At 34.1% G+C, this 72,089-nt stretch overlaps 2 protein-coding genes across 6 annotated transcripts; one reads left to right on the plus strand and one right to left on the minus strand.

Moving 5' to 3' along the window:
- The first annotated feature begins 3,625 nt into the window (after nt 1-3,625).
- Nucleotides 3,626-26,732, plus strand: LOC149957491 (serine/threonine-protein kinase DCLK1). Of its 5 annotated transcripts, none has more exons than XM_090165570.1 (16): nt 3,626-3,983; nt 5,984-6,084; nt 8,147-8,581; nt 9,778-10,158; nt 10,219-10,315; nt 10,389-10,550; nt 10,613-10,680; nt 11,339-11,535; nt 11,615-11,672; nt 11,738-11,857; nt 12,772-13,052; nt 15,136-15,213; nt 15,283-15,379; nt 17,476-17,556; nt 19,997-20,110; nt 23,849-26,732. In XM_090165570.1, the coding sequence occupies exons 3-16, from the start codon at nt 8,177-8,179 to the stop codon at nt 23,978-23,980; spliced, it is 2,271 nt and encodes a 756-aa protein (XP_090021696.1). In that variant the 5' UTR covers nt 3,626-3,983; nt 5,984-6,084; nt 8,147-8,176; the 3' UTR covers nt 23,981-26,732. The 5 variants fall into 5 exon arrangements, with proteins under 5 accessions (XP_090021696.1, XP_090021695.1, XP_090021699.1 ...); XM_090165573.1 differs by lacking the exon at nt 5,984-6,084 and adding an exon at nt 19,764-19,830 and having other exon boundaries at nt 3,627-3,983; nt 23,849-23,981; XM_090165572.1 differs by lacking the exons at nt 5,984-6,084; nt 23,849-26,732 and adding exons at nt 19,764-19,830; nt 20,194-20,490 and having other exon boundaries at nt 3,627-3,983.
- Nucleotides 26,733-29,379: 2,647 nt separating this feature from the next.
- On the minus strand, nt 29,380-59,277 carry LOC149957492 (palmitoyltransferase ZDHHC6). Its single transcript, XM_090165574.1, has 10 exons — nt 59,091-59,277; nt 55,475-55,714; nt 55,313-55,404; nt 51,039-51,195; nt 39,198-39,329; nt 39,074-39,127; nt 36,068-36,244; nt 34,999-35,186; nt 32,914-32,951; nt 29,380-29,846 (listed from the first exon to the last, which is right to left on the minus strand). Exons 2-10 carry the CDS (start codon nt 55,703-55,705, stop codon nt 29,719-29,721), a joined length of 1,197 nt encoding a protein of 398 aa, XP_090021700.1. The 5' UTR covers nt 55,706-55,714; nt 59,091-59,277; the 3' UTR covers nt 29,380-29,718.
- Nucleotides 59,278-72,089: the final 12,812 nt, after the last annotated feature.

Raw genomic sequence — 72,089 nt, forward strand, 5'->3', positions numbered from 1 at the left:
CTTTAGAACAAAACTTAAATCGAAAAGCCTCGGGTAGTAGGTTAACTTCCGTAGGCACATTTCCATTCACTTCTGGATAAAATTTTCATGCAAATTATCTATTGGTGATATGGTTGTCTTTTTAATACTATCTTGTGGTTGTGAACGGTGGAACGAGTTTTCAACTTCTTTAGAATAGTTTTCCATATTATCTTCTATGGTTATATCTCTACAAGTGACATGTAATTATTATGAAAATTTAGTGAAAGTCTTTGCTGGTGAACCAATTCATTCGTAAAAACTTTATACTCTTCCTAGAAAGAAGGCATAATCAAATAATCTCTAGAAATTTAAGTTACTAAAAAGGCTTAAGTTTAGGAACCAATTTCATTTAATATATCGTAACTAACCAATTTCATATTTATTATCATCTAGCTGCCTTTGTCCCCACTAATTCACGTTTTGATTGGAGTATTATTATCCTAGATGGTAAATTTAGCGTTGGAATCCAGTCAGTATCCTTATTCCTTAGGCTCCGAATATGTCTGCTACAAACCCGCAAACTCGGCGTTGGGCTCCAATTTTTTCTGTGTTATATTCTTGCCCAAAGTCGAGTTCTCTTCTTTGGAAAGCGATTAAATATAATTCCTTGAGCTCCATAAATACTTTTACAACCAAAGATACTGCACCAAACCATATTTCATTTAATAATTTGTGTTTCGAAGTTACCCCTGAATTTTTCCCATACAAAATAGCTGGCGCGATTTCCAATATGGCGTCTAAAAGAAACAAGAATGTGTTTGGCGTATGCTCACGTCCCTTCCCCTTTTCCGCCCCATTATCTGGCCAAAAAGGAGTATACACCGTGACTCCGTCGCAACTATCATAAGCGATTTTTATATGCACGATAACGAAATACGTACCAGGCCTGTATTTCTCAAACCAGATGCTTAACAGAATAGCTGACTACCTTGAATTTTAAGTATTCACAGTGTATTAACGGTTATTGGTAGATTTTGCTTAGGCATTGTTTTAAGTTAGTTATCAACTTATATTATGGCGAGAAGTAGATCCTAATTGACTCCTGAAATCCTTTTTGATGGTAGAATTTATTACCCTGAAATATTCGGGAGTTCTTTTTATTTTTTGCGCGACTTGTCATATTTTTTTTCTTTATTTTAATCAAATTTGCGAAAGTTTCACTTAGTGTTTGGCTCGATCTCGTGGCATGCAGGGCTTGCCACGACCCTCCTACGCATTGTAACCTGGCCACCTGAATTAAGGGCTTCAAAAGTCGCATGATGACTTAGGCCTAAGGTGGTGCCTTGGGTATTAGCCTAGCCGATTATTATTTTATTTATTTATAAATTTATGGCAAGCTAAACGATAACAATTTTCTAAAAAACCACGAATCTTGGTAAGTTACTGTTATACTAGGCATTTAGACCTCAAGCCATGCTTCGCTCTTCCACAAGAATCCAAACTCTTAACCGTAAGGGAAAACCCGCTTTCACCCTTCCTCTTTCTAAAGAAAAAACCTTTCTCGCACCGAGGTGTCTCTACAACCCAGTCAGAACCGGTTCTTTATCCACCGATAGTTCCCCCAATCCTCGCTAGGTAGCGCGACTAAAATATTTTATCTTGGGTCCGTTTCGAGAACGGAGATACCACGGTTTGGGAGGGGGTAAAATTTTTAAAGGGGAAGACGCGTGGGTCGTTGCCAACGCGAGTTTCGGAAAGTGCCCGGCAGTGAACTCCTAGTCATGTCTCCTTTACTATACCTTTCTGACACACTTTTGGGTCTTATGCTACTTTTGATTATAACAAATTATTGAATCGGAACGTAAAATTGAATATAACGTATTTATTTTGAAGTTTGAGACTAAAAACGAGTGTTCACTGATATTTATCGCGTTGTAAAATAACATAGTCGTTATTCTTCCAACACCGAGAAAACAACTTCCAGCAGCTGCTTAAAGGGATCCCTCACTCACAGCAGGGGAAGGCATAGGGGTCACAAAAAAACTGGTTTTGAAGCACACGGCAAGTCTGGATTTTATGTTAACCATATTCCACCCGCTGTAACCAAGAATGTATTGAAGTTAACATTAATCTAAATGACACAACCATTGTGACAACTGGCTACATTTATTACAAAAATATCACACTAAATATGGTTACATGGCTATCTCTACACTTATACCACACTCATACGCCATGCCTCACGAGACCACAACTTCGTCCTCCTACCTGTACCTGTCCTCAGGCTTTATGCAATCCTCGGCCAAATAATGATAAATCCAGGACATGACTCTATGCGAAAAACCCGTCCAATAGCGCTAACACCCGACCACTATTGCCCCCTATTGGGAAAAATGCGCGATCGCGGACCTACGTCATTTTGGGGGCAAATTTTTTAGGGGCAGTTTTTAAAAATAATACACGTGGTCGTCGTAGTAAATATCCTGGAATATTTATTCACAGTTATCATATCTAGTGTGGTTATTATTGTAAGTACTTTTTTCTTACGTACTAGGTTCATAATTAGTATAATATATATAATTATATAATATTAAACATATACTTTTCTAAAATCGTTAACATTAATCTAAAAATGAGTGGCCAATATGGCAGGATTTTCGACTTAGTCAACACAAGATGGCGTTCGGGAAACCGGAAATTTCTGCTTGATTTTGCTCCCAATTTTTTTTATTTGCACCTTTTCCCCGCCTACTAAAATGGCCGCCCGTTACTTTTGGTGGACGACCGATTTAGTACGTATGAAGGTACCAGAGGCATGTCCTGGATTTATCATTATTTGGCCCATGATGCAATTGGCCCTTCAATAAACATCTTCAAGTAAATTGGCAAGATGTAATATTTCCCGGAGCCAGAACCTGCAAGTCACTGTTTATATAGTGCTTGTAAAAGTAATGGAACCCTATACAGTACGCAACAAGTGTTTCCATCTACCCAGGTAGCGTTTTTTGACATATTAAGGCTTAACAAAAACATGACATTCTGTTTACAGGTGAAAAAGTTTCCATTATTCCAACAAGCACAAAATAAACAGTAATATTTTGTTCCTGGCTCTCGAACATATTACTTCGGGGCGATAACTTTGAAGATGTTTTATTGAAGCACCTGTTTTCTAGACGAACCTTGGTGTGCCACAAAGTAGATTTCGGTCTAAATTTCTATCCCTAAGGTTTTTGTGATTTTCTTTATTGGCGAAATATTTTAATTTTACCACTCTCCATTCCAACTTAAAATGTTAGTATAGTCTAGATACTAACATGGCGTTTCATCACGTTTTCCACTTTGTAAATTCTTAAACATTTTGAAGATAATGACTGTTAGTCGGGTAAGATTATTGAAAACGAGCGGCAGTGGTTCCACTTTTTATGGCTTTCTTTCCTTTTTAGCAATTATTAAATTTTTTATTTAAAAATGAAAAACGGAATTTTTTACTTTTCTGATAAAGTTAATTAATTTTAATCAGTCAAAGGTCGATTTGATTTTAGCTCTTTTCTTGGTCCCTTTTTCGAGCTTAATTTTATAAAATCTATTTCCTGTATCTCTGCCGCGTTTAATATTCTTTGTAATATTATTAGTCCATTGGGTTTGTATTATTCATTTGTCTATGGGGCATGACGTCTGTTTCGCTTAAAAAAACATGGAAGTCGCTCGTGAGTCATCCTTGTTTGGGCCTTTTCCGTATTATTTTTCCCAAATAATCCTATTTAGCAATGATTACGCATACGTAACCGCCTTCATGAAATGATTGAGTTTAGGCCCAGTTAAATAAGCGTGTACAGAGTATCGAAAACCAAGTTAAGGATGTCTACATTTAGTAATAGTAATAGCTAACTATTTTTATTCTGCAAACCATTTTCTGCCTTCAATAAATTTACCTTGTCACGAACTCAGATTTCTTTCCTCGAAATGGTGTTAGGATTGAGAAGCCTTACTTTTACACGAAGGAAAACCTAAATATTTATATGGTAAGCAAAATTGAAACTATTAAATTGATTGATTTTGAAATTAGCTGGAGGTTTTTCAGTAATAGTAGAGGTCCTGCTAGCAGCTGTAACATGGTAGCACAATTAATTTAATTAAAAGCAACTAATAGTGCTTTGAAGCTATTATGAAGTTGGATATAAAATGCCATTTTCACATGAGTAAAAAGTATCGTAGACAGCCCTATGATTTCAATTTTTTACTGGACGCTACAATCAAATGTGCATTTAATCTGGGTGTTGCTGAATTCTGTAACTGACATAGTGTTGATTATTATTTTACTGTTGCTATATTCATTTTTCCTTGTATCTGCCTCACATTGTTTTGTTCCTGTTCAAACGGTATATAATTTATCCTCAGTATATTTACATTATTTTATCCGCTGTCTCAACGTGATGGGTCTTCGACCTCTTGTTATGCCGTAAAAGAACTAAAGAACTATTTTATCCGACTTTTGCCCAGATTTTCCAAATTTCCAAGTGGTTTCCAAATTTATAAAATCATTTTTCTCTAGAGTGTTTGGGATTTTTAAGAATGTCGGACACCGAGTTTATTCTTAAACATTGTAAATCCTGGTGTATTTTTGTTTTAGCTTAGGTGCTATAATTAATTAGGAAAGCAAATGTGCTTATCTCACTCACAAATCGAAGCTCTTGATCCTCGTTATGTAGCTTAAAACTAGCCCTGACCTACAAAATGTGTATTCTATTTTAGCAGTAATTTGTTACGTCTGATGGTAACTTCACTCTAATCATCGGTAAATCTTTACCTGTAGATTTTGAAAACTTTAAGACCTTAATTTCACCAGTATTGGGAAAGCAATAAAATAACTTCCTATTTCATTTATTTTTAAGTTGTTTATCGCTGTAAATTAATATACTGTTGGAGTTTGAATGTCGTCTTATAGCTTTGTATCATTAGTCGGTCGGTTTTCCTTAATTTTTTTTGCATTTTTAGAAATGTTTTCATACTTTTACTGTTGCTTTGAAATTTTTAATATAGATGGCAATTAAAACTACGAAGTTCAAAGCGTTGGCTTGTACATGATTACAAACTCAAAACATTTATTTAAATATAGAAATGCTTTTCATGAAAGTATTCTAAATTACATCTATTGATTAAAATCAACAACCATTGTAATTTTAAGGATGGAACCATTATCTAAATCTGATTTATTCTAATATTGATTTAAATAATAGTTAATTTTTATAAATGTATAAAATAGTTTGATTCACAAATGTCACCCCTAAGCGCTTTTATGAAAATCATGCTTGTAATATATCTTAGTTTTTCAGTAAATTTTAAACAAGACCGGGTTGACTGATTTAAATCAAATTTATTTAAAAATTGTTTTTAATTAAGTGATTTTTTTAAAAAAATTGTTGATTTAAATCACAATATATTTCAATGGGGGATAAAAATTTGCCAATAATAGGTTCTTGAAAAATTGAAATACATAATTAAATTTAAGATATAATTTAATTCAAGATTAGCTAACTGATGAAAGTTAAATATCTACTAATTATAAAATGAAAGAGCTAAAAATTAAGTTTTAAAATAAAATCCACTATTGCACAGTTTGAAATATTTAATTTGCGCAATAGTGGATTTTATTTTAAAACTTAGTTTTATGTACAAGGCTTAGCCAGTTTTCCAGAGCTATAAATTGTATAGAAATCAATAAAATGAAAAAAATCCGATTTAAAAAAATTATATTGATTTTTAAAAAAAAAGTGCCAACCCTGGAATAAGAATGTATTTATTTCTACTTAGGGAGACTATATATAGCATTGCTTCAAATTTTTCGCATGCATGGATAGTAAGCTTCTCCCCAATAAAAATAAAATCAGCTCCTGTATCTCATTGGTTCTGTAAAACTTACTTCTGACGAGATTGAAGCGCAACCCCACCCCGTGTGATTCCCATGGATCGTCTCAAAATAGTCTGTCTGTCTAATTATCTATAAATACATTCTTGATTTTAGAATTTCTGTAATAGAAAAGAACACTTCTGTATGAATTTATAAAAGCGAAGAACTAGTGATGACCACAAACTGGAATCTGATTGACATTAGCTATTGATATTGTGAATATACTTTTTATATCATTCAAATCAAATCAAAGTTGATTGCACATAGTAGAGATTATATTTACATAGTGTCGCGTGAATCCATCCTGCTTATTTTTATGTCCAATTTTAGAGTAATAACTTACTTAATACTGTGTCAATTCAATGATCAACTTTGTAGTTTTTTATGAACATATTAATTTTGTTAAGAATTTTATTAGAAATCAATAGCAGTTTCTTAAGTTCATTTTCTTTCTTATTTTCTCAACTTACATTGGCCATTTTCATGGTTTTGTATTTGACTTAGGCGCAATCAGTTTTAATTATCAGACACTAGATCTAAGTTATTTGTTAGAAAAATTTAGGCTGCCTAGAAGATAAATGGGTGGCAATGAAACATCTTGTTTTCCATCATTTGTGCTAGTCAAATTGTGTTGATCTTTAATTCATTCAAAATTATGGCTGTTTTTTCTTGAAAATAATGCCACTACCCAAATTCAACCCTGATTATGCAATTGCAATATCAATTTTAAGCAAACCAATTTCTAAACTAAATTTTATGAATTAAAATTTTAGCTTAAGTCATCCCTTTAGCACAAACAGTAGATTTAGGGTAGGGCTTTGGTTAAAAAGGTAGCAACTAAATATTAATACTTAACTTAAATACAAATAATGGATCTCCTTTGCAAAAAATATCGCTAACATTTAATTTTGTTGCTAATATTTAGAGTATCAATCTTGTTTTAATATCACCTAGCTGTAGCACATTGGAGTCTGGCTGACTTTTGGTTTTACAGTAAAAAAATGTTCTAAGGGGTTAGAGTCAGCCGACCTTTAAAGGTCGACTCTCAAATTGACGTCAGGCCACAGTCGGCTCAATTTCAAAACGTGACTATCTATACCAATTATAAATCTTCTGGATAACTGACTCTCAAACATCATCATAATATTATTATGATATGTGAACTAGAAATAAAACCGCCATTATGATAATAATGTGTATTAGTTCGGTTCAACCTAATCATATCCGAATATGGATGTAGCACGATTAGGGAAACTATTACAAATGAAGGTTCGAATGAGGCAAGTTTTTATCTATGAGAAATTATGACACAAGTTTTAAGCAATAAATAATTGATCATTTATTGTTCTTTAACAAACATTACGGAAATAAACAGTAACTAAGAGCAACTTACAAAATGCGACAACTCTCCTTGGTTAGTAATATTTAACGTATTTGAGGCTCAAACAAATTAAGGGAAAATATCGCGGCTAATTGTTGCTGGCCCTGAACAAGAATAGAAAATAAATAGAAGAAACCATCAACTTGACAGAACAAAAGACCAGCCATGTGGGCACTTCGTGCGGTCCGCTTTTATATTAGTCACCACGCGCTGCGGGGCGTCCTAGAGGGCGACAACTAAACAAAATAAATTTTAAGGCTGATAACGGACCCAGTTGCCATCTGGTGACTGAATCCGTTATAAATGATGAAATATCATATTATACATAATTAAAATGTATTATGTAGAAAGACAAGGTAATACATGAATTACAAATAAAACAAAATAGTGAATTTTCAACAGATGGCGGTTTTATTTCTAGTTCATGTATCATATACATATAAGCATATGTAACATAATTTCTCATAAGTATGCCACTGTACCTTTATACCATTCAAAAATCTTCACTAACGGTTTGTTTCACCAGGAACCAGTAAAAAGGTAGACTACGTTAGATTTTAACCTTTTTATTCATCCTAGTAATTTTGGGAGTCACACTATTGGCTAGTAACATATTTATTTAAGCCAATGGAAAACCTCGAAATTGAAAGTTTTTTTGCGTCGGAATTTTAGTCAGCCCAATGTAGCTTTATTGAAATTTATAAACTCGCTCGGTTTGTGCGGATGAAGTTAAATTATGAGTAATTTAGAAAAATAAAAGGTTGGGGAAAATGACCAATAAGTGATCGCTTTCCGAAGTTGGCCCAACTCCAACGTCCTACATGGGCAATGATACCAGCAGCTGTATTTTAAAATGTTATATCTGTAAATTTTTATTCGTTATTCTATTGTTTCAGGTCTAATACATAATAATATAAAGCTTCACAATGATGGAAACTCTGTGTAGTGAACATTTTCCCACTGCTAGTACACAGTTGAATGGACCAACTGGTGATAGTGGTGGTAAAAAGCAACAACGAGGTGAATCATCAGCTAGTAGTCGAAGTACTGGAAGCGCAGGGAGCAATGGTGACAGGCCTATTATCAATGGTAGGGTTAGTCCTAGCCATAGTGCTCAAGGCTGTCTTATGAGAACTAGCCTACAAAAACTTAGTCAAGAGAAGAAAGCAAAGAAGCTACGTTTTTATCGAAATGGAGACAAGTTTTTTAAAGGCTTGTTATATGCTCTGTCCATGGAACGTATTAGAACATTTGAAGCATTGTTGGAGGATTTAACTAGAATTTTAGTTGACCAAGTTAACTTGCCTAAAGGAGTACGTCACATTTTTCAGGTTTGTGCTAGTTTAATATATTACTCTAATTTTGTTAGTATAAATAAGTCTGTCTTGCATACCTTTCACCATGGATTCAATGTCATAACCCATGTTAGACAATTTATTATATATTACCATTAAACATCACAATTGTAATTACCATGTGTATCCTTTAATCGTAATATTTTATCTTTCTGTCTTTATCTTGTAAGTCACACAGTGATATTAAGTACCCATGACATGTAACAATGCAGTGCAAGAATACTTTTGTTTATTTGGAAACTTGTTTGGAAAGTCTTCAAATGTCTAACTTAGCCCGTCATTGGACTGAAATATAGATGGAATCTACCGTAAATAAGAAGTAGCTTGCTCGTGGGTGTGGCTTGTATTCGTTGCAATTTCAAACAATATAGGTCAGCCATAACATTCAGTTGTTGCACAGTGAGGATTTCACTTTATCATATGGCGTTTTCCCTGTGATCTGTGACATAAATATTAATGTCATGGTGGCCATTTCAAGGCAGGGCTTACACATACGATTCTATCAGCCAGCTACGAATTATGAAAACAGAATTTAATTTTGTAGTTGAATCAAGCTGCAATTAGCTCTCATTGCAGGATTTGAAACAGGATATGCACGCTTGTGTTTTAGTAATATTCATGGTTTAAAAGTTGAAGCTTCCTCTTTTAATTTATTTTTAGTCTAAACATGTACTCGATTAGTAGATTCAACTAAATGAAAGCTATTTTAATTGTTACTATTCATACGTTGGATTATACGTAAAGGTGCATTTTTTGAAATACCCCATCATTTTATTAGCTAATTATCCTACTTTACTACTGATTAAGAGTGTTAGAGGGAGGGCCAAAGAGCCCCTAACCTTTTCCCTTAAAAGTGAAATTGGTTTGCAATATTCGAAAATCAATATTTTTTCCACTGAAAAATATCGATCGAACAGTATTAATTATCCACTTTTAACTTGGTAATGGATCTTGGTTGTTATCATATTAATAAAAGCTCTTTACACATTCATGAGATTTGCACTTGTTATGCAAATGACTTATAGTGCATTCTTTCAATATACTAAAACAAACTCTCCTTCAAAAGAAATGCCTTTTGACATTGTTCTGTATGAATTGCCAAACATTTAATTTCAAATTAATGTTGCAACACTTTCCTGTTATTTTTATATTGATCTTTTTCAAATTTCCAGATTGATGGTCGTGATAAAGTGACAAGTTTGGAACAGCTTGATGAGGGAAGATCTTATGTTTGTTCATCAATTGATAATTTCATGAAGCACAATTATGATTGTAATGAGAAGCCGCAATGGAGTAGATCTATGAACAGAGAAGAATCTGTGTCTTGCGAAAGTGGAAATTCCATTTCACCCTTGCAGAAAGAATCCACGGACTTTGTTAGACCAAAGCTAGTGACTGTTTTTAGAAATGGTGTTAAACCTAGGAAAGCAGTTAGAATTCTATTAAATAAGAAAACTGCTCGTTCCTTTGATCAAGTGCTCAATGATATAACGAATGTCATAAAACTAGACACTGGAGCTGTTAGGAAGGTCTTTACAATAGGAGGAAAACAGGTTTGAATATTTATAAATGTTTTATTTTTTAAGTACAACTTATTTTTTACATTTTTCTAGGTATCTGTGTTAGCAGATTTTTTTAACGATGAGGATGTTTTTATTGCATATGGCCCAGAAAGGTACTCTCATGATGACTTTGAGTTAGATTCTGAAGGTAAATTTTCGAAACACCGTTAAGCCATGTTCTGCTGTAACATTGCCTTTTTTAATTGATAATTTTTTTTTAGAGTGTAAACAATTGGGAAGCATTGGCAAAGGAGGCTTGTCCTCAATAGTAACTAAAGCTAGGCGGTACAATTATAATATTACCCATCATCATCGTAATAACCTTGTATCGCCCAGTAGTCTCCAACGACAAGGTTTCTTGCAAGGATGCAGTTCGGCTGATAGTAAGTCAACAGAGCTTCTCCTTCTCCATTTTGAATATTGTATTTACATTAACTTTTTTCAGGTTCTTGTAATTTATCTCCAATATCTGGGTCTCCTAAGTCCATAAGGAGGGTTAATTTAAAGAATCCGGTAAGTTAAATAATTGTTAACTCCTTAAATATTATTTTTGGTGTTAAAAATGTTAGACAAGGGTAGTTTTATACTGCGGTTTTCTTTCATTTTTTTTGTGGCATTCTTTTATCACATATTGAATGATGATTCCTCTACAAATAGTCTGCTGCATTTGATTGGTGTCAGTGAAGGCCCAATTTCTAGAGGCTGTGAATGCTACACAGCTCAAAGGTTGAAGCACTTTAATATACATTGGAAACATTGGATTTCTTTACTTCCCCCCAACAGATTCTCCTCTTTGTGAAGGAGATTCTATTAAGTCTTAAATTAGGGGTTATGGACCTCAGGTCAAAGTGCGCTGTTGGGTGTAGTAACCTGCTTCCCCTTTCAATACTGTTACTAATACTAGAGCTTGCTAAACTCTTTGCAGTGCAAAAAGCCTTGTATAATTTTCATTTAATGTGAAAGGGGTAATTTTGTAACTTCAATTTTTGAAAAACTCTGTACTGTTTTAATGTTTCTAATGGGATTGAGCTTTAAATTACTCAACATTTTTCATTTCTGCATTAATATACTTTGATACAGTCTTAGGATGGCAATATTCTAACAATTTAAATACACCGTTTTATAAAATATTTGATTACAAATGTAATGTGAAAATTTCTGTTATTTTCAGTGCCAAACAAATGGAAATGTGAATGTGGGTTATAATGATAAGTCTCATCAAAATGGATTTTCTGCTCAACAAAATTTTTACAGTTCCATATCGCAGCCTCAACCTCCTGTTCTACCTCGTGAAATAACCGATTATTATATGGTTGGTAAAATGATTGGGGATGGCAATTTTGCAACTGTTTATGAGTGTGTTCAAAAGTAAGACGCTAATGTCAGTCTGTCTGTCAACTTAACTTGTCTGTCAATAGAGAGTTTTTAACAAAATCAATTTTTTTAGGTCAACCAAAAAAGAATTTGCTTTAAAAATCATAGATAAATCAAAATGTAAAGGAAAGGTATATTCATTTTTTATAACTTTTTTTATTTGGAATTTGCATTTGATGTATACTCCTTGTTTTAGGAACATATGATAACAAGTGAAGTATCAATTTTGCGGTGGGTTAAGCATCCAAATATCATAGAGTTGTTAGAGGAGTTTGATGCACCAGCGGAACAGTATATGGTTATGGAGCTTGTAAAGGTATTGTACTTTTGTAAAGGGAACCTTATGGTCTTAATCCCTTATCCCTATTAACTAATCAATTCCTGCAATATAAATTTACTAAAGATAAATCCAGTCTTAGGCATCAAAACCTCTCATTTTGTGAATTGATTTTAGAACTTGTGCTTCTTGACATAATATACTGGATAGTTGAATTAGAATGTGTAAAGGAAATTAACCTTATTTTATTTCAATGACTCATAAAATAAATTTAGAATCACATTGCACTCTGGTTATATGGCTAGGGCATGGAAACAAATCAGTGTAGCCAAAGGTCAGGGAATTTGAAAGTATAGGCCCACAAAGTAGGTGTGTTTTATATATACACTTGGGTGTCTAAGGATCCATTAGCACCATCTGAAGAAACGGTGCTTAAACAAGGTCAAATGGAAGACTTAATATATTTTTTAAATTATTGGCTGGTTGCTATCTTTAAGAAACCGAGCAGCGGGAATAAAATGAAAGACATTCACTCAGAAAATGAGTTTAAGAAATCCTGATTAGTTCTTACGCTTAGGTACTAGGATAATTTTTCTCATAAAGGCTTAATGTAAACTACTCAGTCTAGCTTAGCTCAGTGCGAGTGAAATCTCCACTGTAAACCACACCCATTTCTATAAGAATCATCGGGGGTCACCATAGTTTTACTTATACACTCCAAGTGGTGAAAAAATAATTTTTTAAAATTGTTGAAAAACATTACAAAAACGCTAAAATTTCTCAAACTAATGTTCCCCGGTATAGTAATTGACTGTTTAAATTTGAAATCAGTAGTATAAGTAGTTTTTGAAAAAAATTACTTTTCAGAGCTTAAAAAGACCCTGTATTGTTTCCTGGTTTTATATCTTTATTATGCTATGAAAAGTTACAAGCTGTATTTTTTTTGTCTCAAGGGTGGAGACCTTTTCGATGCCATCCAAAGTGCTACCAAATATTCAGAGAAAACGGCCAGTGCAATGGTGTTCAATCTCGCCAGTGCTCTGCATTACTTGCATTCAAATAATATTGTACATAGGGACATTAAGCCTGAAAACTTATTAGTAGTAGAACATATCGATGGTTCTAAAAGCTTGAAAGTTGCTGATTTTGGTTTGGCGATAGAATCTCACCAACCTCTTTATACTATCTGTGGAACTCCAACATATGTGGCACCCGAGATTTTAGCAGAAACAGGGTAAGTTTTATTGATTTTGTATGATATTTGGAAAATAAATGTACTGTTTACTGGCATTATTTTCCTGTAAGTTTTGTAATAAGTAGGCTGGCCCATTTGAACAATGGTTACCATACTTTTTCTCCTAAAGAAATCTGCCCAGTCCATTTATTGGTACTGAAGGGCTTACGAAGATCAGCATATATATCAAATACAAATTCCAAATAAAAAAAATTTAAAAAATGAATATACCTTTCCTTCGCATTTTGATTTATCTATGATTTTTAAAGCAAATTCTTTTTTGGTTGACTTAAAAAAATATTTTTGTTAAAAACTCTCTGTTGACAAACATATTGACATTAGCTTCTTACTTTTGAACACACTCATAAACAGTTGCAAAATTGCCATCCCCAATCATTTAACAACCATCAAATAATCGGTTATTTCACGAGGTAGAACAGGAGGTGGAGGCTGCGATATGGAACTGTAAAGATGCTGAAACTTCCATTAAATAAAATAACATTTATTCAGAACATTTTTTTCTAAACAATTCTGCAGAACCCCTGGAAAAACCATGCAGAACCCTGGGGTTCTGTAGTACACATTTGTGAGCCATTGCCCTTGGATGTAATTTATCAATTCATTGTGTTACTTCAGTAAACACTTGTGTATATAACTATTAGATTGCATTAACGGATTCATATAGGTTGTTCAAAAAAGCTTAAAGGAATAGCGTCATTAAAACACAACTTTAACATCTTTAATTTGAGAAGATATAAGAACACTTTTCTCTATATGATAATTTAATACTTGTAGATCGAATATTATTAAAGTTTTTACAAGTATTTAAAATGTAATGAACATTTTGAAGCACTGCCAAATATTTTAGACACCCATTTTCCCTTAGTGCTTCTACTTTTATGCCAGTAGTGCATAACAGATGACTTGAGAATTACAAAGAGGGAGAGGAAAAAACGCTATCCAGAAGCACTTGCGTTTGTTGCGAATAGCGATAGGTGGAGTAGCAGATTTACAAATTTCCACATTAACTGTAAAATTAATTTTTTTTATCAGCTAGTCTTAGTTTTACACATTAAATAATGACGGTGTTACTATAGTTAATTAAAAATGATCAAGAATCAGATGAAATTTTGTAAGCATTATTTTGTCAATTTTTTAAGGAGTCCAAATGATAAAATTTCAAATATCAATGATTTTCGTTAATCGTTTTTCAAATTAAAATTTGTTTAATATCAAATAGAACATTTTATAAAAAAGAAATTTTCATACAAAAACCACCTATAAGTGATTCTTGAAAATTATCCCAAAAATTAAATACTTGAGATTCTGTAGAAAAGAGCTTAGGTATTCAACCAATATTTTGGTGGTAAAATCAAGTATCAAATTTTTTCTCTTTGTGTTAAATTCCAAATGGAATACCTCCATTAAATATCACTGATCACCCAAATGAATTTTGAAATCCTGCAAAATAATACAAATCAGGAAAAAATCTAAATCTTACCTGTTAAGTTGTGTGCAATATTTTTTATAAAATGTTTAAACGAAGAAATTTGTATATTTTAATTTATGAAACTATACTTACTAAACTTGAAAATTTTGGCTTGAGATGAATGGCCAAAGGCAGGTTAGAGAGTTTATCTCGGGCCCCTCTAGGCAGAGAGCTAAGGAATTGCTCTCACTCTCCAAATCTAATATTAGGCTGATTGTTGGCCTACTAACAGGTCACTGCCTTCTTAACAGACATCTTTATTTGATTGGAATCAATTATGATCCAATCTGTAGGGCATGTTAGGTTGAGGATGAAACCGCCTCTCATGTGCTTTGTAGGTGCGATAATTACGCGGCCCAAAGATTCGAGCATCTTGGTATGCATCAGCTGGAAACCTCTGATTTCCATAACATGCCGGCCAAGAAGATTCTCCGTTTTGTGTCGTATATCAGCCTTTTTAAGTCTTAAGGTTTGGGGTTGCACAATGGACCACTGGTCAAAGTGCGCGAATGGGCATGTCTTTAACCCTTCTCCCCTTTCATTAATAATAATAAAAATAAACTTGAAAATTACAATTTTATTTTTATTTGTTAGATACGGCATTAAAGTAGATATTTGGGCTGCTGGAGTCATAACTTACATACTTCTATGCGGATTTCCACCATTTGTTAGGTATGTTTGCTACAATTAAGGTGATAAATATCAGTGTCTTTATTTTAATTAATCTTTTGTTTTACCTAGTCATACAAATGATCAGGAAGAGCTTTTTGACCAAATATTAGCAGGAAGTTTTGAATTTACATCTCCTTATTGGGATGATATTTCAAACTCGGCCAAAGTAAGTTTTTAAATAATTCCAAAGTATATGGGAAAGTACTCAAAGAATTGACACTTCAAGAATGGAAAGTAGAACCATATTGGCTGCGGCTCTTGGGTTGATGTATAAACATCTGTGAAAACAAATGAATTGAAACGGAAATAAGCATGACATGAAAACATGACTCTGTCTAGAGGCAAACGTTTAACACTAAAAAGAGCCACAGTTTCCATTCCTGGTAGTGTAAATTCCTTGATATACCCCTATTAGTCTTGACATACATTTGACTCACAAGAAGACGAACCAAGGTGATTTTTACCGATTTTGTTTAAAATCGGTGGATAAGTAGACCTTAGTGTAACTTGAATTTTCCCAAAAGGGAAGGTTTTGACTGGCTTTAGTTTTGCCATGGCAAACAAAAATGTTTTTCAGGTTAATTTGGGTAAAATTTTTGTCAATTTACTTTCATTTACCTAATTTACACATTTTACTAATATTTACCGAAATGTACCCATTTTAAATATAAAAAAAAATTATTTGTATTTACCCAAATTAACCTGAATTCACCCTATGTACAAATTTTTGCTATAATTTATTTTTTTAATTTTTTAAACCATTAAATCTGCAATTTCTCCATGTTAATTTCCATAGGGAAATGTAGGTTTTAAGTTATCAAACTAATTTTTTGGTTGCCATAGCAAAACTAAAGACTGTAAATATTTCCCCCCAAAATTGGTGAAAATCACCTCGGGTTGTCTCATTGTCAGTAAAGTACAGTACCGCCTAGAACAAAGTTCACTAAGCGAGCGCTCGCTTAAAGCGAAGCGGGGGGTCTGGCAGCAGCCCTAGCTCATGTCCCCCCCCCCATAAGCGCCGCTTTAAGCGAGCGCTTGCTTAGTGAACTTTGTTCTAGGCCGTACTGTATTTTAATTACGCAAAAAAGTGGGAAAAAACCAAACTCAAAGAAATTTAAATTAGTGAAACTGGGACCAAAAAGATCTTATAGTCAAAAACAAATTAAAATGGAATTAAAATAGCCAGAATATCAGAATAAACATCCTTTTTATTGTACATCACTAAAGGATTGTGAGTAATAGTTAATTTGTTTCATAATTTTGTTTCTATATATGCTTTTCTAAATTTAGATTAAAATGAAGTTACAATTTTGGTTTGGTTGCTTTTAACTCATGTAAAGGATGGTACTAATCTCCCCATAGGTGTTACTCCAAAATCAAACTAACTTTTTTTTTAACTGATGGCAAACGTGTTTAACAAACTTTTTAATTTTACCCAAAATATTTTGCAAATTTAGAACTGTTTGTCCCTTCTAGTCAGGTGGCAATTGTTTTTACTCTTGATTTTTGATTTTTAAGTTGGTATTACTAAAACACAAAATAAAATAAATATTTAGCATTGCCATGTGTCCTGAGAATTATTTCAATTAGATTCAACTATTTTAACTAAGCTAAAAAGTGAAACGTTATTGCTAAAATACTGTACATTGTATATTATTATTATTATGAATAACAATTATTTAACTAATTAAAAATAAATTAATTAATTAATAATTAGTATATTAGTTATATCATTTTAAATATTTATACCAAATCTATGACTTTCAATGTAAAGTTTAGTATAGTTAAATACTATATACTTTGGTCTATTATGGTGCGTATATTAGACTGAAGTATCTGTCATATCTTTCGTAGCTACAATTGTGTGTATCACTATTATATACACAATAGTTCGGCATCAACATTAATAATAATAATAAAAGCTTTTTATTCAGATATCCTTTTCAGTTACACTGTTTTACAAAAGGGTCTGACACGTTAAATTAATTTAATATTAGTTAATTTAAATCATTATTTGACTACTTTTTCAGCATAATTAAAACGGTGAAAACTAATTGAAATAAGTCTTAGATTTTTTATGTCAAGGCTAAATATTTAGTTAAAAATGTGCTTAGGCTTAACCAATGCAAAAATCCAACTTGGCAATTTTTCCCAAGTAATAGCTTAATTGTTACAACTGCTACCTGACTATTTTTAGGTGTAGTATATAATAATGAAAATTATTTTAATTAAAAGTTTTTTTAATTTAATCTTTTAATGTAGGATCTTATAAAGTGTATGTTACAAGTTGATGTCCAAGAGAGGTATTCGGCTGAAGATGTACTTGCATATCCATGGGTTGCTGTAAGTAAATTTTGTTTATCATGGGCCAAAGGTGCTATAAGTTATCCTTTTTCACTGTTTCTTAAGTACGTCAGTGTCATTTGTAGTAATCACATTTTCAGGATAGAGCACTGATTAGCGTAAAAGATTTTTAAGACTTTGTTAGCTGTTCCTTGAAACATTTCGTAATATTTGACTGGTATCATGCATTTATAGAGCAAGAATCCAAATATTAGTAGGAAAATCAGGCACACCTACTGATAGCTAATTATAATGCAATAAAATAATCAGAACCTTTTTCATTTGAACTTAAGTTAGAACCCCTACAATTAATGTTAAAACCTTATGAAATTTTATCTTTACAGTGGAACTTGTGCTTTAATTGACTAAATATAAAAATCATGTTAAATAGAAGCCAAATATTTAAAATACCACCCTCAAGAAATAAAACTAATTCCATTAGCCATTTAGCTCGTCATTTTCAAATAAACTAATATAACATTAGCCAAAATATATCGCCCATTTTTTTTCCAAAAGTTATGTTCCACCACTCATAAGCATTGTATCCCGTACACCTGAAATTAATGGCTTTAAAAGTTGCATGATGACTTAGGCCTAAAATGGTGCCTTGGGTATTAGACTAGGTGATTTATTTATTATTATTATTTTACCTCTCTAATATTACGTATGTACCCAAACCATGTCACGGTATTTTTTTTATAGTTATAATTTTTAAGTTTTGAAATATTCAGTCTCCATATATATTCTATTAGATATCTTCTTATAAGCAAAAAGAAAGTAGCCCCCTCCCTCCCCCCCTTTTTGAACGAATCGTAAAATTCTTGGAAAACGTTTGTGTCCGCGCCACTGTAAGTGGTTAACCCCCCCGCTAATGAATGACCCTGGGGAAACTTGAACCCTTTTTGGGTCGGTGCTTCCAAAGGAGATCGTGCCAAAGGGTCCAAGTTCTTATTTTCCAAAAAAAACTCTTGTCATGACTATTGTCAAAATTATTTAATTTATAACCTTGTTTTGAACATTTTGGAAATTCGGTGAGAAAACTTTTTATCGCCGCTGCAACTTATCAAAAAAGCCCAGATATGCCAAAGTAAAATGCCATAGTTCTAAGCCAATTGCCCACCATAATGAATGAGCCATAAAGCCATTCGAAGTAGCGTTTAATATTTCTGAACTGTAAAGAAATTAACTTTCTTTGTCACCCGACTTATTTTTGGATTGGCCAAGGAAAGCTCCTCCTTCGTCGATGAGTGGTTTCACGTAGTGACCCGTGGTTTCGACCCCACATGACCAGAGATTCTGGTAGAACAAAACCATCTGAACTTGACTCATAGGACATCGACGGACTGAGATCCTTCCAATGAGACCGAGGCAGCGACCCTCTAATCGAGATAGTCGGAAATTAGCCTGGGAGGCTAGAGTTTAATATCGAAGTCCGGATTTATTGTCGTGGTCGAGTAAAAGGCCACCATTATTAAAAATAAACAAATTCTAACCTAAACGTGAAAGTGCGAAAACCTGTTCGAGCCAACATCTACCGCTATACCTTCAACCCGCTATTCTTCCTCTGTGGCCACCAGTTCTTGTCTATTAATTCCTTTCCATTTTCCGGAGGTGTGCGTGTGATACCGGAAGCGGACAAGTGATAAGTACTTTACTAAATACATGGCTTGGCATCCCTTAAATAAAATAATGGCATAAAATCTGGCAGCGGCAAGGGTTGATACTGTGTAAATTGTGCATGTTCTATTAAGTGTCGGGGTGTTATTTGTTTTGGGGAAAGGAAAGTGAAATTAAATAGGGATTGGGATTTTATAGATTAGTATTACTTGTTTTCTAAATAAATGACCTTTGGCACGATATTCTGGAAGTTCTGATTTAATAAAGTTCTAAGCTGAGATATTTTAGGAGATTCGAGAATCGTTATGTAAATTGTTAGAGCTATGGGAAATCTTAAGCTACTAGAATAAAATAGCGCTACAACCATTAGAAATATATACAGAAATTTAATATAATCTAATGAAAACAATAACTGATTTTTTTTTGGGGTGATAAGAATTAGCCCATTCAAACTTACTTTAACCTTACCCGATTGACATGCTATACTAACATGCAAGTGGCACCTATTAAATTACAACAAATCAATTCAAATATGAAGTTTTTTGTGTGTAAAAGAATTTTGTTTATTTACTTCTATTTTATTATTTCAGTCTTGTGAATTCAAAGATTATTGTTCATCCAAATCCAAAAAGCGATTAAACAATAAAGTTTGTCCAGGTTGTTTTTGGTTCAGTTTTTAATTTTTATTTTACAATTTTTGCATGGAGCTTAGTAGTTTTTATTGGCTTGGGGATATTGTACCATACATTTTCTGTGTGGTTTGACATTCCAGCTTTTTGTTTATTTACACAATTTCATTTTGTTGTTTTTATTTTGCGGATAGGAGGAGAATTTGCCCGAAACAGACACGCAAATGACCGTTTCACGCAAATTAAGCATGCACTTTGAACACCAGCCAAAATCCTCAGTCAAATCTGCTGGTATTGCACTTGTAGCTGTAAGTACTATAATGTCGTTATATTTTTCGTTACTCGTAAAAGTTTTTATTTTGTATTTATTATTTTGCTTTTGTTTTTTTAGCTAATTCAAGGCTTTTATTTTCTAATACTTGGACGATTGAGAGAGCTTTTTTACTGGAATAGGCAATTTATTTTTACTAGTCACAACTAATGAACTATAGCTGGTATTAATTCTTTGATAGAATTTCATTACCAGCTACTTAGTTATAGCTTCTTTTTTTAGAACTAAATACGCTGGCGTTATGTATCAAATTATTTTTATAATTTAGTATCGCTTAAATGGTAACTTTATTTATAAATATCATTAACGATAGATTTGGGAATGTAATTAACTATTATATGGATTGTGATTTTTTGTGTTTTGCTTGATTTGTCTTTTTTTTGTAATATTCAAGTGAATGTTGCGTATAAAAATTCTTTCTCGATCTTGTTTAGTTTTATTTTATTTCTTAGTTATGCTATTAATTTAGAAATAAGATAGATAAAGCAGAAATCATCTTGGACCATTTGAATGGACATTTTTGTAAGTAACTGAGCCTAACCACCATAGTTATCTTGCATTTGCTTCAGCTACATATGCCTTTATAATTGCACACGCACACATTTCAAGTGTTATTTTCTTAATAGCTTAAGATCTTAAAATTTAAAGCTACTGCTAATTTAGATATTTTACAACAACTTTGTTAAAATACCAGTGAAATACATAGCAAATGAGTTAAAAGCTTAGACCTAATTTTATTTAAACAACCACGTGTTAACACTTTACAGTTTTAAATAGTTAAATTCCTAGCTTAATCAGAAGTTTATAATATATCACTTACTAGAGATCTATCCATCTGAGCGTTAAATATGAAACATGTACCTTCGTAAGCTTGATGCAGATTCAATGTGTACAACACATCACAGCTCAAGATTTACCACACTACTTTTCCTAACCATATAATATGAATGAATATGTACTAATTAATAAATCATTTTTCTAGTATAATAGTTTTAGAAACTCACTATGATACATTTTGGCCCGCATAATGCTTTGAAAATTAAAGCAAATGGGAAACATTAAATAAACATTATTAAATAAATTGTCTTGACCGACAGTTGTTCCAGAATCACTATATGGATCGATGAACAATAGGGTTTCTATGCTAGAGGTTTTAAATGCCCTTGGAAATTCAATTATAGCCCTGGTTTGGGACCTGGCTCTGACAGTAAAAATCCAGGCAAAATTGAACTACAGCGGCCTCATGTAATTTTGCTTTTTTTTGGTGGAGAATGTAGCACTTGACGCGTAGATTACGAAACTATTTTTTTGTTTGGGCTGCAAATGATAATTTTTTAATTAACTTAATTTTAAAAATGTAGTAATTTTAGGAAATAACAGTTTTTTTTTGGTGGAGAATGTAGCGCTTGACGCGTCGATTACGAAGTTATTTTTTTGGGCCGCAAATGATAATTTTTTTAATTAACTTAATTCTAAAAAAGTAGTCATTTTAGGTAATTAGTAACGTTTTTCTAAAAAATAGTTCCGGGTTTTTGACGCGTCCCAGCCCCATTCCGAGCATTGACGGTGGGCCTTCTGTAATCGTACCTAGTGAAATCATATCAACTTAAGTAGTAACAAAAATGAGAACAGGATTGCTTCCAAAACACGTAAAAGACGTTACTAAATTCCCCGTATTGGCGCCGCACACTCACTTAATTCAAGCGCTGGGGGCGCGCGGCGCATCCCCAACCCCATACTAAACAAAGCGATGGGCCATCTATAACGCGACCCAGAGGACAGTACCAAGCCTTACGCATCAAGTATATACTTTTAATATCAACCAGAAAAAAGTGTTTGTGGCCCAAAAATACAAAACACCTATAAAATGATCAAAACCTGTAATAGTTCTTTTTATAAAATAACCTTGGCCATTTTGTTGAAATGTTGCCTCCCCGCTTCAGCTGTGGATCCGTTTTCTCTCCCACTAAAGAGCTTATGAACTCATTCTTAGGCATTGGCTGAACTATTCCAGGGCAACATTTCAACAAGTTGGGCAAGCGTAAAGACATTTTATAAAATCAACTATTGATTTTATAAAGTAGAGGAATATCACGTGGAAATTATTAGGACACCGAAACTGTGGTGTCGGCGAACACATGACGGAAATAAGTACAACGAAACACGTGTAAATGCCCAAAAATGAGAATTTTTTAAAATTACATTAAAAAATTAAATAATCATTTGTGGCCAAAATAAAAAATACCCTCGGCATCTACGTGACAAGGTCTATCAGGTGCAACCAAAATTAATATAAAATTCCATGAGGCCGCTGTAGTTCGATCACTTCACCCAAAATCAATTTTTTTTGGTTATATCAAAAGTATAAATAGCTATTCACCAAAAGACTAATAAAAAGTTCGAAAATTAGTGCAAGAATTTTGGAAAGTAGTGTCAATCAATGCTAAAGACCTCGTTGGAATTTTGCATGTTGTCTATTATATGTTCTCTTTTGAGGCCACTTTACACAAAAGCCTAAATTGTTCAATAGTACCATACTGATAGGGGATTAAGTAGTTTATCAGCTTCAATGGTGCTGGTTCCAGTTCAAATTGAAAACTTTGTTTTGTTATATGTCTATTTACTTTTGCTAATATAGTTTGTAAACCTAATTTTAGCTAAAATATGGGCAAAATTTTATTTCAAGCCAAATTCAAATTCCAAACGCATGTAGGTGTCACTGTTTCACTAGCAGAAGGATGTTGGGGAAGGTTACCAATATTTAAACATAGAGCTACCCTTACCAAAAAATAAGTTGTCTATATAGGAACTACTTACACTTGGTTTTAAGTTTGTATTTGGGACAAATACAAACTAATTAATTAAAACCAAACTTTCCTGACTACTAAAAACCAACTAATTACAAACTTAAAAAAGTATTTTCCTACCAACTTAATAACAACTTATTACCCCTTTAACTAGTTTATTGAAATATGCTTACAACTTGAGCCTACTTAAAACCAGGTTAATATCAACCAAAATGTGTATACAAACTAAAATATATCCAACTTATTTTTTGGTAATGGCTAGCTAACCAAATGTTAATTACCCACTTCTCATCACCAAACTGAACCTTGCAAGTCCCCTTGACCAATTTTTGGCTATGCCACTAGCCTTTCCTTTGTACAAAACTTTAAAGCAGCGTTTTTTAAATCCATCCTGGTGTTTATTGCTTACCCTTACCAAAAAATAAGTTGGATTTCAGTTTGTATTTAGTTTGTATACACATTATTAGTTGATATTGAGTTGGTATTAAGTAAGCTCAAGTTGTCAGCATATTTCAAGTTACTAGTTGAAGGGGTAATAAGTTGTTATTCAGTTGGTAGGAAAATACTTCTTTTGCTAAGTTTGTAATTAGTTGGTTTTTAGTAGTCAGGAAGTTACATATTATTTTTAAGTTGGTTTTAAGTAGTTAAATGTAAAAGTTGATTCTGGTTTAGTTGGAAATAAGTTGATTAATAAAGACGATTTAAGTTATTTTTTAGTAGGCATTTGTCCCAAATACAAACTGAAAACCAAGTTGAAATACAAGTTGTCGTAAGTGGTTTTTAGCCAACTTATTTTTTGGTAAGGGTAACTCGGTTATTATCTAAAAACTTTCCTTTTAGCTTTGTTAGCTTTATTTAGTGTGTGTATTTAATTGGTTCAATTGTAAAATATAAATTGGAAATTTCAGAGCACACCCATGGACAAAGAACTTCACTTCTTGTTCAAGAAGGCTAGTAAAGAAACTCTACAAAGCTCTCATTCCATGGCTGGAGGAATGGGGAAAATATACCAACCACTAAAAGTTAAAACAATCGTTTAGAATGGAATATGTAAACCAGAAATGATATTAAGAATGCCTGGTGCTATTAAATTCGAAAATGTTGAATCTTTTAGGTTATATCCCCAAAAATTAAATTGTTTTAAATTTTACCTTACATATATAAACCAAAATTATCATTGGCTTTTTTGGAAAATATACTAAGTCAAAGTCTATCAAGCACCAGGTAGCATACTAAAATGCACTCAGCCAGGCCCAACAACAGACGACTGGAACTAATTATGTGGGCCATCAACTTTCTACCCAAAAATGTATAGTTATCCCAACTAATTACAGAATTAGTACTTTTCTGGGCTCCAGTGACAATGACAGATTAAGGGGAAAAGTCAAACAGTAATTTTGCTTTGTATTTCTTACTAATTTCACGATTGCTCTACTTAATTTTTTTTATAGTTCCATAAATTAATTCATACCTTGGTTGAATGTAATATATTTTTACTTCTTTTGTATTAATAATTTTATTGCTTATTACATAGTAATAGCAGTAATATAAAATAGAATATATGATAAAGTCCACTTAATGTATAATACGTACATTTTTATTGTATAAAAACTGATTACTAGTTTAATTTTAATTTTTATCAATTTTTTTATATTAACAATTGTAGATTGAATGGATCAGAAAAACTAGCCCATCTGTTTTTATATTTTAAAAATAAATGTATTATTCATTAAGTTGACGTTTTTGTTTTATTCTTTTATTATAACTTGAAGCTGTGAACTCGTGCAGTAACAACTTATCATACATGATATGGACAATATTAGGCATTAAACGTGCTTTACTATTGTACTTGTATACAAGGCCATGACATCATCTCAGACTGGGAATCCTCAAAATTGTTAATCCTCCACGTTGCTGCCTAGTCTACCATACATTAAAGTCATATTCTTCTGTGTGACAGCTGAGGTCTATGGGCAAATGTTTTTGGGGTTATATATGTGGATTTAATATGAATGTAATAAGTTTTAAAAAATTGACGAAATAGTTAGGAAACCTGTAACTAAATTTACTAACTGACCAGTTTTCAACCCAAAAAAGTGGTTATTCTAATGATATTTAAGTGTGCAATCTGAAATGTATTATTTCTTACAAGGGGAATTTAACCATATTTGTTCCACCCATTAAAGTTTTTTTATCCTTCAATAACTTACAGTACCGCCTAGAACAAAGTTCACTAAGCGAGCGCTAGCTTAAAGCGAAGAGGGGGTGTCGCAGCAGCCCTAGCACATGTTTCCCCCCCATAAGCGCCGCTTTAAGCGAGCGCTCGCTTAGTGAACTTAGTTCTAGGTGGTACTGTACATTTACATCATTCATATCCATACAACAATATAAGCTTTACAGGATGTATGATTTATACTGCATATTAAAGATAAGATTGGGTCTTCAATTACATGGACCAATTCCAAATGTTTCATCCTCGGTAGTAAAACCAGAATATATGGCACCCAGAAACCCTGCCAAAGAAATACACACAAACATTATTTTTGAAGATCACAAATATAATTTAGTACTGTCATTGATAGAGCTCCTTGGCTCTGAGATGTTTTAGCCAGGGTCAGAGAGAGAAACCTCATCAATTTGCTTGGATTGTTTTATATCATTGTAAAAATTTTAATTTTGTAATGATTAGTATGAAAAACCCCAAAATGCTGTTGTAACCAGGTTGTTATTACATCAATTTCCTCTTATATTTTGGCATTTTTATTAAATTTACATTTTGAAGAGAAGATTTTTTAGAAAAACTTTGGTCCAAACCCAGTGGTGCAGGCAGGCCCCAGAGACCATAATTATATGCCAATGTGCCCACATAAACATTTACAACCCTGACCCAGATAAAAACCTGGTGATCCCTGCTAGTTGCATACAAACAACATGTAGCAGTATCAAGTTATATTTGCCATTCTGTAGGGTATGTTCCCAGGAAGAAACTATGATAAAATAATTTTATTAGGGTACTAAATTCTTAATGTAGGCCAAACTAAGAAAATTTTAATTGAGATATATCATGCAATTAATTTCTGGATGAGAATGAAGAAAATGCGGTATTATTATTTCAAAAAGGTTCAATGTAATTAACTTAAACTATCTTTAAATGAATACCTTAAAATTTACATGGAAATTGAATTCTTACATGATTAATAGATAATTGTGTTCTACTAGAATCCATTTGTAAAACCTTGTCAACATGTACAGTGTGTTTAATCTAACTATATGATATAAAATACTTGTCATAAATCAAAGTTTAATTGTAAGTTTAAATTTTGAAACTTTGATGGGATTCAAACTTATGTGTTAGAATCAAACAATCATTTTTGGATAATATTTGTCATAGAGGAATTGTATGAATTTCATTTATTTATTTTTTTATTGTCCCGATTAGGAACGATTCCTCTTTTCAGATTGTCCACTGCCATGGCATGTTGTGATGATAGTAATTGAGCTCAGAAGACTGGATCATATTTTAAATATACAAATAGTGAATAAGAAAATTAATCTAGTCCCTTTTATACCAATACCTCTGTATATGTGTAGGTAATTTAAAGTGGAGTGATCAAGCCCATAGTGAAAGTATATTTTTTAAAAGTGATAGTATCGAGAATGATTGTAAAAGTCACTCATTCAATGTGTATGTCTTTTTCTTTTAGTTTTATAGTTTCAGTGCTTCCAGAATGTGAGTCATAAATTTGTACTGATAAAATTTGTATAACTTCAAAATAATTTTACTTTGCTGTACGTGCAATATGAAAATTTTTAGAAAATAAAGGGTTATTAACTATAGCTGGTTTGTTGTCTTAAGAAAAGTACTATAATTATTAAATGGGGTTTCTACCATTTGTTTTATTTGGTAAACAGTTATGTACATATCTTAATTTAACAACAAATATTTTGAACTATATTTGATTTTTCTAGCATTAAAAGTTACTAGATGACTTAATTGGGTCTTGGGTGTTAGCCTAGCTGATTATCATTATTTATTATTATAAATACAGGGTTTCATGGAAAACGAGGTCAATAACTTCTTGTAAGTGAGCTGTTTATGAAAGCGATAGTCACTTCTAATTTGGAAATTCCAAACCTTGAACTGCATTGAGAGGGATGAGTGACTGTATACTCTCTTCCAGTAAAAATTAAATTTAACATTAAATCAGGAATCCATACCTTGATCTAGAAATGCTTATCTTGCCATATCCTCTTAAGGTAAGGTCTCGCACACTGTTTTGGTCTCCCATCGCAACATCACTCTGTCAAAAAACTCAGCTTTTGTTACACTTCAGTTTAACCATCATAATGGTTTATTTGAACAGCTGATCATATAAATTAGAAAAGTCTAATCTAATCATGTATTTAGTTTTAATTATATTTACAATTTAACAGTCATTAGTTATATCACAGAAAAAGTTGTAAACGTGATATGGTGCAATTAAGCTCAAGTTTTAAAGGACAACGTGAATAGGCATGCACATTTGGGGCAATAATAGTCCCTTACCTAGATAGTGCCACTAGAACTAAAAGGCGGCCTGTACTGGCTAAGAAGTCAATTCAAATTGTGAGAAGTTGCAGTCAATAGGATAGAGGATGATTGGTGTACTTAGGGAGGGAGATTGCTCCACACTAAGATTAACCAGGGTTAATAAATATAATATGCTAATATAGATAATGTATATATTCATACTTAAGGATAATGCTCTAATTTGCCCCCCTGTGATAAAATAGAAATGTCATTGGTGGAAGTTTTAGGAAACCAATGACATACTGAGGTGATTTGATTTTCTTCAGGGGAAGGAGCTTTCTTTGCAATTGGGAGCAACATTAAAAATTGTCTTAACCTAATCATTCTCCCTAAGCATAAACACATTTTTGATGTAGCACTTCAAATACCGAGTTAAGTTATCAGCTTGTTTTGATCCTACCTTTAACCCATGGGGAAAAGGTTTATAACCATAGAACAAATATCTGATAGGGTAGTAGTTTTCCTTAGTAAAATAGTCAGAAAGTACAAAATTCACCATGATTGGTGCCAGTTATTGGAAGCATCTCGCAATCAATCTTTTGTAGGAGGTAGGTAGGAAAAAAAGTTATGCAGAGGAAAATGAATGGGGGTCTAGAACAGGATAATTTTGTTCCCGCATCATTTTCCAACCACCTGGTGCCTAGCCACTTGCATTGCCGTGTAATGGACATAAACCGGTTAAAGCAGAAATTAGGCCTAACAGATGGCGCTAGTGTCGCCCACAGATAACATAACAGGGGTATATGGTCCCTTCCCATTGTTGAACACTCCACACCTAATCTCCACTAATTTAGGTCATTTGATTAATTTCTATGGTTAATATTTCAATGCATAAAATGTAGCTATATTCAATTATGTTTATAAATCTTAAGTTTTATTATGAATATTATAGTATTTACTAATAAACAAAAGAGAGAACTTACAAACTCTACGCAGAAGGAGTGGTTACGGATTTTCACCCAGTGCCACTAGCTGAGATCGAACCCGGCTCCTCTAGCTGCGAGGCGAAAGTGCTAACCACTCCGCCCCTCCCCCCCCCCCCCATATTGAAATAAGTAGCAGATCTTTTGTTTATTAGTAAATACTATAATGTTATTTGTCATGGTAATAAAAGAAAATTTATACAATTATTATCAGGAAATTATAGAGGTATACACTTGGAATGTCTAAGGTTCCATTGGGAAGGTGATACGAAAGCACGTCGAGTAAAAGGCGGGGCTTAACTACGTCGAGAAAAAGGCGGGGCTTAACTACGTCAAGTGTAAGACGTAACACGACATTTCTAATTCATTGGCTCGAGGTTTGACGCAAAAAGAATGCGTCGCCATGGTAACAAATAGGCGATCTTCCCGCGCCAAAAAGGCTTATAAAACAATGGATTTAAAAACCTCAATTTGTTATCGAACTTAATATTTTAAAGTAATTATAATGTTCTTCGTGAAAGAAGTGTAGTGATACCTAATTTCAGGTATTTGTATGGTTATAAAAGAGATAATCAGGTAAGCTAATATAATAACCATGGCTAGGCTTAATGACGAGTTTTCATCGAATTAGGGTAGTGAGACGCGAGAGTTTTCCCGCTTTAAGACACACCCGTGTTTTCACGGCCGTAAAAATCTTCCCTAGACATTCCAAGTGTATACCTATATAGTTTCCTGTTATTATGAATATGTCGGCATTATTTAACACTGCAACCAACACTCTGCTAACTCATATCTCATACCCACGAGCCTTACAGCCTTTTAGATGCCCTTCTAACGCCATCTTTTTAAATGCCATATTTAAAATGAGATGTGTTTAAGTTCAATCATATAGTGAGAAAATGTAACAAAAGTTTTTATTATCTATTGGGTGAAATTTTGTTAAAAATTTCAGTGATGACACTATTCCTAAAATTTGCCACATTTGACTCCATTTTAATAATAAATACGACATGAGAACAAACAAAAATAAAATTTTATAATATTTTCTTCACAGATACCAGTATTCAATTAGAAAAAAACTTGGGTTATAAATTAATTTCTAAATTTAGTTAAAATAAAATGTTCTAATTTTTAATACTTTTGTTTGCTAACTTTAAAGTACCAAGTATTTCCCGAAAATATATTTTATCTGGAAGGGCTTCAGTTTCATTCAGTCACCTTGCTTTCCAAAGCATTAATAAAACTTGTCTAAAAATAGTCTCATACTAGTTTTTTCAATCAATATTTACAAGTCCTTTTTTGTATCTATATTGGAATTATCGGATTCTTCGTTTTCGTTATTTGGAGTTTCCAAGTAATCTGCTGCACATATTCTTGGCAACCACCCTTTCGGATTATCAACATTAGCAGTGTCTGTAAAAAAAAATTGATTAAGAAAATTTTGTAAATAAGTACTACTTTATGATTATTTAGATAAATAAATTATTCACAATAATCTGACCCCCACTTATAATTCTTGGATTATTTTTTACTTTTGGGGTGATGGCTACCTTAGATGGGCAGCTAAACTGTTTTGTTTAGATATCAATTTTCAAGGGTTACAGTGCAGGTGCCTTATTGGAATGAAAACGTTTAAAATCAAGGTGGCTGCCCATTTAGCCTAAAATTTTTGGGAAGTGATAGTTAATAGTGTATGGCTTTTCCCATTTTACTCTTTTTTAATTAAAGATCTTGGAATGTTTATCAATAGTTAGGCGAAATACGCTGTCAGTTTTAATAGAACTGGGAATCTTTTATCTTACCAAAAATAAGTTCAATATAGTGCAAATAAGTTCAAAATCCGCTAATATCAGTGCACAATGCACAAAGTTGGAATCTGTCATATTTCTGACATTTTCAAATTGCTTTTTTTTAAATGGTGACAGGTTCATGAAAACAATTCGCGAACCAATCAAAGTACGATCTATATTTGCAAATGGTTTTTATGAATATTTCCAAAAAAAGGTTCTTCATAAGCGTTTGGCTGCTTTATCAAAGATTTCTGCACTTACAAGGAGACGACAGATTTTGTTCAAACTCGGGTATAATGTACAATTCCATGTACCTTAAACAGTCTGCAAGGGAAAAGTTGCGACAGGCTTTCCTATTGCCATGGCAAGCAAAAAATTGAAAATTTCCAAATTGTTAAAAATACATTTAAATTAGAAAACGAATAACTATAATTGCCTAAATATTCTAATCTTTTTGTAAAAAAAAAATATTTTTAAAAATATTATAAAATTAAAATTTTTTTTTATAAAAATTTATCAAAAAGGTTAAAATGGTAAAAAATTAAAAAAAAAGTTAAATGAAGAAAATGATTAAAAATATTGTTAAAATAGTTTAAACCTGATCAATTTTGATTATATTTTTATCAATTGGATGAAAATTGATAAAAAATATTAAATTTTAATATTAACTTAAAAATTGGGTTAAAATATTTATGAATTTAACAAATATTTGATCAAGTCATAATGAACTTTGATAAAGGACATCGCACTTCTTCTATGGGATTTGGCTTATTTTTACACCTCTACTTCATTATTCATTATTTCTTTTCTCGCAACTGATTATTCGATGAATTTTCGTGCGTTGAATTATTTATTATTCAATATTATATGAGCAATAATAAAATAAAGAAATACTAATGAAATCAGAATATATATTATTAACCGTTTCGTTGAATCCCACATTTAAAACTCGCGGATAGGTAAGAAACAGTCACTCCACAACAGATCAAACACTTATTTATCGATACAGTCACATAGTTGGTTAAAGTCACAGTCACACGACAGTTAAAACTCAATATTTCACTATTTATTTACTGAGTTCGTTCATCGTGTGATCAGATCGTCGTGCGATCAGAACGTCGTACGATCAGAACGTCGTACGATCAGAACGAAACCAAATTGAAGTAGGTATGAGAGAGAAATAAAGGGACTAAACTATGAAGTTCAAACATAATATAAAAGGTTTATTAATAACAATATAAACATCAACCCATGGCAGTAAAGAGGAGAGTGAGTGTTGAGTGACTAGACATAATTCATTAGAAACTGAAACACGCCACCTGGTGGTTAATTTATATTAAAGTATTAGGCTCCCCCTTTCTTCACAAATCCAACGCTCTGTTCTAGGAAGCACCCTGAATCTAGTGACCCAGACTAGCAACGCGCAAACGTAGAGCGCTAACAACTGATACTGGCCAAACTATAGGAGCTAAGAAAAAATGGCAATGGACAATTTTGCTTCTTTGACCAAGCCCAACAACATGTTTCAATTTGAAAAAAATTGGACGAAAGCCAAATCCCATAGAAGAAGTGCCATGTCCTGTAGCCGTCGGGAGTTTCACCCTAGTTTCCATCAGCCTAAACAAATGAGAAAGTTTCTTATTGTTCCTTACCATTGACAGCTTGACATTCCTATTTCCTATGAGACCAGAACAATCTCTTTATACACATTCTTAATTATCCATTAGGTAGACGCCACTTAGAGCAAGTCTCTCATGACGTATTTGAATTATCTTTTTTACACCTTTTGGCTGTATGCCAATAGTGGCTGTATATAAAGGGAGGTAAGCTAGGATTGAGGGAGATTGATAATGATGCTGCTGTGGGAGTAGGTTGATTATGTAGTTGTAAAAAGTGTATTTCTTTATGTAATGTTAGGTTAAAATATTTTATGTTAGAAAGAGTTAGTTTTTTGTCTTGTCGTATCCTCGCCATTCTTCACAGATTACTACATATAAATTAGTGCTATAGCTATGTCTGCTGCACAATGGTTAAAGGTTTTCATTGGTATTGCTACGAGTATGATATTTTGTGTTTTTAATCTTTCGTCTTAAATTATTATTTTACGTAATTAATTGAAGAAGTGTTACTTTATAATGTTTTAATTATTGTTACAACTACCTTAATCGCCCGCCTCAGAATAAATAATGATTGGAACTTCTTTGGTGCTTTCTTAATTGTAATGCTCTCTCACTCTAACGCACTAAAGTGGTTAGGGTAAAATCAAACTACGATGTAACTGGGGAAGATAAATCGGTTACAGTCCTTTGCTGAAATTTAATTTTTAAAATCAACTTTAAGGTATTTTTAACGTTTTTGAAATTTTAAAAAATTTTCATTTTTTAAAACGTTTCACAGGGGCACCCTTTAATTCCTTCAGATTCCCATGTTACTTTCAATAGAAAAAATTAAAATCATGTTGTCAAAAACATTTTCGGTTGCCATGGCAAAACGAAAGCCCATCGCAACTTTTCTCTTGCAGGTTTTTCAAGTTACATGGAGGTGTACATTATACCCGAGTTTGAACAAAATCGGTGATTATCACCTTGGGTCGTCTCCTTATGTGAATGAGTTTTTACCCATCCTGCTGTAACACTCAAAAAAAAAGTACACAATTCACTTAAAAAATTTATTAAATTAAATTTTCTTACCAGTGGTATTTGAATTTCTTTCTCCATAAAGCCAATGCCTGTAAATAAATATGATTAGAGATTAACTATGGCAATAAAGTTACAAGCAAATTTAAAATGTAGGGCTTTCAAAAAAGGTAAAATCTGAGTAAAATCCAAATCATTTAATTGATACATGCAACTTTGCAGACTCAAGTTATGTTTCTATGGTCGTGATGTTCCAGCCAAATTAGGAAAGTATGCCCAACGTCACAGCTGAAAATTCACCTAACATTGTAAAATGTCAAGCTTGTATTGCTTAGAGATACTGGGCTACTTATTTGTTTATAAACCAAATTTTAACTCGTGTTGGTTGCACAAAGTTTAAGCTATGGATAATTAATGATTCATTAGAAATAGCAAACATTTTATAGCAAGTATTGAAAATTACATCAAAATTGGTTAAGCGGTCTTTGAATTATTATAAAAACAAGTCAAAATGGTGGAAATTGAGTTTTTCGGTGAATTTCCAGATTTTTAAAACTATTTTCAACACCCGTGATGTCAAAAAATGCGAAGCGTATCATTGGCTAATTACATGTCTGTAATAAATTTCTTTACATCTGGAATTAAAAGTAGGTTGATTTACCACCAGGAAAAATTCTACGCAGTAGTAATTGAAATAGGAATACACAAGGCTAATTAGTAGAAAAATGATATGAAACCGAAGAAAGTCTTGATTAACTGTTTTTATTTTATTCTTGATAAAAACTTCGTGTCACAAGTTTGCGCGTAAAAAAATAAAAATTTATTTCTATAGTAAGCCTAGTATTATGATTAAAAATCTCGGGTTTAAAAACTTCTACAAGTAAACCGAATCCCTCCTACTTTAGGAATAAAATTACAGCTTCGATTTGCATGTGCCAACGGAAGATAAAAATTAGCGTAAGATTTCTGGATTTCAGGATGCGAAAAAGGTCAGTTTCGGACCCAAAATTTGTTTAGACAATGAGAACTTCCAGGGCTTCAAAAAAAGCCCTCATTCCTTCGATTTTATTACTTTTCGTGCAACCAACACTTTTAAGACCCATTCTGAGTTGGTGAACACAGTTTTTGACTCAAAATGTGTTTTCATTCACACACTATTATTATTATATTATATTTTATTAAAATTTAGCTTAATGTCATCAAAATTATAATAATTATCATTTAAATATTTGGAGCTAAGCATTGGTCACATAAACTGGCCGTTCTTGGCGAACAAGAAGGATATATTTATATTTAGGGAGCATGACTATGTTAAGATGGGCATCATGGTAAAATTTTCCCTCAGCACACCTGGGGGAATGAAAATAATCATACCACCGACTTTTGTTTCAATCGTGTTGGATACTCCCAGCTGATTTAATTTTTTAGGGGGGAAAGAGCTTAATTTTCAAGCATAAAGGGGATTGGGAGCAACGCTAAAATAGTCATAAACATAATTTTTATCTCTGAGTATAAATAAATATAACTATAAATATTAAAACTTTTAGCCATGGTTTATTATAAATTGTTAAATTTTAAAAAAGCTGCTACTCCATGACTTAGAAAAAACTTTATTTTATTCGGAGCTTTCGGACCGTAGTCCTTCTTCAGCGAGTGACTGTTACAAGTGATTCCTTAACACGAATACAAAACCAAAAATATGTAACAGTCACTCGCTGAAGAAGGACCACGGTCCGAAAGCTCCGAATAAAATAAAGTCATGAAGTAGCAGCTTTTTTAAAATTTAACAATTTATAAATAAATATATTCTTGCTAATATGTTGTGCAAATTTTTTCCCCATTGTTGCGGAGTAACGTTGTTTAAAATACTTTCCAACTTGGTAGTTTTATTTAAACAGTCTATATTAAAGGTCAACAGTATCATTTGAAAATTCATCCCAAATTTCAGGTAGCTGCTCTCTTCTGTATCCAATATTAAGATTCAACAAATGGTAATTTGTCATTTGAAACAAACAATGGCAATGGGAAAAAAGGGATTTTTTTTTCTAAAACTAGGAAAATAGGAAGTTATCGGAACACATAGAAAATATAAAAAAAAATTTAAAAAAACCTTTGAAAAAAACATGTTGGTCAAAATACCTTTTCCATCTTGTAACAATTACAGAATCTCCCTTTTTAACAGCAATACGAGCTTCATCACTACATGGTGGACTGCAACAAACCCGTATTCCTTTAGAAATTGGAAAAATAGATCCACTATAATCCCTGATTATTGTGTAACGCTGTGATATGGCTTGCTTCATTCGCTTCTGTTGTAGCTGCTCGGCCTGTTAAACATTTTTATATAATTTATTCATTTAAAACTGGATAGGGCTTACTATGGAACTGTATGAAAGATACACCCAAAAATTTATATTTAACTTAGTTACCCCTTTCTTTTTAATGGAAATTAGAGCTTTTATACAAGCATGTCTTAAACAGCTCTTTCATATACGTGGCTTTTGAAAGAACAAAATTAATGCTATCCTAATAAAAGACTAATTTTTATTCATAAATTTGAGAAACTGCTTAAATTTAGCATTTTTCAGATTGTTTGTCTAGTTGTTTCACCCTGATATATCATTTAAGTATACTGTCATCCTTTCTCGTCTATTAGTAGTATTCAATGTTTATAATAAAACTGCCGATTTCAAATCTAACTCATTTTAAAAAGAACTGAAACCTATCGAGCAATTTAATTAGGTATCTTTAAATTTCTAAATTGTGATTGTAATCTTAACTTGAATTAACCAAGGAGGACTGATATGTGAACTAGCTTTAGGATAATATTGATATCCTCTATAAAGATGCTTTTATTATTATTATTATTATTAAATTATTATTGTTCTTTTTGGCATGTGCGGCTTGGGAAGTTACCCTCAAAAGGCTTACTGAAGTGTAATTTAGCAGCCGAAATGTCAGAACCCATCTTAAGTACTAGTAACTGATTAGAAATATCATGGTAGAGCTTGGTGTGGCTTAGGCCTATGTCATCAAGCGACTTAAAAGCCATTAATCCATGTGGCTGGGTGACACATGACGAAAATATGTTATATAATGCAAAGTTATTTTATATTTTTAAGAAGGTTAATCTCACTGAAAATTCCAAAAATTCGAATAGATGTGGTAGTAGCGAAATTTAAAAATTAGAACACAAAAATATATTTACCGTTAGGGTATATTGGTCGCAGCCTTCTACAATTGGCCATTGGAATCCATTGTTTGAGGAAGTTTGAGGGTTATGATCAGTTGGAGGGAAAAATACGTATTTAAAATTTTGCCATCTTCCTAAGTTATATGGATATATAAATGGAGGTTCTCCTTCTCGTCGTGGACGTCCTCGAGCCTATAAATTAAAGATAGTAAAATTAAATATCCCTTACGAAAAAAACATTTGAAACCAATCAAATTCAAATTGGGACCGTATTTGCACCAATTCGGATATGTTAGAGGCCAATTAGGGAACACTTGGAGATGAAATTTACAATTGGTACCAATCTGACCTCAATTGAAACCAACTGGTTATAATGAAAATTCCAATTGGAGTATGCGCAACACAATTGGAACTAATTCGATATGAAAAGGTCCCCAATCGGAGTGATAATGACCAATAGACTCATTTAAACCATTTCATACTTTTGCCTCAAATAGTATCCCAATTGAGACCGACAACCCGGAGGTTGGATCCAATCCCTTACGAAAAAATTGGGTAGTACCATTACATTACCTAGTGGTTCCATTTGGTTTCCTGGTGGTATCTAATGGTGTCCATGGGAAAACTATTAATTCAATGGGGTCTATGGTGTTCTAATGGGCACCGTTACCATTTGGAAATCTAATGGGCACCGTTGGTAACATTTGGAAATCTAATGGGCACCGTTGGTACCATTTGGAAATCTAATGGGCACCGTTGGTACCATTTGCAAATCTAATGGGCACCATTGGTTCTTGATGGAAGTCAACAGGCTCCGAATGGTTTCTGATGGAAGTTTTGAGACTCAGAATGGTTTCTGAAGGAAGTTTCCAGACTGCGAATGGTATCAGTTAAAGTTTGTTTGTAAACCAAATAGGTTCCAATGGTTTCAATTGGAACTCAATGGGCTCCGATTGCGACTGGGTTTTCGTTAGGGTACCATTTGGAAACCTAATGGGCTCTAATCATTGATTTAAATCACCTATTATATGTCAATGTAATTTTAAATGTCAATTTAGTGAAAATGCTAGCTACAGCCCTGGGTTAGTGATAGGCCACTGCCATACTTTTTCAGACATAATTGCTGCGAGTAAAATTAATTTATCCAACAAATACCAAACTTGTTTTTTTTTTCTATTATAGTCTCCTCAGAATTGCTTTATCATCCAACTAAACCGACTGTAATAAAATTAGATAAAATTTATCTTTAATATTTCTATGTAAATGCAAACAGTAACCAATCGAATGGTCTCCCTAATAAACCTCTACACTACAATTGGAAAATCTAAATATCCCATTTCGAACCAATAAGCAAAACCAATAAACTACAATTGGAAAATCAAAATATCCCATTTAAATACAATAAACAAAACCAATTGGAAAACAAAATATCCCGGCCATTTAGAACCCATAACAAACCAATTTAATCCATCAACAATAACAATGTGGAAACAAATGGGAATGGTCCAAAAATACAAGTGGAACCAACTAATTGTTACCAATGTGTAAAAAACAAATGGTTTCTATTGATTTTTTTGTAAGGTATAATGTAATGATTTTAAGAGACAATTATTTATTTGGGTTTTAGTATCATTTACTTCCTCTTATGGTGTTACTCGGTGTAATCGTACTAACCCTACCTGGTTGCAAAACCTTTGTTTGAATACGAACCAACTACAGATAATTTTTGTTAGCTTTAAAGGACCACACAATCATTTGAAAAATACATCCCAAATTTCAGCTAGCTTGTCTCAAATCTAAGGTAGCTTCTTAATTCAAATGTAAATATGTTTTTGTTATTAAAAAAAATTGTGTTACCCATGGCCTAGCTTGTGACACCAGGTGAAAACTCGGAACAACTCTTTCTGAGTAGTTTGCAAGTTCTCTCCTCACTGGTTTAAGGGGTTTCACCCTGAACACTTCAGTTTCCCCTTTCCATAAAATTTTTTTGAGTTTAATGGTAATAGTAAGTGTAGGGAGCTGTTGGCTCACGTGACATGAAGGACATTCTACCACCCTCCTAAGCAATTTAATCCAGCCACCTGAATTAAAGGCAATAAATGTCGCTAGATGACCCTGTGACTAGGGTGGTGCCTTGGGTATTAGCCTAGCTGATTGTTTTGGATTGATTGACATTGGAGCCACAGCACCACCTAGACTCATTTTATTGCGAAATACACCACTTTCTTTGGTACCTGAATGCATTTTTGCATTATTATATAAAATTGAGACCTGGTCATTATTGAATTTGAATATCAAAGACTAATTAGTTTATTCCACAATCGGATGTTAATAAACCAAGTTATCATAGATTTAATTTTAAACAGGCATTTTCCCTATATGAATGGGGAGGTCCAGATTTTATGCCACGCATTGTTATGCACCATTATTTCTAACTGGGTTTCAACAGGCAATTCCCTGCACGTAGCTGTCTTGTTGGAAAAACCTACTATATGAACTTTGTCATACTAACGCACAGCTCCTTTACTTCTGAGCATAGATTGTTTACGTTTTTGTTACGCGTTGCGGTCATAGGGCGGCACTACAGTTGCCGATTACGGGTATATAAACCGCTGCAGAGAAGGTATTAAGTTCGCCCGACTACTACCGTCACCAACGATGTTTGCTGCGCTCCGTAATGTTTGTTACTTATACTAGTCTCTTACAAGTGGCTTACATTGCCCTTGTTTCTATTGTAAATATAATTTAAACCAGTTTTTATTAAACCTAACGTTTTCATGACTATTTTGACCACCGTTATTTATCGTCAAGACAATCCACACAACATGTCTCATAGGGAAAGATTCTCAGCCGCTGTGACCATTGTCACCCTCTATACTAGGAAAGAAATACTTCAGATTTAGCTAGAGTCAGTGTATACTGAGAATAAGAGGTTTGCGCATGGAAAATGTAGCTTATATTATAGCTATATTGCAATCCTATAACTAAGGTTCAGTAACTTCTGATATAACTACAGTTTACTTTTGTGACAATCCATGACTCGATATTTGTTTCATTTTTCAAGATTGCTTTCATCTATTATAAAAAGATAAATAAAATTAAAAATTACAATTATGTACAGTCTAATTAATAATTGGAAACATACCTGTACAAAAAGAAGGCCTCCAAGTGCTAAAACCACTCCAATAGCTAGGCCAAGACTAAACACGGTGAAGACAAGGTGGTACAATGAAAAGTTCAACAGATTTCTATTACTCAGATAATACACGTAATATCGCTGAAAGGTTTAAGAAAAAAGTATATTTAATAATTTGAACCATATGTACAGTTAATATTAGGCATGGTCAGTATTCAAAGTTTGGTTAGCCATATTGAAATACTTTTTAATTACAGTATCCCTAAAGTTTAGGGCTGTGCGAGTACCCGACGAGTTTTGACAATAAAAACTCGAACTCAAACTCGAATAAGAAAATCTTAATAATCGTCGATTATCGAGTTTTTCAAAAATTGGCTTATTTGAGTACTCGACTACTCGAATAAGCCTCGGCTAACTCGAGGATTAACTTCACCTACTTCTTTACCATTATTCATTGAACTTTTCAATCCGAAGGGAAAAAAGCTAAATGGCCTTGAGCTGATCATATCAGGGTCAGGCTCAGGCTGTATAATGCATAGAGTTAAAGGTACAGAGTAAGTGAGTGTACGCCTGCGCGATTTCACATCCGTTAAAATTCCTAAGTTTTACTTTTGGTTTTAACTCTTAAGCGTCACTTAGGCGGATTTTCTTCAGTAGTTTGGACGTGGTTGTGAATTAGGGGGTTTCAGTTAGTCTAAAGTTAAGCCTGAACAGTTCACTCTATACAGTTAGTGTTAAAAAAAAACAAATGATTTGTCATTTCATATTTTTCCGCTTATATAGATCATATCTCTAGCCAATCATAGAGCCTCTCCTAGTTGTTTTTTGTTAATGACGTAATAATAGATAAGTTTGGCTATTATTCCTTCTAGACGTTTTTAGTGGAGAACCTTTTGTGTAGCTGGCTGGTTAACAAGCTCTGTATATTAATTCTTAGTTGTTATTATTAAACGTTTATTTTATCTAGTTTGAGTTTATCATTTAGTTTTAATCTAGTCTAACAGTTAGTTTACTTAGTTAAGCCTAGAATAGTGTCATCAGTTTGCTGACATTGAAAATGTAAATGTAAGTATACCAAATCGAAATTTTAAACCTTATGTTTCAAATATATTGATTATTTAATATTAATACAATTTTAGAAATTTATGAAAGGACAAAGCATTGTTAACTTAAAAATCAATTATAATGGCGTCTCCCATAAATTATGATGACCTAAGCCAGTCTAGCAAGAGCGTCAGTGAAGAGGTGGTAGAAAACAAACAAACTGATGAAGAAAAGAACCCTAAGTCACAGTCACTTCAACGAGGTATTGAAACCTTTATCAATGCAACTCCTTCGGCATCATGATCAACAGCCAATTCTAAGCCCTCGATTTAAGTCAAGAGGAAGGGTGCTCGTATTTCCAAAATTTGGGATCATTATGAAGACATAGAAGGTACATTTTCTGCAACTTGCAATTATTGCAGTAAAAGCATAACACGATCTCATGGAAATACAACTGCTATGCGTAATCATTTATCAACCCACAATATAAAAATTCCTGAAGAGAAGAACGACCACGTCGACCAAAAAAACCTTACTTGCGAGTCAATGATACCAAAGTTAAATTTGGGTTTAAATTTAATTTCTCAAAGTGAAAGTGGTGTAGAAATCTTACAACGCAGTAAAATCCAACCAACATTAATAGCAACTGTAAATTTAAAGAGAAAATACCCTAGTAATCACCCCAAAGCTGTTTAGTATTGGAGTTTTAAATCCAATGTTAATCAGCAGAGCTACCCTACACTAACTATCTAATGAAACTAGTAAGAAATCATAACGTAGTGATTTAAAAAGACAAACGTTTATTAAGAATGAATACTTTACAAGATGAACGACATATTAGGAGTGACGATAATAATAAACGCTGTAAGCGAATATATATACACATAAGGTTAAAAAATAGTAATATAAGATTAGTGATTAAAAATATATCTTATTTACAACAAACATTTTTTTAACCTATTAAAAAAACTAAACGAGAAAAGCCGATAACGCTTTTTATCTTCAACATTTAGTTAACCAAAAAAATTGGGCTAATGATGGCAATAGATTTCCAACCATATGGCATAGTCAATGATCAGGGTTTCAGAGATCTGCTACAATGTGCAGAGCCTAGATACGAAGTACCAAGTAGAACAACATTTTCTAGAAATGTTATTCCAAAACTTCATGATGAACTATTGACAGATTTAAGGGCAGATATCGCCAACGATTTAGGTGGTATGCAAGCTATTGATTTTTGGACATCCAGATCAACAGATAGCTATATGATTTTAACATGTCACTATGTTACTAAAGATTTTAAGAGCAAACATCATACTTTGGCATGTTCGAACTTTAAAGAAAGACACACAGCCATAAATATTTGTAATGAACTCCAAAGCCTTGTAGATTCTTTTAACATTTCAACAATCCCAATTTATGAGGTTACTGATAATGACAGTTTAAAAGATATCTAAAACTTAGAATCATCAACAAACATTTTAAAAAAATGTAGGGCTATTGTCGGACATTTTAAGAGAAGTACAAAATCTAGTAATATCCTAAGGAGAAAACAAATAGAATTTAATGTACCTCAACACAAATTAATACAAAATGTTGAAACCAGGTGGAATAGTGTTTTTTATATGATTGAACGCCTACTTGACCAAAAAAAAAGCTGTTATTGCTGCTTTAGCAGAAAATGGAAACATTGATTGTCTAACATCTAGTGAGTGGAAAATATTGAGTACCCTGGTTTTAATACTTAGACCATTTGAGGAGGCTACGAAATTACTTAAACTTGTTAGTGGGAAAAAATACCCAACTCTCTCTCTTGCTTATCCAGTTTTAAATGGTATTGAAAACGAGTTAGAACGTACAATTGATAAGAACCCCCAGTTTTCATTAGAACAAAATTACTCTAAAAATTTTCTAAATAATTTGAAATCTCGATTCGCAGACTATAAAATAAACAAAACTTACTTATTGGCTATGTTAATTGACCCCAGATTTAAAACAGTTTTATTAGAAAAACATGATGTAGTTAAGGCTAAAACACTTTTACAAAATGAGTTGAGACACTTAAGAGAAAGTTTCAATTTTGAAGCCTCGTCATTAATGATACTACTTCTGAATTTGAAAAAGGAACAAACAAAGATGTTTTGAGTAACCCAAAAATTGTTATCAAACCTAAATCAGTATTATTTAGGAGCTACCTGACTAAAGCGAAAAAAATGAAATTTAATCTAACTGAAACTGAGAAAGACTGATCAGATTGATGCTTTCTTTAGAGCTCCCCTTCTAGAAAATGAAAATAGCGATGCATTGGAATGGTGGTCCCAAAACTGTAATAATTTTAAAAGAATAAGTGCAGTGGCACAAAATTAAGTTTCTATCAATTCCAGCAACGTCTGTGGCATCCGAAAGATTATTCTCTTGTAGTGGAAATGTACTGACAAACAGAAGAGATTGTCTCCAACCAGAACATTTAGAACAATTAACAGTTCTTCATTGCAACTTAAGAAAGAACTTTGTGGAATGTAGATAAATTATTTTCATGAGCAATAATAGTATTATAATATCCATGTTTTTCTTTAAAGAAATTAAAATTTGTGAATTTGTGATACTGATATTTCAATTTTCAATACAGAATTTGAAATATTTTAAGTTACTAATTTTTTAAATATGTTATAAAATTAAAATGTGATAACTGAACTTTTAAACCGTAGAGTGACTAGACTCGTAAAAAGATTAAAATTATATCAGAATTTGTTAGTAGAGAAATAATAATTATAAGTTAGAATGTTTTTAATAATATCATATGTAAAATCACTATCTAGTCAGTTGTCTAGTCCAGCGGTTCCCAAAAGGTGTTCCGCGGAACCTTGGGGTTCCCTGGAAAGGTCACAGGGGTTCCGAGAATTCACAACGCGGCCATCTTTGTTTGCGTCAAGAGTCTTTTAAGTTAAGTAAAAAAATGAGTTGGGGTTCCGCCAGAATTAGGTGGATAATTTAGGGTTCCATAGCAAAACAAAATTGGGAACCGCTGGTCTAGTCTAGTAGTCTTCATTTGAAGTTCCTAATGTTAATTTTTGTATGATGCATTTACTATTTTACTTTTAAGACTATACTGCCAAGCTAGTATGTTATTGTGTCCTACCTTATCAAAATGTTAATAAATGTGGTTCATTTTAACTTGGTATTTCATTAACTAATAACTTTCTTTTCAACAGAAAAATTAGATTTGAAATCATTAAATAGAAGTTAGAACTAAGAATACCCCTGAAACTCCCTCTTGATTACTCGAGTACTCGAATGGTTTTGTTAATAACTCGAGTACCCGACTCTTGTTCAATTACTTGAGAGATTTTATTAATTACTCGTACTTGAATAAGTAAAATGTTTTCCTTAATCAAGTACTCGACAACCGGCCGACTCGACCAACAAAATACTCGACTCGACTACTCGACTAATGTTAAATATTATCATATGGTACTTCACATATATAGTTGGCCTTTTAGTTTTGTTTCTGGCAGTCGGACGAAAGCGTCGTCTGCTTTACTTAGGTTTTTGGTTTTGTATGGATGAGAATGAATAAATGATTAGATCTTGTTGAGCATATTCCAAGCGTGGTTTATTGTTTTAGTTCTCCCTCCTTTTTTGATCATGACATAGTTTAGGGTAAAGTACATAGATAACAACATTAAGGGCAACAAAGGTTAAGAGCCTAATGATCGATAGTTATAGCAGTTATAGCAAGGCAAGGCTTAGGTGAAAGTCAACATGGCTTTCAAAGGGGAGGAACTATTCATCTTCAAGAAATTAGACGGCACAAATTATGCTGATTGGAAAATAGATATTAAAATGGCATTGGCTGCGAAGGGTTTAAGTAAATTCATTGACTCTACAACAACCACACCACAAGATCCACATTTATTGGCACTACATAATGAAAAGAAGTCCCAGACATTGGGTTATTTATATTTGACTTTAGAGCCAGAGATTAAACGTCTATTAAGGAATGCTACTGATCCATTAAAGGCATGGACCACATTGAAAGAAACGTATGAACCCATATCCAGGGCACGTATAGCCATGTTACGTCGTACATTCATTACATGCAAACCAGAGAAAGGGGAGCGGATAGAGATTTTCCTAAACAGAGTTTTGGAAGCTGTTTCTTCTCTAGAAGAAGCAGGGGGGACTATTCCCGACAATGAAATATTGTACCAGATGATCAGTGAGCTCCCTCAGGAATTCAATGGTGTCGTATTAAATGTATATCAATGGGAGGATGCGGATTTTACATCAGCGAAAGTAAAACATGCTATTATTTCTGAAGCGGATCGTTTGAGATTAAAGGACGATGTAAATGAATCAAGGCTAGATGTAATGACAACTTCGACACCACAGTCACAAACCCGAAGAGAAACTAGAACATGTTACAATTGCGGTATACCTGGACATCTCGCTACAAGATGTAGAAAACCAAAGAAGAGCTATAGCAAACAAAAGAGAAATACCAATACTCGAGACAGACCAAGTTATGATGTTGCTACAGTATCAAAGCCCGATGAATATGGATCGCGGACAGATGAATGGATTTGGGACTCTAGAGCAGGGGCACATCTGTGCAACGATATGAAGTGGTTCACAAATTTGAAATCTATCGCTCCATTAAAAATGAATTCCTATCATGACACGTTTACCGTAACAGGGATAGGCGATGTAGTAATCAAACATCAGATCCAAGATAAGACACGGATCTTATTATTGAAGAATGTAGGTTTTGCTCCAAATGGCCGACGAAATCTCATTAGCGGATTTCAGAGTGATAAGGCAGGACACAAGTGGAGGGGTGGTGATCAGACATTGACAGTTCTAAATGATAAAGGTGACACTATAATGATATTCAAAGGTGACCGTGGATTATATAGGATGTTTGGTGAGCCATATACCGAAGATGTACCGGTAGTGAATTATACCGAAAAAGCGAACGACAGCTTGGATTTATGGCATAGAAGACTCGGTCACCATAGTGTCCATACCATTATCAGGATGTCAAACAGCGGAAGTGTGAGATATTTACCTCAGTTTCGTAATCAACAACATGAGTGCGACATATGTAAAGAAACAAAAATGACAAGAATAGAAAGGAAAGCGATACCTACAATACAAACAACAAAAATATTGCAGCTTGTACATACTGATATTTGGGGTCCATCTGCATATATATCAGGATCAGGCAAAGTGTATTACATATCATTTCTCGATGATAATACACGTTGGACAGAAGTAGGAGCAATGAAAAATAAATGGGAGGTTTTCGATAAGATGAAAGAGTACATAGTAAAGATGGAACGCCAAACAGGTGAAAAAGTTATTTGTATTAAAAGCGATAATGGTATGGAATACTGCAGTAATAAAATGCAAGATTTCCTTAATTCAATAGGTATTGCACACCAACGCACGAATGTATATACACCCCAACAAAACGGAACAGCAGAGAGATACAATAGAACAGCTTTAAATTCCATAAGAGCTATGCTAAAGGATAGTCAACTGTCTCCTCGGTTTTGGGTCGAAATGCTATATACATTTAACTATTTAAAGAATCGTATGCCACAAAAGAAATTAGACAACAAAACACCTTTTGAAATGCGTTTTGGCTGGACACCATCCGTAAAGCACCTAAAAAGAGTGGGTAGTCTTGCACATTACTTCGTACCGAAAGAGATTAGGAAGAATAAATTCTCTGATACATCTAAGAAAGGTGTCCTAGTGGGCTACGCCTTGAACACACGAGGTTATCGTATTTGGAACCCCGAAACAGACAAAATTGTGGAATGTGACAACGTAACATTCAATGAAACAATGCACTATGAAAAAGCGTTGACGAAGGACGAACGAAACTATGTACACTTGCCTATCACGAATGAAGATAACGATCAAGCCGTAGAACAACCAGTTCCTATTCCATTTCCGGAACAAGTATCAAAACAATCGGAGGAGGTAACAAAGATAACAGCTGACACAACAGTAAAACACCAACCAGATGCTGAAGACAAAAGAGCAATAGCACCTACCCAAACTGTTTGGATTCGAAAAGTCAGACAACGACAAACAGGAAAGACAGCTGGTACTTTTGACATTTATTACAAATACGGGGAGCATAAAGATTGTAGAAGTAGCCGTGAAGTAATCGAGTTCTGTTCAGAAAAAGGAATAGTAATTAACCCAGATTTAATAGATTTTTCGAAGAACAATCACTACTCAGGGATCTGCGATTTAGCGTTGAAAGAACCTCCATCAGAAGAAAATGTTGACACTAACGTCATTGGTTTTTTATAACAACTTAAACTTTTATTTTGCAAACGTTGATGACCCTAGAACTTTTGAAGAAGCGCTGAAGGCTGAAGATGTTTCTGATTGGGATTTAGCGATGGACAACGAAATAACCACGCTCAGAGAAAGGAACGTTTTCAAACAAGTGAAAAGACCAAAGAATCACAAAGTACTCGGTAGTCGGTGGGTATACGTACGGAAACGTAATGCTAAAGGAACTATTTTACGACATAGAGCACGAATTGTAGCTCAAGGGTTCACGCAAAGCAAAGGAACCGATTATCAAGAGAGTTATGCACCCGTAGTGGATTTCACATTCATCCGTTTATTTTTATTGTTCCTTGTGGTCCTATTACGTTGGTCACACAAACATGTGGATATTACATGTGCTTATCTTTACGGAGACTTAGAAGAAACAACATATATGGAGATTCCAAAGGGTTACAAGATCAACGACCAATATGTGTGGCAATTACATAAAAGCCTTTATGGCTTACATCAAGCAGGTCGATGTTGGTATGATAAGTTGGACGAGGAATTAAAAACTCTAGGTTTTTCAAATCTCATGTCTTGTCAATGTGTGTACCGTTACAGTTGGGAGTGCATACTACTCGTGTACATCGATGATATAATTATCCTAACGAAAAACGAATCCATCAAGAAAATCCACCTCTGGTTGTATAATAATGTGCGGTTCAAACCCTATCACATGGCGATCAGCTAAACAGACCCTGACAGCATTATCAACCATGGAATCAGAACTAATTGCAGCTACTGAAGGAACAAAAGCCATTATAGTACTGCAACGCATCTTAGAAGAGTGTAAACCAATAATTCCACATGTTCCAGGACGTATTATATTGAATTTGGACAATCAAGCCGCCATTCTATGCATTAAAAATCATATCGATAATGCAAGAACTAGATACTTGGATTTACGTGTAAAATTCCTTCGTGAAAAGTGTAAGGAAGGACTGTTCACAATATGTTTTGAACGTTCCAAATATAATTTAGCTGATATTTTCACCAAAGCTTTATCAACTGTAGTTTTGTGTAGATTAACAAAGTATTTGGACTATAATGTTTCCGGAATGTAATATTTTGCTTGTGTATGTGAAGTAGGGGAGTATGTTAAATATTATCATATGGTACTTCACATAGTTGGCCGTTTAGTTTTGTTTCTGGCAGTCGGACAAAAGCGTCGTCTGCTTTACTTAGGTTTTTGGTTTTGTATGGATGAGAATGAATAAATGATTAGATCTTGTTGAGCATATTCCAAGCGTGGTTTATTGTTTTAGTTCTCCCTCCTTTTTTGATCATGACATAGTTTAGGGTAAAGTACATAGATAACAACATTAAGGGCAACAACTAATAATTGTTGAAACTCGATACTTGACTCGACTAACTCAAAACTACTAATCGCACAGCCCTACTAAAGTCTCTACACTAAAAACACAACCCTTTTTCTATCACTCTCGTTCATATAATAATAATAATAAAAGGCTTTCATTGGATAGATTTTTCAACCAGGCCTGATGAACAAAGAGGTCCTTATACAGTTAATTAACTTAATTAAAAATATAACTAAAAATATCCTTTAGAAATTTAAAATAAAATAAACCCTCTTATCACAAAATTTAATCTTTTATAGTTTGGATAAATTTAGTAACCTCATCCTGAAATTGTTTGTTAGATTCAATTTGTTTGATAGTTGGTTAAGTTATTCCACATAGTTTTTCCACGGTGCTTAGTGCTTTTGGTTCTAAGGGATGTCTCTTCTTGCCCCACACTGAAATTGAGATCAGATCGACGGGTTTGAAAGCTGTATCGCAGCTTGCTTTTTCAGATGATCAAATAGATAATCTGGACATCAGTTTTTGACATCTTGTACATGAAGGCAATGAAATTTCGTTTATACAGTGGTTTTAGCGTCAGTCAACCAAGCTGTCCTCTTGAATCTGTCGCTGAGGAGCTTTTCTTCTTTTTAGCAAAAAAGCAGGCACCATTGTTATGGGATACTTGAATTTTTTTAAATAAGAATCATTTGCGGGGTTTTAAATTATATATCAAATCTGGATCTGGATACAACTATAGAAGACATCGCAGATCATCCGAAGAATATGGATATTGAACTAATCAACCAAATTGAACAACAAAACACTCAATAGATGGACTAAATCATATGAAATTGAAACTAAATGAATTAATTTTAGGATGATGGAAAAACAAAATTGGCCAAGAGGTGTACAGATCAGGAGGTTTAGCTTCAAGAAGAAAGTTCGTAAACCCACCCATGAGGTGAAGAAAAGCCAAGAGGAAGAGAACTGACTACCAATAGGAAATAATAAAGAACAAGTCAAAAAGGAAAAAGAATGAATAATCCTAGAGAATTTCTGGGTGTATCTGAAACCAAGATTAAGAGCTACCCCCCAGATATTATATATAATATTATATAATTTACTCAGAAATGATAGGAAAGGAAAAAAAGGAGGAAGGGGACTATGTATCGAACAAAATATCCACACTGAGATGATCGAGATAGAGATGGAAAATGCTGAAAATGAGTTAGAAAGTATATGTTTACTGATAGAGGAAATAAAAGCTCCTAAATTCATAATTGGGTTCACATACATGCACCCGGCAATAAAATAGGAACCAGCAAACAGAATTAAGACACCAAATAAATGAGTTAGCAAAACTATATAAATATGAAATAATAATTATGGGAGATGAAAATTGTGATCTACAGAAACATAAACTAGCCTCAAAAACCAAGCTTCTGATAAACACTCTGTGAATTTAAGCGTATTATAAATTATGGAGTACCTCAGGGGAGTGTACTAGGTTCCCTCCTCTTTAACGTGTATTCAAGAAATATACATGATGGAATTACTAACTCAAAAGCTAATGATTATGCAGATGACGGAGCAACTACAAACTCAAATAAAGCCCTACCAAAAGTAATAGAAGAAACAAATGAGGATTTCACCAAACTAGAGGAAAACCCACAAAAAGAGGTCTAATAGTCAATACATAGTCCTACATAGTGCACCTTACTTAGTCAGCTTATTAAAGTTTCGAGGAGGTAGAACATACTTTTTATTGTAGAGTAGCCCGGTCAGAAGCCTGACTGCAATCTATGGATATGTCTTGGTGCATTAAGTGTTTGACTTCCCTACTTAACCATGGTGGGGTAGACGTATTAATTTTTCTATTCACGTAAGGTACCTGTATATTCAAGGTTTTTGTTATTATGGAGTTTAGTGAAATGACTCCAGTGTTAGCGTCTTTGATATCTATCAATGTCTCGTTAAGATTAGTAGTATGTCTTTAACAAAAGATTCCACCACTGGAGGTTAGTGCAATGACTCCGGTGTCAGAGTCTTAGATGTCAATCAATGTCTTGTTAAAATTAGCTTGTATGTCCGTAACAAAAGATTCCGCCACAACTTCAATGTAATTTCCGACTCTCACAAGCCTTTTACCAATTTTTGGGCAATTTATTTTACGAATACATACAGTTTGGTTCTGATTTGAAATCTCCAATGTAACGTTAATAACTTGCTTTATTCTTGACGGTATATTAGTCTAAATATGATCAATTAGATTGCTTTTTTTCTTTCGTCACGTCGAGACTAAGAGTACAGGTCCAAGAATGTAGCAAGGGCTTTCCGGAACTAAGCACGGCCCGGAATGTCCTTTAGGTACTCCGGAAGAGAATTCCACTCCTGTATGGAGGAGGGGGAAAATGAATGTTTGCGGACGGCAAGTCTGAAGCCCGGAAGGATCATAGGGGCATGTTGTCAGAAATTTATATACCGGTGCTCCAAACGATCAAACAGCCTACTACACCGGTGGCTCGTTTTAAATGCTTGTTTAAAAAAATCTCAAGTTACTAAGATTTTATGAATTTAGAATTTATTGATAAAACATTTTTTAACATATTCAGAATTATTTAAAGGGATAATGAAATGGTAAAATATCCTACTTTCCAAGGTTTTTGAAAATCATGCATGCCCTACTAGGTTGGCTGATAGACCCAGTTTTCGGAGGGAAAATATGCCGGTGATAGTCGGGAGAGTAAAGAGTGGGCTCCCCTCCTAAGTGACGTCAGTGGTACGTACTTGGACCTGTACGATTAGCGCTCCTCCTCGTCTCGACGTAATGGGTTTGTAAACCCTTTGTCGGGCTTCAATCGAACTAAAGAACTCTTCCAAATATTCAGTATGAAATACAATATCTTTCCATTGTAAGGTAACTCCCAATTATGGGAGATATCAATATAACACCCTAAACTAGGCTTGTTAAAATTAAATAAAACCTACTAAGCCCAAATGTTAGACCTTAGGCGGGAGACAAAATGTTTGCGGCCCCTGCAGGCAGGTTGTTTTTTTTTGGTATTATAATTACATTATAGTTACTATTGAGCTTCATAAAAATCACTACAAATGATATTTTCGCTACCACCGCTAAATTACTTACATAATTGAAAGCCCTGTAAAGTCCAATACTGAGGTAAATAGTGGCTTGGATTGAGCCAATAATGGCAAAGAAAAGAAAGAGAACAAAGTGAGCGTGATTACGATGGCCACAGCAGCTATTAATCCAAGGGCAGTGGTGATCCATTTTCATGACACATCTACAAATCAAAATTTGAACCACTTAGAACTCGTAATATCAGGAAAATTTTGTCATCAAATTTTCATCGGGTAACAGCTGTCTCGAACACACATGTTTCACTTTAATAAGCTAAATCAAAAATTTACTTCACCCATGAATACCCTAGGTTCCCTCTCCAGAGAAAGAAGGAGCCTATTAAAGCAAGTGTTGGCGCGACGTGAAGTAGCTCTTTTTCAACAGATGTTGCTAGCATCGAAATCAAAACCAGATACTTTAACTACATTTTGATCCAAAAAGCGGGACATAAAAGTATCCCTCGCTAAAATAATATTAATTTTTAACAATACATTTTATATGGGATATATAATTTCAATGAAAGTCCACTAAGTTTCTAATTATAATAATTATAAATGGTTCTCTGATGACGTTATTGTTTCGTTGAACTTGAGCTTCCTTTTCCATTAATAGATTGCACCAGCAAAGTCGTTTTTTCCAAGAATAGGATAGATTCATCTCCATCTCTAATAACAAGGGCCTTATCATAATACAGCTGGAAATGATCAAATTTTCAGCCTTAAAAGTAGCCCAACAATTGGCATCCATTATGTACCATTAAGCATCGCCATTTTTGAAATTTTCACCATAAGTGTTTCCAAGACAGATCAACTGCTTAAAGTTCATATTGATAGTCTAGATCAGGGTTTTCAACCTGTACTCCCAATGGTTACGCGAACTATTTATAAAAGTCAACTCTTTGGTTCCTTGTTAAAAAAAATGCGAACGGCTCTGTTAAGCAAGTAGGTTTTTCCAACTTAAGTTCTAGCAGTGACAACGCGTAAAAAGTGGAAACTTGTTAATAATTATAGATTTATTCAGTCTTGATAAAATAAATTTTCCCTAAATAAATTTCAATTGTAAAAACATTACGCTAGATTTCTAGTGACAAACTTATTTGGCTTCACAATGAATTCAGTTCGGTATTACTCTGTGAAACAAGCAAGCCGACTTAAACTTCACCTAAACGTTGCTTATGTCTTGCAAAAAAAAAGCTTGAGAAAAATTTGTGAAACATTAAAAAATGATTGAAAAATTTTTAAATATTGTTGAAACATTACTCGGTAAAAAGAGAAAACTCGAATGTGAAAATTCACACTTAAACTTCAGCTAAACGTTGCTTATGTCTTGCAAAAAAAGCTTGAGAAAAATTTGTGAAACATTAAAAAATTATTAAAAATTTTAAAATATTGTTGAAATATTACTCGGTAAAAAGAGAAAACTCGAATGTGAAAATTCACAGCTTCAATTTCAAAAAATCAATCAGTCTGGTGCTAATTGTGAAAATGGTAGTCCACAATGGGTGCCTATTGATAGACGTTTTTTTTTTGGAAATTCGAAATTGGGTGGGCTAACATTAAGCTGGCCCGCCCATTAAAAAAATTAAATTCCGTCAAAAAGGCACTAGTGCCAAATTTGAATATAACGGTGCGTAATGGTGCATAATGGGTGCGAATTGATAGGCTATGTTATTTTAGTTACGCTTATTTGGGCGGGCCAGGTTAATGGACCGGAGAAAAATGGGCCTTAGCACTTTTGGCTACTCTCAAGCTGATTTCAACCGTATTTCGGTTACTGCCAAAACGGGTGAAGTGAACTACAGCGGCCTCATTGAATTTTATATTAATTTTGGATGCGCCTGATAGACCTTGTCACGTAGATGCTGAGGGTATTTTTTATTTTGGCCGCAAATGATTATTAATTTTTTAATGTAATTTTAAAAATTTCTCATTTTTGGGCATTTTCACGTGTTTCGTTGTACTTATTTCAGTCGTGTGTTCGCCGACACCACAGTTTCAGTGTCCTAATAATTTCCACGTGATATTCACGTACTTCATAAAATCAATTACAGATTTTGTTCATTTTCTAGGTGTTTTGTATTTTTGGGCCACAAACGCTTTTTTTCTGGTTGATATTAAAAGTATATACTTGATGCATAAGGCTTGGTACTGTCCTCTAGGTCGCGTTATAGATGGCCCATCGCTTTTTTTAGTACGGGGTTGGGGAGGCGCCGCGCGCCCCTTGCGCTTGAGCGAAGTGAGTTTGCGGCGCCGTCAGGCGCCAATACTGGGAATCTCAAATTAAAAAAATATCATTTGCGCCCCATAAAAAATAGTTTCGTAATCTACGCGTCAAGTGCTACATTCTCCACCAAAAAAAAAAGCAAAATTACATGAAGCCGCTGTAGTTCAATTTTGACAAAAAAAATGCAAAAAACTCTCACTACTATCATGTATTTTGGTGTGGTTTCATGATAGCATGCCTCACTGTCCAGAGCCGTCATTACTTTTCAGGTGCCCTTTTTCATATGGCCGGGTGGTTATTAAATGCTTAGCAATGAAATTATAAAAAATTGAAAGGCTCAGACAGCGGCCTTCTGGGGTGTGGTGCACTAGGGCTTAGCGCTACCTAGCCCAATAGTAGAGATGGACCTGTGACTGTCACGCCAGAGGCCGAGATCAAATCCTACAAACTCCAGTGAACACTTTCCATACTAAATTGTTTAGTAAAACTTAAATATTTGTATTATAAATTGTAAATTTATTTATTCAACTAATAAAAACTAAGCCTACCAAGCTGAGTCTAGCTTTTGCGCAGTCACTTACAGGAAGGTAAAGAATGGTTTGCATATACGTAACTACGCAAAATATTTTTTAAAGTGTATAACAGGCCAAGTTTTATTTACAGAAATATATTAATGAAAATGTTAATCTAGAGAGGTGAGCATGATATCACCAAATTAGATAGAATATAAGAGAGTTTTCATAGGCGAGGGCACAAAAATAAGCTCTGTCTTTTGCATTTGAAGAGGGGACCATATCGTAATAAATATTAAAAACTTTATTTGGATCCATGTCGAGAAATATAAATAAAACTTTTTTTTAATGGAGGAAACACATGGATATAACTAAAATCATAATTATTTTAATTCAAAAATTAAAAATAATTAATTAATTAACATTATTGATGTGTTCTTTGTATCAAAAACTGACACATTGCAAACAGTTCCTGAATTTTCAATCTTATCATAGTAAACAAACTAAAATAGGAATAGTTAAGAGTCTAAAACATAGAATTGAGGCCATCTCTGATGCCCCTGATACTGACAAAAATATTATAATTACTCAATTAATTGATTCTGGTTACCCCGAATCTCTCGTGTCTGGTATTTTTCGATCCCAAAAATTAAAAAAACCACCATTGCCCACCGTTGAATAGTAATCCTACTCCAGTTTTAGTACTACCGTACAAAAAAGAAAAGAGTGAAACTGTGAACAGATTACTAAAAAGTAAATTTAATATAAGATTATTGAGCAGTGGTGGTAAAAATCTAAAATATGTTTTTAAGAATAATTCTGGGAAGAATACTACTAATAATATAAATAATGTAAACAATGAGAGATGTGTGGTGTATAGATTCGATTGTAGTTGTAAACAACCTTATGTTGGTGAAACGAAGCACCCTCTAAAAAAACATGTCATGAACATAAATACTGTATAAAAACTGGTGATTTAAAAAATGGGATGGCCAACCATATTTGGAATACTGGAAAAATTGAGATACATGATATTTTATTTGATGAGCCTTTAATTTTTTATAAGGAACCTGACTATTATAAAAGAAAATTCATAGAGGGCGTATATATCAATGATAATGGAAAATTAAATCTGGACTTTGGAAATCTAACAGCGAAACTATGGGGGCCGTTTGATAAAAAACTGTTGTATCCAGTAAGAAAAACTATTTGATTGTGTATTGTGAATGTATATAACTCTAAACAAGGGATGTTTCCCTTTAGTTTGACAAAGAGCCACGGGTCGAATGCTCACCTGTTAATTAATTAATTATTTTTAATTTTTGAATTAAAATAATTATGATTTTAGTTATATCCATGTGTTTCCTCTGTTAAAAAAAAAGTTTTATTAATATCGTAATGATAGAGTTGAATAATCATGGGTGAAATGAATTCGTAACCAAATGGAATAGGGCTTTACTTTCATATGGAAGGGTTATCAAATTACAATAACCAAAGCAATCTATTTTAGTATAGGCCAAAATAATATGAAGCAATGTTACATACCTATTACACTTCCTACAGTGATGAGCTCTGGGTGCTTTGTAGCCCTGACATAATACACATCGTTGAAGTTTTGGTATATTTTCACTGTCCTCCTTAATAACCAGAAAATTATTTTAGCCAAGGTTGATACCACCAACTATTACATAAGATAAAATAACTTACTGGTTCCCACTTCAGTGGAAGGAACCCTGGTCCTAAGATGGCCGCGCAGAAAAAATGATACAAGGTGAGACTGACTGAGCAGAGGAAAAATAAATAGATCAGTATCCCTGATATAGATGAAAATGGAGTGAAACATGTAGAAGCTATTTGTAGAGTGCTAAATGTGACGCATTTTATGATTGCCAAAGCAAGAAGTGGTCCCCAATGAAAAAGCTGACGAAATACAGCCATTATTGACACCTGAAATAAAAGGAAAATTTTTGCTATATGTATTGTAGGTAGATTATTCTATTTCTCAATACCTGCGTGTGTCATATGCAAATTAGGTATCATAGCACATAAAGACTTCAAAATTAATAAATAACTTAACATTTGAAACAAAAAGAAATGTGTATCGGAAATTGCATAAAAACACATGCTAGAGAAAAAAATCTTGTGATGCTGAAAAATCATTATAATAGTTCTAAACTTTATTAAATTTTGTAGTGCCATTATGTTTTACACCTAAGCTATAAGAATGATTTGATTTCTAATTATTAAAAATTAGATAAAATTTACTGTACAAATATTCTATATTAACTATAAAAACAGAAAAAAATGTTAAAATGCAAAAGCAATTAAAAGTTCAACGATTAAAACTTGACCCAAGTTTTGCTAACCTTCATTGTACCATTATCGAGTGAAACCTGGGTGAAGTTATAATCATCAAACTGTTAAATGGGTTAAATTTCGTTGTATCTTTATTTATTAAAATGTAGAGCAATCTCCCTAACTCTTTTAAAAGTAGAGATAACTTAAATTTAAGAGAGATTTATAATTTTTATAACTTAAACAACAAAAATTTGCTTATCGCAGCCATGGATTAAACACTAAAGGATGTTCCACGAGCGAAAAAACACAAAAATACTCTGTAACCTTTCCACCTAGCGGCGCGAGCCCGCAAACCGGAAATTGTTTTCTATCCAGGGGCAAACAAACGGGCGTGCAATTCCATGGCTTGTCCATGCTTGATCATCTTAATATTTACATTATTTTTAAAAATATTATGTATTCTGCTTTTTCGGATCTGACTTATGAAACATTGGGTATAAGTCAGCCAAGTGTTTCAAATTTAAACTTAACGCGGCTACCTTCTACTGGTGAGTACATTATATATTAAATTATTTATTATTTAGCCAAGGCTTAAAAACATGGTCTTGGATTTTCTTATAGTATGCTTGTTCTTAATAAGTAAATTAATGGAATCATTTATTAGATAAAGATGAGATAGAAAAACTTCAAGATGATTCCGATGAAAGCAACTGTAGTGATTTAGACACTTTTTTTAAAATAAAACAAAAGCCATCATTCCACAATGTTCGTAAGGGAACGTTATCTTTACGATCTGATTCTGGCCTGTAAGTATCTATTTGTAATGTATACGGTGTTGAATAAATATTTATAATAAAGGATTTCAACTTCACAGAAACATTCCTAAGAAAAAAGTTATTAAGAAATTGGACCAAAAATCACATAAAGGAATAGTTTCCGAAGGTAAGATAACTACTTTTAAATGATTTAAGAATGGAATTTGCTTACACTGTGTTGACTGTTAATACTTAATAGAAAATTATGAAGCTATGTTTCAAACTATTTGGAATAAAGCAACTGCAAATGTTGGAAGACTTCTGGAATTTCCTTTTGAAGATGAAATTGCAAAATGCGTAGAATGGGCTTCTAAATTAAGAGAGAATTCTGTGATATACTCTGAGTTAAAAATGAAGCTTAAACTTCTATTTACAAAAACTAGTCAGGACAATATTTACATGTCTTTCAAGGAAACAATTACAGCATTTAATTTTGAGCAGTTAACAGAATTGACAGAAGTATGGTTAAAATCTTGGAATGAAATATGAAAATACTTTATTCAATTTTCTTTTCAGAATGAATCAGTATCCCAAGCTGAAATGGTGCTAGGACTACAGTACCTGCTACCCGAATTATTTCATTTTGGAACACATTATGTAGAGGAGACTGTTGTGGATGAAATATTTACTGAGCCAACTAGTGAGGATGATGGTACTTTGTACTACGTAGTTGGTTATATACTAAATAAATTACAAAATCATCGAAACTGTGACTATAACAAACTTGCAAAGATTCTTTGCGAAACAAATTTGGAAAATGTGCCTGGCGGTTTTAAAAATTGGACTGAGTTGCAAGACAGGGGTGCTTTAAAATACCCAACAATAGAAGCCATGGCCCTTTTTTCTTTAATTCAAAGGCATGTTGGAAAGTTTTACGGACCAACATACATTAAAAGTAAAAAGGTCCTGGCTACTGAAGCCATTAAATCCGATACATATTTGCAAGGCAAATGGCTACTCATGAGATCCAGTGCTGGGGTGGGAGAAGAGTCTGCGAATAATATAATGGATTTAATCTTGAGGAAGTATTTAAACACCATGGGAAAAGGCCACACGAACAAACTCCGAAATAGTTTAAAAATGGGTGATAGGGTGAAACAAATGGCCACTAAAATGAAGTCAGAAGAGAGGAAGAAAATGAAATTGAAGGAAGAAGTTAAGCAAGAAATTATAAAGCAATATAAATTAATGGTGTAATTTAGATGTAAAATACAAGGCTTCTGTGATATAGGAGAAGTATTTTAATAAAATTTTTAAACAAGTATTTCCTAAAGTTACTTTGCATTCGTATTTCCTCCTGTTATTTTCAACAGGAGCATATCGTGAATCGCTTCTACATCCATTATAAATGCAATGTTTTTTCACCATTTTCCAATAACAAAAGAAATAACCTCTAAATTTCTAACATGAACGATCGTTTAATCCATGGACATTAAGGAAATAATGATAATTTATATACCTACCAAAGATCTTTATTTAGTTTAAAGAAGCGTGTTTTGATCCTGTTATAATCTTCAACTAAAAGAGCAGACGAAACTCACGATATTCCAAAAGCCCGCGAAATTATTTAAAAATAATACGAGATGGCGCAACAAAATCATATCCGGTGCCCCTAGGGGAGTAAAGCGCGGGGGGAGGAAAGACGTTACGACCAAGCAAACGCGAACTCGGCATTGAAATCTTAGCTCGTGGAACATCCTTTAGTGTTTAATCCATTAAAAAGCATTCTAAACTAAATTACATTAGGTAACGAAAGACAATTTAGATAAACATTTATTCAACCCCATAGCCCTTAGGGAATTGGCTGATAACTTAAGTTCATGAATTTCCAATAGTGTATTACCAAGAATGTATTCAGGCATAGAGAGAATATGCCTTACGTTTCCCAGAGAAAAACTACTTCCTCAAATAACCTTTCTACTTTGTGGGAGCATTCCAGGAGGATTGCGGACAGATAATTTCTTCCGGAAATCATGAAAATGGAGGTTATGGTTTCTGCTTCACATCCTTTGTTAACCTGAGTAGGTTCTTGGCAATATTATATTATTATGTCCTTAATTTCTAATAGGTAAAGCTACTCTATAGTGTGTAATTCCAATTTTTCTCTCTAGTGTTATACTTTATCTTTTGTTCTATTTTTGCTCCTCTGAATTATTGAGCAGTTTTATTACAAAAAATACCAGTAAGACAAGTCATTGAAAGTTACTTACTCATAGAACACATTCAACCCCAATTGTTATATTCGAAATATTAGATATGAAATCATTTTCTTAAACTAAAATATCGATACAGCAAATATATATAAAATTTAAATTAAATATCTGAAGTATTGAAAATGTACAATATTTAATTGTACGTTGAGATGACCATTTCAAAAGCATAAATGTTAGTTATTGCGAAACAGAAGTTTATGCAGACGAAACAATGTTGTCTTGACGAGCAAGACAAAAGCCGAATTTCAAATTTGGGCTGCTGACATTTTGGTTGTTGAATGCAATCAGAAATTACCCAATACTTCCGATTCTGTTACCGTTCGTTTTGATTGCTTATCATGACGTAAAAGGTTGTTGAGCACAAAAACGTTCAAATACCGTTTAAAATTAATTAGTCAAATGCCGAAAAACCTGCTCCTCCCCTAGGTTAATTTTATTTCCCTCCGATGAAGTCAAAATAGGAAGATGATAAAATAACTCAAAAATGTGGAAGATTTTTACTAAAACTTTGCAGTATAAAAAAACGAAAACTAGTATCAAAAGTTCGTTACTAAATGAAAGAAGTATTCTACGTGTACAAGGTGTTTCATAGTGACCACTGAATTACAAAAAATGTTCAAAATGATCACCTGGGGCACACGCAAAGACTATATATACGCTTCGCTTTCTAGACAGGCGTGTTCCTAGGAAAAACCTGTTAACACCTCTGTAGCACTGTAAAAGCTGGGGTAATATTTTGACCCGCGGCTAGAGGTGCCACTAGTAACACAGCTCAAGCTAGGGGAAAATTTTGACCAGCGTCGAGATGGAGCCACAATCGGTATGCAAGTTGAGCCCTAGAACAAGCCTTGGAAATAACGGTCAGGTGGTCAAAGACCAGTTAATTAATTGCTCAGACCAGTTTATTTATTCAAAATTTGGGGGGTCACTGGTCACCGTGTCCAGTTTATTAATTCGAAATGATAACAAAAAAACAGAAGGTGACCAGTTTAATAATTCCAAATAATAGGAGATGAATTTAAGGTTTATATCAATTTTGATTTCCCTATTCACTGGATTTCTATGTACAGCGACTCCGCTTATTATACCGCCGCGGCCGCACGTCGAGGTTTTATGTAGAGTCCCTTCGCTCGCATCCCTCGAACGAGTCGAACTGTTTAACCCCCCTCGACTTACTCATGAGTAAGTGTCAAAATACGACCATTGAAATAGCTCATCCTCTAGTCTCGCTTTAACCCGAGTACGGTAGGCCTAGGAGGATTCAAGTGTACCTGGAGAAGAATCCGTGGGGCCACGGGAGAGGCTGCTCAAAGCCTCAAACCCTTGGACATAAAACTACAACGAAGCCATCTAGTGGGGAAAATGTGAACTATGACTACGTGTTTGGTTTAGGAACTGGATAAAAAATTATATTTTTATGGCACCTAGAATCGCTACGACAGTTGTCAAAGCAACAATATTTCCCCATAATTAAATTTAAAACTTAACATTCATTGCAACTTTCTTTGAAATTATATAGTTTTCGGGCAAATTTCTTCGACGTGGCCTAAGCTAAAAACCGTTAAAGTTCGAAATACTGTCTAGCAGACGAATGTTTTGGTAACTCCTAGGTTACTCTGAAGCTTTGTAGGTGGCACTAAAAACGTTATGTCCAAGTATTTGACACACCAGGCGACAGCTGTAGCCAAGCCGCGAGGCATTGGTCGGGGGGAATACAAATTTCTTCTCCAGGTACACTTGAATCCTCCTAGGGTAGGCTACCTGGCTACGCGGTAACGAACAGGGGACTCTGGAGTTACGGGGCCTAGAGAAAGATAGATAATACGGTAAATTACGAGGGTCTTCTAGGTAGTAGTCTTAGGTGATTTGGTACTATATTGTACTATTCTTGTGGTACTCATAAAATAAAGTTAACTATTGTGAATACGTGTAAAGTTAATGTTACCAACATACTTTAACTTCTAAACATGTAGTATAGGTTTTTTTAGGCTTATAAATGACATTAGAACATTTTATATAAGACCAGTTTAATAATTCATAGGCTAGGGGGTCACTGGTCATAGGGACCAGTTTAATAATTCATATGCTAGGGGGTCACTGGTCATAAGGACCAGTTTAAAAAAAACCTTATTTCCAAGGCTGCCTAGAACACGCCTGTCTAGTAAGCGAAGCGTATATATAGTCTTTGGGCACACGCAAATCATTCTTGAACCCGTTAGAAGATTCGAGGCGTGTTACGAAGATAGTAAGTACTTGTTCCTCCATGTCTTCTGGAATGTCTCCTTCTGCTGTTTTCTGCAGTATCATGTCCCGTGGGTGGTATTTTTCCCGTTTATTTTAAACATCTGTCAACCGCCGTGAACGTTTGTCGATTTGGAAGCTGTCTTCGAGGAAAATGCTCCTGACTCCTGATACAAGCGCCGCGTTTCCAACACATTTCCCTGAGCGAGTCCACACATAAGATGCATATTGGCATATTCTGAATTCGTGAAGTACGCCATAGCATAGCAGGTTTAAGAAATTTAAAATTAATTATTGAGGCCCCTCAATTTATTGCAAATTCAAGCCTTGTACCCGTCCAAAAAACTATTAGAATATGTTTTTGTAGACTAAACCTCTAGAATAAATACAATTTTTTTGTGGGTTACTATTTACTACGTCAAGTGTAAAGCTTGTTTTCCACTAGCGCGCGTAATAATGTTATTTTCTTTACGCGCGTAAAAACGTTTGAACGTTTCTAAGCTGAGAAACGCGTCGTTACGCGCGTTAAGCTTGTTTTCCACTAGCGCGCGTCATAATGTTATTTTCTTTACGCGCGTAAAAACGTTTGAACGTTGCAAAGCTGAGAAACGCGTCGTTGCGCGCGCCAGTGGAAAACAAGCTTTACACGACACTTCTAATTCATTGGCTCGAGGTTTGACGCGAAAAGAATGCGTCGTCATGGTAACAAATAGGCGATCTTCCCGCGCAAAAAAAGGCTTATATAATAATAGATTTAAAAACGTCAATCTTTTTTTTAAACGGTGCAAATACCCAAGACACCACCTTCGACCACATAAGCAATGTTGCTTGTGCGTGATCAAGTAACAGGTGGCCGGGTTACAATGCCACGCGAGCCAACCGTCAGCTCCCTACACTTACTATTACCGTTAACCTCAGCACGTTTTCATGGGAAGGGGAAAAACCCCTTTAACCAGTTTGGAGAGAACTTACAAACTCTACGCAGAAGGAGTGGTTACGGATTTTCACCCAGTGCCACTAGCTGAGATCGAACCCGGCTCCTCTAGCTGCGAGGCGAAAGTGCTAACCACTCTGCCCCCCCCCCCCCCTATTGAAATAAGTAGCAGATGTTTTGTTTATTAGTAAATACTATAATGTTATTTGTCATGGTAATAAAAGAAAATTTATACAATTATTATCAGGAAATTATAGAGGTATACACTTGGAATGTCTAAGGTTCCATTGGGACGGTGATACGAAAGCACGTCGAGTAAAAGGCGGGGCTTAACTACGTCAATTGTAAGACGTAACACGACATTTCTAATTCATTGGCTCGAGGTTTGACGCGAAAAGAATGCGTCGTCATGGTAACAAATAGGCGATCTTCCCGCGCAAAATTGGCTTATAAAACAATGGATTTAAAAACCTCAATTTGTTATCGTACTTAATATTTTGAAGTAATTATAATGTTCTTCGCGAAAGAAGTGTAGTGATACCTAATTTCAGGTATTTGTATGGTTATAAAAGAACGCAAGAAATTAGCTTAGCTGATGGTTTTTCTTCTTGTAAACAGATCTATGAATTGTGTTTTTAAATGGTAAAACCGTCTGCTTGGCGAACAAAATAAGTAAAGAAGGAAATATTTTAACTTAGCCGAAAATGTGGTTTTTCACGTGCCCGCTTTATGATTTGATAAATTGATTTGATATTAGAGTCAGGCAGTGGCGTACCGAGGATACGTGGCGCCCCCTATCTAGAATTATTAAAATTCTATCGAATGAAGAATCACAATTATAACTGGTTGAAGGAACAATTGGACATTAAAGATGGCGGAGTGGTTAGCACTTTCGCCTCGCAGCAAGAGGAGCCGGGTTCGATCCCAGCTTGTGGCACTGGGTGAAAACTCGGAACAACTCCTTCTGCGTTGAGTTTGCAAGTTCTCTCCTCACTGGTTTAAGGGGTTTTCCCCCGAGCTCTTCGGTTTCCCCTTCCATAAAAACTTGTCAAGGTTAACGGTAATAGTTAGTGTAGGGAGCTGTTGGCTCGATCGTGTGGCATGCAGGGCTTGCCACCACCCTCCTACGCATTGTAACCCGGCCACCTGAATTAAAGGCTTCAAAAGTCGCTTGATGACTTAGGCCTAAGGTGGTGCCTTGGGTATTAGCCTAGCTGATTATTAGTTATTATTAGTTATTAGTTAGATAGGAGTGGTTAAATATTCACTTCCCTAACCCGGGTCGGTTCCACCTCTGGAGCCAGGGCGTATCGAATAGTAGTAGTTTTTGAAGCGAAATATAAAAAAGACCAATATTGTATTTATTATTTATATTTTGAAAAGCCTTTCCACCAATTACACCATACATTTTTTATTTAGTTAATTATCTTTCTTGAGTATACATAAAGAACCATACCAACTCTATTTTTAGGAGCCTAAGGGTGCTCCACGAAAAAGGAGCTTTTTCCAATAAATGGCGCTTAAAAGCTTATCATTTTGGAGTTATATATTTTCAAGGTTGCATACTGATAATAATAAACCTGGATATACGGCGCTGCCCGTTACGTGAGCTGTTTCAATTAGCAGCGAGGTAAAGATAATTCTAGAAGACGAGCTTAGGAGTAGAAATTTGACAGTCGCCAGGGAGATTGTCAGTCTTAGAGGTACGTGTAAGAGTCAGTGTGTGCTGTGTTAGGCTAGGAGCCCACTGGCTCTCCGTTTCGTATCCGTCCGGCCTTCCACAAGGCATTGCCTTCGTTATGAAGCAAAGGCTTGTGAAAGGTAGGACGGTGACGTTACGAAGAGCAGTGAGCTCCTGGCCTTAATCTCACTCTCCGTTTAGAAGATGCATTAAGAGGATAAATTTAGTGCGCTTTATCTCCCCATGTTCGAAAATTTCAAATTTTTTTATATCGTTAAAGCCAGTACCCCGCTCACTGCAACTACGTATCGTAGCCATAGTGCCTTCAAAAAGGCACTGTCTACGAAATGAAGCTATTGCTTGTGAAAGGAATGCATGAGACGATACGGAAATATAGTGGGCGCCGGGCAAACGTGCGTCAATTGGTCTCGTGGCTGATTTTATCTTTCGTATGAATGTACGTCAATAGGTAACAACGTGATTTCTTTCAATTGAAAGCAAACCCAGGTGGTCTCCTGTAGTTCACGTTTTGTGGATTTTCCAAGGCTCTTTTATCGAATCTGAAATGGCGAAGAATTTCGTTAGTTTAAATTTTCACTAAGCTTCAGGGAATTTTTTCGGAAGTGTTTGATAAATTTAAAATTAAAGGCCGATTATATTCGATAGCGGAATTATTAGTTTTTTACTTTTTTGTACGCTCACTTAAACAAAGCATACTTACTTTTTAGTGACACTAATGTATATAAGAGTGTACCATTATTCATGGCACGTGATTGGCGTTAGTATAAATTATATTTTTCTTGTTCCACGTGCTTTTTTCATTTAGAAAATACAGCAGTTTAGGAACTTCTGGCGTTGGTTGCTACGTGGCCAACTCAAATCGTCAAAATCAAACATAGCTTTTGTGCTACCACGAGTCGCCGACTGGACATACAAATGGTCTATCAGAGGTCTCTCCAAAGCTCTGGCAGCACGCCCTCTAGTGAGGGAGGGGAGCAAGACAGTCGGGGCCAAGATGAAGGGCCTTTTCTAATTTGGATGACTAATCACGAAAACCAAGTTATGGATTTAATCATTGAATTGGGAATAATACTGCTAGAATTACAATTACGATTACCTATTCTGAGAAGACTGTACGAAATTCATCTTTATAATCAGGCGGTAGCGCCATCTATATTTTGTAAAGTTATATGATTCGCGCAAAAATTCAATTGCAATATAGTTGCCACCACTAGAGACAGATGCTGCCACGGTTGAACGATATAGTTGAAAAAGTCTCCATATTGAAAGAAATTGATCCCGCGCCAGCCAGATTTAGTTGTACCTCTATTTATTCCCAACTCAATGGATTTAATTATACTTTTACTAATTTGTTAGTGGTGTAATAAGTTAATAAAAAATAGCATGGACTACTTATTACTTATTAACAAAAACGCATAGAAGTAACTACGAAAATGTTAATAGCTGGTAGAAGTTATACCTCTCAAACTAATGCAATTGGCTGGCGCCCTCTAGTGCCTATATTTTCATATGGAAAATGAAGTCTTTCTATTATAATTTATTATTACCAGAAATGCATTGTATTTCTGTTATTACTTATTGTTATTATTATTTTAAAAACTATATCGTAGTCTCCTGTCATCCTTATTGATATGAAACCATAAAATGTTTTTAATGTCTTGGAAAAGAGACCAGCAATTGAAAGAAAGTTACTCTTAAATCAAAGGACTTCTATTTGCAAATCATCAAAACCTACTTAAAAGTGCTACAATTTATCACAAGCCAAAAGTAAATTCTATTCCCTGTGTTCAGGATAAGACAACTACGAATTAAATTACAGTAAATCAAATACGAAGAAATAAAACTATTTTTTCTATCATTATTTTGTCGGTTATTGAATTTTAAATGGTTTGAGGTAACCGTCATCCCTACTGCAGCAGATGCGTTAGTCGCTAACGTCCTACAGTTCATTAGAATTCTTTAAATATCTTCATTATTCGGAAGAACGAAAGGTGCCGATCACCATAAAAGGGACGTTTTGGCCTTTTTCGCGTGGAAACACGTATTTATTTCTTAAACTGTGTTAAATGTTAATTAGCAACTCCAGTTTTTAATTATATCTATAATAATTCTAATAACGATTTTAATCATTCCAATCCCAATCTAATCATTCCAATCAGAATTTAATCATTCCAATCACAATTTAATCATTCCAATCAAGATATAATCATTCCAATCGTAATTTAATAATTGCAATCCCAATCTAATCATTCCAGTCACGATGTAATCATTTAGTCATGTTTAGTCATGATTAAATCAGATTTAAACATTCTAATCATGATTAAATCATATTTAATCATTAAAATCATGATTGAAAATGATTGAATAAATATAATCGTGATTAAATTGAATTTAATCAAAATAATCATGATTAAATCGTATATATTCAAAATAATCATGATTAAATCGAATTTAATCAAATTAATCCTGATTAATTTGAATTTAATCAAAATAATCATGATGAATTCGGATTTATTCATTTGAGGGGTGCGTTGTTAATTAAGGAATTGACCTGCCTCTCGTGTCAGACGTTGTGGCGGACTTCATAGTCTGCCAACATTTCAGCTTTATTTCCAACTTGAATTGCGGTTGGGCTGTCGAACTAGTAGGCCTAGTCCTTAATCCGGCATTGACTATCGCCTTTGAGTAGGGTGACGTCCAATTGTTACTTGCACTATCATTTTCCTTCTTCGCTGCCATCAAAATATCTGGCCACAAAGAAAGTTTCTAAACATAGAGTGGAATCGACAAGTGCCTCCTAAAGTTACAAAATTGAACTAAATTTAAGGCAAGTATGTAGATTTTCAAGTTAAAAATCAGAAAAAATTTGCCAATAGTGCTTTAATCGGTAAAAGCTTAACTGGTGGGCCCCCATAACCAAAATCGGTTTAGGAATATCGAAGGTCTATAATATCATGTGTTTTTACGCATTATTTTCCATTTTAAACGAAACCATTGAAGGGTTATGCCCACTGGTTTTGGGGTCCAGCGAATTGGGATGGAATCGAAAGCGTGAAAACCTAATTTGTAATTGTAGTGTTCATAAATAACGAAACTTTATTCTAGGAACATTATATAATACAACAAATATACAAAATAAATAAGGAACTTAATTACTAGGCTAGCTGAGAGACTATATTGTTATTTCCCTAGATCGTAATTCGCGAAAGATTTCGTAAGGCCTGACTCCTACCGCATAGGGAATCCGGGATATCACCCGGAAGATAAGGTACATTTCTATATTTGGGTAAAATGAATAATTTAACGCTATTATAGTGATGAAGCAAAGCAATGTGGAAAACGTCACTACTTGGACTATATATTTTTAACGCCGTAAGAAGTGATGAAGTTCAATCCAACCAACGTGCGCCAAGGACCGATGGAAAACGATTCGAGCACAAAGCGAAACTAAATCTCGCACCGTACTATCTGTTCTTAAAGGGGTTATGTTATATTATAGAGTTCTTTAATTTTTTTATGGTAAATATATTTGGTATTTAACTGGAACATGTATAAATATCTTTTAATCATAGTTGAAAATTGGATTGTACTAACTAAAAAGTAATTTTTAGATACGGCTAAAGTTTGCCTACTTAGTATATATAGGCTGACCAGCAAAACTCCCCTCTCAATACACACCAGATTAGAGGTGAGCGGGCGCACCACTTTTAGCGGGCTCGGACGCCCGCGGGCAGAGTCCCCGTGGGGCACAGTCCATGTTAATGATGTTTGAAAAACATGAAACGGGTCATATTTGGCTACGGGCTCTTGCCCGTTTACGATATCGGGCTTCCTCTCGAAAAGAAAGTGTTTTATCAAAAGCAGGCCCCCAATGGCGCCCGTAAGAATACATTTTGCAGGCAGATTGGCGTTATTGTGTTTGAAATGTTTTTTAAGTGAATCAACGGGCTAATAAGGGGAATTTTATTAAGTGCAGGCGGTTCTAAAAAGTATATAATTTTGTATATCAAATCCAATTTAAAATTTGAGGGCTGACGCCTGTGTTTCGTAATGCAGCATGATTTGTATCCGCGATAATAAAATATTATTGCTGAAGCCCGCGATAATAAAATACATATTACTGAGGCTCGCGATAGTAAAATACGCATTAAAAAATACAGTGATACTAAAATACTATTACCGAACCGCCAAAATAATACTTATACTGAAGATCTTTATAGTGAAATCGAAGTACTGAAGCCCCAGATAATTAAGTCCTGTTACAAAAGCGCGCAATAAACAACTATAATTTGCAAAGCCCGTGATCTTACAAGATAATGGTAAGACAAGTATAAAATTTGAACAGGTAATATTGCAGATAAATCGAGGTACAGGTTTGCAACGAAGCCCTCCTAAATGCGTATAAGGTTGTAAACTGGTACGAAAGTCGGTTTTGGCTCCTTGTCCGAATATTTTAGGAGCTGGATCTGCCAAGCACTAGTTAGTTTTTCGAGCCCAAAAACTTAAATTTTGAAGTTCCAATTTCGCCGCTAGGGGACATAGCTTCAGAGTGGCACACCCAGCCATTTCAAATGAAATAAATATGTAAATTTTAGTTTCATCTAGCCATTATATAATTATAACTGAAAAATAGTATCGCGCGTCATAAAGTCGTCTGGTCTGTCGTCTTCCGTCCTCCCTCTCCCGACGAAGGGAAAGTGAGTCTCCACTAACTTTCGGAATCGACCTATTCTAACTTTTATTCTCGAGTGAAGGTAACAATAGGTGTTAAAGTGTATCAAATTTCTTAACTTTTAATTTTTATAATTTTAAAGTGACTGTAACCCAAGCAAGGCAGGTCCGCTACGACGACTGCGGCGCTGATTTACAACTTAATCTTCTACGCTAGGGTCTCTCACTCGCGGGAAAGAGTTCGTTTTACCCCCCAATTCCGAAAAAGGTTATACTCTCTTTAAGTTTGTAAATAAGTTATTTTCGGCACTATTATCCTGCTAAGCTGCATCTTTAAGGTAGGAAGATTGCCATTAAAGAAAGATAAACACTTATCTTCCAGATATAAATTATATACTTCTGGCGTAGCTTATTTTGTTTATGAGTGAAGCGACGGTGAATAAATGGTTCATAAACATGATTCACACTAATGTAAATTTGCAATTTGTACACGATAGGGCTGTAATTTAGCAAACTCTATTTATCAGTGTATGAAATTCAGTATTAAATTTGCAATCCACTAATTTCAAAATGTTATTATTTGAGTCTTGGAAATACTTTGTTGTCTCTACGTGTATGAAGCAATTTCTATAATGAAAGTTCCAGGAGGGGGGATATGAAATCTTAGTCAATTCGAGAAAAACCCATGAAACTACATAACTGCGGCGGACGAGTACAATTGTTTACGCACTGTGCAACAGTCTATTCGTAGCATATTCGTAGAACCAAGGTCATTACAGTATACCAAAGTGACCCCGACGTTTTTTTTTCTGTATTCATAGTGTAGTAAAAATCAGTTTGATTTCTTAGCAATACAGAACAGACAGACTAATCGTTCAAGGTTAATTTGACTATAAAACATATAATTAAAATAAGTATATGATAGCTGCCAGGGGCACAACAAATTTTAACTTTCGTATCAGAATGTCAGTAAGTCATGAGACCCTTAAATCCCCTCCCTCCCTAAATGCATGGGATAGGTCGAGATTGCTGTCTAGGCGGTGCTCGCTACCTGATAGCAAGAATCAAGCATGTCGAGATACGTTACTTTTGAAAGTATTTCGAAATAAGGATCCTCAAATGAGTTTACAATATTTCGAAAATTGCGCTGTTGCTAGTACAGCCAAGCCAGACGAGTATATTTGTTCCGAGTAAATGACGTATAACAATATTATTAATTAATGTGTAATCGATATATATCGCGGGCAGTTAACAATGGAGGTTTCTGCACTGTTGTTGTAATACCGTCTTGCGACTGTTAAATTTGTACGTTACAAGCTCGCGCCCAATATATGTTGCTATTTTATAATCCAACCCGAAATAAGTGCTCGCGAAGTACCCAATTACCTGCCCGTGGAGGTTTGTACACTCTTAGAAAAAAGGGTGTTTTGAGGGTTTGTCCTAGATCTCCCGGGTTCTTTGTAGAAGTTTAAAGAGTTTTTAGTCATCGAAGAGGTTGTTTATACAACCTTAGGGTTTTATTTTTATCCTTTGGGTTTAGCATATAACCTTCGGGTTTTATTTTGGCTACAAAGGGTTTTATTTGGACCAGGTAGGGTTTTTTAATAACACGTAGGGTTTTCATTTGACCACGTACGGTGTTTGTTGACCGCGGAATGGGGTGTTTGTTGACCAATTATGGGTTTATTCTAGATCTTCAAATATTTAATATTTGAACCTTTTGGTATCACAACAACTTAATTAATGCTTTTTATTGTTGAAGTTTAAAATAGATCTTAATCAAGTTTCCATTTGACCCTTAAAGGGGAATTGTCACAACCCTAAAATTGGTTAAAAACCATTTAAATGGATAGAGGACTTCCGAAAATTGTTATACAAAAATTTCATGTTAATATTTCCAGTATTTGATTTATTATTAACAAGCAAATTTCGAGTTTTATCCCCCCAACTCGAGAATCTCAGAACCACTTGGTTGAACTTACCCGCAGCGCCATCTCGTGAACGAAATATTATTTTCCCCGGTTTTATCGTTTTTCGGTCGGAACTGTCGTCTGCTACGACATTCTCCTTGGCAATTTAACCGAGTTATATTCGTAGATTGTAGTTTATCGTATTTTTAAAATGCCTTAAACGCCGCACTTTCTAAAAATTTTTGCCGCTTCATTGGGTGGTAGATAAAACTTAGGAAAGATATGAGACCAGCCTTTGAGGCTACTAGATGGAACCTTGAAGGGTTTTAACGAAAGCCCCACGCGGAGGTAGTTAAATTTGAGGATGGATTAAAATAGAACCCATGACGGGGCTAGGTAAAACCTTAAAGGTGCTACGGTGGATTAACTAAGCACCTAGGTTGGAGTTACATAGAACTTTCTATAGTTCCAATATAACCTAAAACGGTTGTTGATAAAACCGAAAGAAGATGTATGAAAAACTCTTGACGGTACAAGATAAAAACCTTAAATGGAAGATAATCAAACCCCTGGCCGTGCCAAATGAAACCTCAAAACAAGGGCTATACATAACACCTTTACGGGTTGAAAATAAGGGACATCGGTAAAAAACCCTTTTTCCGGTTACATGACACCAATTTTTCTAAGAGTGTATAGTGTTCTAGCCCACGCCTGAAATATCCCGCGGGCGTAACACCGTATGCCAACATACGCTTGTTTCAATGAATCAGTGAACCTGCCCGTGCCCGCTTTTATTTGGTCTGATATGGAGTCCGCCCGCCCGTTTTTTCAAAACGCAAGGTTTTTTAAATATCCGCCTGCATAAGCAACGGGCCAACCTTTTTCGACCCGCGGACTTTGACGGATTTCGGGCGGCCCGCTCATCTCTACACCAGATTTCAGTACCAGATTAGGTACGATGCCACTAGGTACGATTCCACTTAATAAAATGTCACTAGGTACGATGCCATTTAGGGTGATGCCAGTAGGTACGATTCTATTTAGGGCGATGCCACTAGGTACGATTCTTTTTAGGGCGATGCCACTAGGTACGATTCTATTTGGAGCGATGTCCCTTGGTACTATGCCACTTACGAGGCGTTAGTAAGATATCATTACCTGTCCCTTCTTGGCTGCAACGAATGGCACAGGGCTACCTATATATCACCTTCTTTACTCAGCGTAGCTGAGCTTTTTCCTATATTATTTGTTCCTTCTTCTAAATAAAAGAAGCGTACATTCTTTAATAATTTAAATTTTTAAATGTACTATAAATTTAACATTTTATAGTATAAAATATAATATTTCATATTAATAATAATAATAACTTTTCATTAATCATAATAATAATAACTTTTCATTAATCATAATAATAATAACTTTTCATTAATCATAATAATAATAACTTTTCATTAATCATAATAATAATAACTTTTCATTAATCATAATAATAATAACTTTTCATTAATCATAATAATAATCAACAACTAAGCTAATAC

This window comes from Leiobunum rupestre, chromosome 2, assembly GCF_980474605.1.
Source record: "Leiobunum rupestre chromosome 2, qqLeiRupe1.1.hap1, whole genome shotgun sequence".
In the NCBI taxonomy this organism is placed as follows: Eukaryota; Metazoa; Arthropoda; class Arachnida; order Opiliones; family Sclerosomatidae; genus Leiobunum; species Leiobunum rupestre.

What these genes read in the sequence shown, in the direction of transcription:
- LOC149957492 (XM_090165574.1), bottom strand. Translation starts at nt 55,705, where the DNA reads ATGGCTGTATTTCGTCAGCTTTTTCATTGGGGACCACTTCTTGCTTTG. An exon ending in TTTACAGGGCTTTCAATTAT is followed by an intron (nt 39,330 to 51,038) that starts GTAAGTAATTTA and finishes TAAACCTTTCAG; the next exon opens with CGATATTACGTGTATTATCT. An exon ending in AGTCATGGATTGTCACAAAA is followed by an intron (nt 36,245 to 39,073) that starts GTAAACTGTAGT and finishes TTTAATTTATAG; the next exon opens with GCTCGAGGACGTCCACGACG.
- LOC149957491 (XM_090165570.1), top strand. Translation starts at nt 8,177, where the DNA reads ATGATGGAAACTCTGTGTAGTGAACATTTTCCCACTGCTAGTACACAG. An exon ending in AATCAAAATGTAAAGGAAAG is followed by an intron (nt 11,673 to 11,737) that starts GTATATTCATTT and finishes TCCTTGTTTTAG; the next exon opens with GAACATATGATAACAAGTGA. An exon ending in TGGTTATGGAGCTTGTAAAG is followed by an intron (nt 11,858 to 12,771) that starts GTATTGTACTTT and finishes TTTTGTCTCAAG; the next exon opens with GGTGGAGACCTTTTCGATGC.